Source organism: Perognathus longimembris, chromosome 15 (assembly GCF_023159225.1).
Source record: "Perognathus longimembris pacificus isolate PPM17 chromosome 15, ASM2315922v1, whole genome shotgun sequence".
Classification (NCBI taxonomy): domain Eukaryota; kingdom Metazoa; phylum Chordata; class Mammalia; order Rodentia; family Heteromyidae; genus Perognathus; species Perognathus longimembris.
Window position 1 is genome coordinate 883,681 of NC_063175.1, and position 72,089 is coordinate 955,769.

The 72,089-nt window shown below is 39.4% G+C and overlaps 1 protein-coding gene across 2 annotated transcripts; it reads right to left on the minus strand.

The window, feature by feature from the left end:
• Nucleotides 1-339: 339 nt before the first annotated feature.
• Thoc1 (THO complex 1) lies at nucleotides 340-47,264 on the minus strand. Of its 2 annotated transcripts, none has more exons than XM_048363756.1 (21): nucleotides 47,112-47,264; nucleotides 44,345-44,418; nucleotides 44,191-44,251; nucleotides 43,124-43,190; nucleotides 41,939-42,057; nucleotides 41,341-41,389; nucleotides 40,391-40,486; nucleotides 27,438-27,520; nucleotides 23,859-23,932; nucleotides 19,358-19,466; nucleotides 17,429-17,560; nucleotides 13,335-13,435; nucleotides 11,831-11,897; nucleotides 11,582-11,632; nucleotides 11,425-11,495; nucleotides 10,796-10,891; nucleotides 10,197-10,262; nucleotides 5,196-5,279; nucleotides 2,004-2,151; nucleotides 1,154-1,178; nucleotides 340-735 (listed from the first exon to the last, which is right to left on the minus strand). In XM_048363756.1, exons 1-21 carry the CDS (start codon nucleotides 47,163-47,165, stop codon nucleotides 443-445), a joined length of 1,920 nt encoding a protein of 639 aa, XP_048219713.1. In that variant the 5' UTR covers nucleotides 47,166-47,264; the 3' UTR covers nucleotides 340-442. The 2 variants fall into 2 exon arrangements, with proteins under 2 accessions (XP_048219713.1, XP_048219712.1); XM_048363755.1 differs by having other exon boundaries at nucleotides 1,103-1,178.
• Nucleotides 47,265-72,089: the final 24,825 nt, after the last annotated feature.

Here is a 72,089-nt window from a genome sequence, read left to right on the forward strand (position 1 = left end):
GGAGTGTGATTGCCAATAACATTTGGTAAAAAAGACATGATGAGAAGACCACTGTTTGCTGATATCTTTAACTCATGAAAAGAACAGAACAGTAACAAGGTTTCAGAAAGTCACTGTAGGATTTCAGGATAGCTAGATTTTGTCACTACTAACAGCATGCAGAAAACTAATTTGGTATCAGTGCTTATTTAACTTCACTATAAATACATATAACAAAAATAGTTTGTGATTTTGAGGTTACTTCATTTTGGCCATTTTCCCAACCCACCTTTCCATCATCCCCTCTGAGGTTTGAGCCAATGTGTGTTCTATTTTTCTTGGAGCACCAACCAACTGTACAACTGTTATAAAAATGTTTATTGTTTACCAAAACCAGTGGACCTCTTATCAAATGCTGCTTGGTAACAAAATCTTATCACAGTTTTAATAAAAAAAAAAAGAATTAACTATTTGTCTCGTCATTAGTTAGACTTTCTGCAAGGTCACTTAATCCAGACTTGTTTAGTGCACTAATCAGACTATCAGGTGTTGCGTGGGCCCCTTCTTGATCCTGCCAGGCAACCAGGAGCTGCTTTGCTCGCATCTTCATGTCTTCACTGTCACACTCAATCTGCCTAATTTCAGAGTCTTTCATTTCCAAGTAGGGAGCCAGAATCTTCCATTGTTCTCCTAGCTTATTGGCAAATAACTCTAGCTGTTCCCCTGTCACAGGTTTATCTCGCCGAACATCAGGACCTAGAAAACAGAATATAAATTGTGCAAAGTATAATGGTGTGCAACCTTCAGTATACAACAAAACAAGAAAGCTAAGGAACTACTAAATTGTTATTCACTTTAATGAGTGTTACTTTAAAACAACTTTCATATTCCCCCTGGTTTGAATTCCTCCCTTAGTAGCTGCTCCCCTCAAGTTCCCAAGAATCAGAGGAATGGTATTGCCTAAAGTATTATTCTTCCTTTTAATTCCTAAATATAAATCAGAAGTGGAACTGAGATAAAATGTAGAAGTTGAGAAGTAGATCAAATTAAATAACATACCTCTCAACCAAGAACCCCAATCTTTTCCAATTTTGTAAAATAGCCAAGAAAATTCAATTCTTACTTTCATTTTCCTTCAGTAAAGCATCATTATCTTCCTCATCTTCATCTTCACCTGTTTTTATTTCTTCAGAAGGAGGCTAAAGATGACAGGAAAGTACATTTTAGCGAATGCCAACTTTTTTTTTGGTCTGCTGTGGGGCTTGAACTCGTCCTGGGTGTCATCCCTGAGCCTCTTTGTGCTCAAGGCTAACACTCTACCACTAGAGCCACAGCACCACTCCCAGTTTTTGCGTGGTTTATTGGAGATAAGAGTCTCACAGGGACTTTTTCTGCCTGGCTGGCTTTGGACCATGAGCCTCAGATCTCAGCTTCCTTAGTAGCCAGGATTACAGGCATGAGCCACTGTCACCTGGCTACGAATGCCAAGTTCTGAGGTAAGAAAGCTGGAGGTGGCTTTCATTTACATAAAGTGGTTGTAAAATCCCTAGAACAAGGCCTCAGAACAATTCCTGGCCCCCAGTCTAGTAGATGGGAAGTAGTAAAAAGCATGGCAAGCCCATTTGCAATTATCTTGGGTTATTAAGTTATGTCTGAGGGAAGACTAGAATAGTGTCATTACCAGATTGAAGCAATACACTAGAAAATTGTATTGGAAAAGGCAACAAATACATTAGAAAGATAGGCCAACTGCCGACTATCTGATAGGAAACCGAAAAATTCAAGTCTTAAGTTTACCAGTGGATAGATACTATTGTAATTTGTGTCAAAGCCAAATTCGTGCATTTTTCGTAAATGTATGAGTACACTCCAATGCATTTTTTTTCTGTCACATGGCAGTCTGTAGGTTTTTTTTTTTTTTTACATGATAGACTAAATTCAGCGATTTGCCCAAACAATGATAGAAAATTAAAAAGGAAGATGTCAGCTCAAGAGTATGGAAAAAAATGATATATGTTACTTACTGGTAATTCTTTGGCTAGCTTTATTACCATGTTTTCAAGGTATTCTGGCAAACTTTTGAACTGCTGGTTGGTTGGCTGGAAGAAGTGAGGGCTTCTCCGTGCTAATAGTCTGAGGGCTCTCCAACCGTAATTTGAATTGTTCACAGCTCTATGAAAAGAGATGTCAGTTTTGTAATTTACATGTTTTTTAGTTCTATATTTGCCTCTAATTCTGCCACACGAAACTATACCCTCCAAGGCGAGTGGCTGCTTAGAGTGCCATTCTTTTCATTGTAAGTTTATTCCTAAAAGACCCCTCCCCCTCTCAGTGTGCATTCCACATAGTAAATAACACAAACGGATGGATCTATACTTTTGAAGAAGCAGGCTTAAGCCCAGTAAATACATTTTGAAAGTTTACATTGTACTTTAACAAGTCAAGGAATAAATGCCAACCCTGGCTAGCTGCTATTTACATAGGACAGCCATCTGGTTATTTGGAAGGTAAATTCTTGACTTGTATAGGATGTTGTCACCCTCAGATGAGAGTACAGAATATTTCCTTAGTTTAACATTTAACAGTTTATCATATTAACAAAGGTTGAGCATCTTATAATCCAAAAATGTGAAAATTTCCAACACCTAAAACTACAAGTGCCTTAAAATGACAAGCTGCTAAAGTTCATGCTGATATTCAAAATCCTGAAATGTAAAACAGTTCTGGTCTCAAAGCATTTTAGATAGGAGATACCCTGTGTTTGGTTTTGTATTTACATAACATCAAACCTTGAACTTGGTACCAACTTCAAGTAATAAAAATGTCTCAAAATACTAAAAGGAATAACTATGCAGTAGCTAAAGTGAGCAGTGACGTCAAATGAATCATGAGTACTCCCCAATGAAGTAGCCATTAGTGCTACAAGAATCAGAAACCTGAAGAATTCTAAAGATAGTGCTAACTATGCAAAGCTGCAAAAAGATGGAAAGTACAAATTGATTCTACTTACAAGGAAGTCTCCTTCACCCATTAAAAGTGTCGCTAAAGACCCAAAAAACTCCCTGGTTAAGTTCACACCAGTAATGAGGTAATGAGGCTTTCTGAGTTACCTTCAATTCTCCATCAATTATTCTTAAACCTGTCCTTGAGAATGATCACATTCTAAGAAAGAATCCAGCCAGGAGACTTGCATGTACAATCTTAGCTACACAGGAGGCTGAGATCTTTAAAGCTGTCCACACAGAAAGGTCTTTGAGAATCCATCTCACACTAGTTAGTAAAAGGGTGGTTTGGGGCAAAGCTCAAGTGGTAGACTATGTACCATCTATAAGTTAGCAAGTCAAGTAAGTACGAAGCCCTGAGTTCAAGTCCTAGGACTGACAACAAAAAAGCCTACAGTTATACAAGGAGGGGATTGAACCCAGGGTTTCACACAATAAGCAATCTACTACTTGAGTCATGCCTCAGCTCTTTTGTTTGTGTTTATTTTTGAGATAGGGTCTCAGCTTTTGACCACATTTTCAAACTCTTTCTCCTGCCTCCTCCCAAGTACTGAAATTATAGGCATATGCTACCACACTCAGTTGGTAAATTCTCTTACCAACAAATCCTTTATTGAGCCAAGCACTCAGGAATTGTGAGGTTTGTAGACCATGTGCATTCTGAACACTGAGGCAAAACAGCACTACAGAAGAACAGGGCCTCGAGGTCACAGTGGTTTTCCTAGCTCTGCATTTACTACCCAAGGACTCCAGGAAATTCTCAGAAAATTCCAGACACACAATACTGGTGAATGTATTGGTAAGCATCATTACCAATAAACACATGACAACTTTAGATGCTACAGGAGTGAGTCACACTGGGACTTGCAGGGAAGAGCGTCTTGGCAGGGGGATCTGCAGTGAGTCTGCCCTGGAAGTTCAGGGGGTGGGAGGGGCCAAGTGAGCCAGAAGGGAGTCTAAAGGGAAAGGCCCTTGCGGTGAAGACAAATAGTCCGTCTAATTAAAGCCAAAAAGCAAAGATGTGTCTGCAGAGGCAGGTGTGATCCAGATCCAGGAGGACTCTGGAATAGTCACCATACAGTATTACTCATGAGATCAGGACTGTGAGTCAGTTAAATTTAATCAATTTTTAATTTATAGACAAGGTTTCACTATATAGCCCCTGGCTGGCCTCTATATCCTCCTTCATCACCCTCCAGTGCTGGGATTACAGGTGTGTGCTATTTCTGGTCCTTGTACATTTAAAGTTCACTGTCTGACACATGAAGAATTGATCATAGACTGGTGTAAGAGATTACAGTGACCAAAAAATCTTACTGCAGGAGGCTGGGAATATGGCCTAGTGGTAGAGAGTTTGCCTAGTATTCATGAAGCCCTGGGTTCAATCCCAGAGCATCACATATATACAAAAAGCTGGAAGTGGTGCTGTGGCTCAAGTGGTAGAGTGCTAGCCTTGAGCAAAAGAAGCCAGGGACAGTGCTCAGGCCCTGAGTTCAAGCCCCAGGACTGGCAAAAAACAAAACTTACTGCAAGGTAACACTAATCATGCATATCACATGCTTATTATATTCTATACATGAATCTTTTTATTTAATCTTCACAACAGCCTTGTGAAATGAGCTATTAAATATTAACACTTTACAGATGAGGAAAGGGACATGGGAGTATTTTAAAGTTCATTCCAGTCACCAGCCAGTAAGAGGTAGAGGTGAGAACCTATGCATTCTGACAAAAAACACTTTATAACGCCTAATTAAAATGAGGAGATAATGGTGTCATATGGAACATTCTAGATAAATAGGCCGAGACTGGGTCCTCAAGTTACTCAAAAATCTGAGAGTTAGGCAGTGAATGAACTGCCAGCAATGGAGACTGGCAGAGGAAGAGCAAGGTGCCAAGGTAATGAGAGCGTTACTTAGAGGAGGCCTGACGGATGCGAATGAGGCTGGCTGTTCTGAGAGGCTGCTTTGAAGGCGAACACGGAAGAGAGGCGACAGTTGGAGGGAAGAGAGTGATTTTTCTCTTGTACTTTGAAATAAGTGTGATTTCAAGTCTTTTGATAATCCTTGAGATCATGATGTGTAGTAATGTGAATGTGGTACATGCACTTGCATTCACTACTCTGTCAATTGCTCCTTTAAGCTTACCAGTATACACAGAATTCCCAAGAGTAGTGGAGGAAATTAAAGTCAACTAATGAAAAAGCTTACTTACTTATATTCATTTTCAACCATGTTTTCAGGGTCTGCTTGTTCAATGGCTTCTTCAAAGAACTCCTCCAAAGTTGGCATATATTCCCTGGGCATTATAAAGTAACCAGTGAGCATAAGGTATTTATTAATACTACTAAAGAAATGGTACAATGAAAGTTTTGAATGGTACTCAAACGTTAACTAGAGTTAACTAGGAATGTTTTAAACTTAGGAACACTACATTTTGTTGTTGTTGTTGGTGGTGGTGGTGGTGGTGGTTAGAGGTCTGAACTCAGGGCCGGAGTGCTGCCCTGAGCTCCTTTTTCTCAAGGAAAGGGCTCTTATTTGAGCCACAGTGCCCCTTCTAGTTTTTTGTTTTTCTTTTCTCAGTAGTTTATTGGAGAAGAGTCTCACAGACTTTCCTGCCCGCTGTCTTCAAACCATGATCCTCAGATCTTAGCCTCCCCAGTAGCTAGGATTCCAGGTGTGAGCCACTGGAGGTGAAAGATTTAAAGCTAAACTCTCAAAAGGGACAATAAAAGGCTATAGTCTGATGACTATGTATCATCTACTATGTATTACTTACACATGAAAGGTAGAGGTTGACCAGAGGTTTAAAGCATTTGAATAGAAAATTTTCAAATCCTGTCCTCATCCAATAACATTTAACCATGCCATAATAAAATTTCAAGAGTTTGGCTTTTAACTAAAATTATTTTAGATTGCCATGGCAACATTTTTTACAATTGGGTCTTTCTGGGATTTGTTTGTAGAATTAAGATTCTGATACCCACACAAAGAAATGATATCCAAGGAGCATATCTGAGGCTCTACATCTTTGACTAAAACTAGAAAAAAAAAAGGCTCTAAAAAAAGTGAAGCACCAAATCTTTTGATACAGTATTTCATTGTAATGCCTTGCTTCCTAGTCAGTAACTATTACAGACCAGTGAGTTTGCCATCACACTTTCCTTTTTGTCCATACTGGTGCTTGAACTCAGGACCTGGGCACTGTCCCTGAGCTTTTTTCCCATGCTAGCAATCTTATCATTTCCAGCCACAGTGCCACTTTTGGTTTTCTGATGGTTAATTAGATAAGAGTCTCATGGTTTTCTGCCTGAGTAGGCTTTGAAGTGTGATCCTCATATCTCAGCCTCCTGAGGAGCTAGGAGTACAGGTGTGAGCCTTTCCTTTTTCCATATCACACCAGAAAAAACACATTTCACAGTAATTGGTTATCATTCACAAATGTTTTGGAACCATTTACCACCCTTAGATTATTTCCTATTTCAAGTAAGATGCTGGGATTATGCTATCCTTGCTACTCGAGGCTGAGGTCTGAGAACTGTGGTCCACAGACAATGTGATCAGACAAATCTGAGTGACTCATCTCCAACTAATCAGCAAAAAGCTAGAACCAGAAGCATGGCGCTGTGACTGAAAAACCCAACCTTTCACAGGAGTTGGAGGCCTTCAATTCAAGTCCCATGACCAGCACACACATACATACAAGATTAACATTGTATCCACAATCCCAAGCTTCTGCCATATTTGTGTCAGACTTTTAAAACACTACAAATATAAGGCTCCCTCTGCCTGCTCCCCTAAATTCATTGTTTAGTTTCAGAGGTGGCCACTATTCAGAATTTGGTATCATCATTCTTGTACTTTTAAGATAAATAACATTATCATCATTATTTTTGGTTCTGGTCCTGGGGCTTGAACTTGGCCTACACACTGTCCCTGAGCTTTTTTTTTTTTTTTTTCTCAAGGATAGCACTCTACTACTTAAGCCAACAGCTCCACTTTCCAATTTTTTGCTGGTTAATTGGAGATAAGAGACCCATGGACTTTTCTGATGGCTTAGATCTGGGATCCTCCAATCTTAGCCTCTTGGTAGTTAGGATTACGAGGTAGGAGCTACAGGCCCCTGGCTGACAAATAACATTCTTAAAAAGTAATGGCATTCTTTGTATTCACGGTTTGCTTTTTCTGAATATGCTAAAGCTGATAGACAAGTTTTCATCCGTTAGTTTTTCTAACCCTGTTAGTCTTCTATTGAATCGCCACAAGTTCCTCATATATAGTAAGGTATTTCCTATCCTTTGCTTATGAAGAAATGGTAAACATACTTGACTCCTTGTTTGGGGGAATTAGTTTCTTTAGGCATCAGGGCCTTCCAACTCAGGAAATTCATTTTATGTCACAACAGAATACACATACATATATGCAAATATATGTGGCATAGAAGTAGAAAATACCAGCTGTCTTTCAAAGTGGCTGTTCCACTAGATACAACCACCATCAATGGTAATATTACCCACAATTCTTAAAAATGAGGAAACTGCTGCTTCTCTTGTTCAAAAGAGTGTGTGAGTGTGTGAGTGTGTGTGTGTGTGTGTGTGTGTGTGTGTGTTTTGTTTTTTTTTTTGCCAGTCCTGGGGCTTGAACTCAGGGCCGGGTGCTCTTCCTGAGCCTCTTTGTGCTCAACTTGAACCACAGCACCACTTCTGGCTTTTTCTCAGTATAGTTTATTAGAGGTAAGAGTCTTACAGAGGCTGGGAAGGTGGCTCAGTGGTAGAGTGCTTACCCAGCATGCTTAAAGCCCTGGGTTCAGTTCCTCAGGACCACATAAACAGAAAAGGGCTGAAGTGGCACTATGGCTCCAGTGGTAGAGCTATTCACATTTAACAACACTATTTTCCACTTTCTACTCCTTGACTATTGTTTTTTGTCCTCTCCTACCTATTATTTGACGGGATTTTCTGTTTATCTCTTCACCTAATTTATTGAGAAATATTTAAGCTGGTTAAGAATTTTCTTTTTTAAATTTCTATCTTCATCTTCTTTTACAGGTTGTTTTTTTGTTTTGTTTTGTTTTTAAATGCAGGGCCCGAGGCTTGAACTCTAGCACTCTACTACTTGAGCCACAGTTCCACTACCTATATTTTGGTGGTTAATTGGAAATTAGAGAGTCTTAAGGACTTTCCTGGAAGGGCTAGCTTTGAACCACAATGCTGGTATCTCAGTCTTCCGAGTAGATACAATTACAGGCATGAGCCTTAGTACCAGGATTTACATGATGCCTTTATGAACACTTGTTTTTGCCTTCTTAAGCAGTCAAAATTAGTAACACAGTTTATACAGTGATTTTTTTTTTCAGTACGGGGGTTTGAACTCAGGACTTGGTATGTAGGTGCTACACCCCCACCTCTTTTTAGTTTAGCTGCTTTTCAGATAAGAGTCTTGTATTTCTCTCCAGGGACTGGCCCTCACACCTCAATCTTACCCAGACTAGTGCAGCTGGGACCACAGATGCATACCACTATTCCTGGTTTATTGGTTGAGATGGTGTCTTGTTGACCTTGCCTGTGTTAGCCTTGAACCATGACCCTCCTGATCTCTGCCTCCTTACTTCAGTAAGATTTAGCCAGATTTCTTCATGTATACTAATATACCTCTTTACAGAGTAATACTTCTAACTAAGCCCTATTCTGGGTTCAATGGCCTTTATGATAGCCTTATGTAGTAGGGTCACTGGTAAGACATTCTCCAAGTTTTGATGTTAAAATACTGTTTTTTTTTCTCTCTTTTACAATGGTATTGAGTATTCAACCCAGGGCCTTGTTCATACAAATAGACTACTCCTGCAGAGTACTTGTCACATTCAAGTGACTACATGGTATAGTTTCTTGTAGCACTGGGCTGATAACCTGAGTAAATACTTTGAAGCCTCATTTCACACAGCTTCTGACTTTCTTTTCTTCTTCAAGGCAGCTGTTTTGCAGGGTGACTTTTCTTTCTCTGATAACTTTTTCACACACAAGAGATATAGATTTTTAGTTTAATTTATTCTTAGGACACATCTTGAAACTAAGAATTTATTCTGATTCTCAGTTATTATCAAATATGATCGTTCTTATTTTCTATTCTAAGATTTTTGCTCAATTGTTTTACTATTTTCTCAATTCTAAAAATATTACTTGCTTCTTCAAATTCATCTGGTTCTTTCTGACAGTCTCATTTTTGCTTCTTTTGGTTTCAGTTGCTACTTAGCTGTTTTTAATTATCTGGAGCATAAATTACATTGCATTTGTCTGTCTTTTTAAAAACAACCAGAGCAGAACACTTATGGTGGAATGTATACAAATTTCGCTAATCAGGTATCAAGGAGTGGGAAACCTTTTTCTTCTGCCAAAGGCCATATGGATATTTATAAGATCAATCAATAGCAGGTCATACAAAATTCACCAAGTTGTAAAATCAGGCAAACAGCTTGACATGAACCAAATGATTTGTGGGCCTTATTTGGCTTGAGGGCCAGATATTCCTCACCTATTTTTAGACTTTCATCTATGTGAGCCTAATGTGGTTTGATTCAAATGTATGACCCCCCTCAGACATATTTTACCACCAAAGTGGTACTTTGTAGATGTTTTAGCTTGGTTCCTTTATGATGTTGGTAGTATAAATGTAAACTGTTAGAAATGCAATGAGAACAAGCAATTCATTTTAATTTTTTGGGAAATTTCTTTCCCCTTCCACACCTTAGCAGAAATAGACAAGCTTCTAGGTTTCCTGTACCAGGAGCATGTATCCCCGCTCCCTCAACCCTTCTTTTCAGATAGTACCTCCTCACTGATCTCAGATTTACTTAGTGGAAATTGGCTTACAAAATTTTGCAAGCCTAAGGCTTACTAACTTCTGTTTGTGACTACTACCATCAAGTTATCTGGTTTTCCAAACAGGAAATCATCTGCTTCCAGCTCGACACAACTGTCTCAGTTCAATTTATTCTCCTGGTATTTACTTCTGATTCCTTTTGTGACTTTATGGACTAATGTATTTAATGATCCTAAAATTACTTTGTCAGCATTTCTAGATGTTGTAAGGAGGGAAGCTATATTATGCTGTGCCAACAGTCAACCACAACAGACTTTTCAATTCCTTTTGACCTCTGATCACTGCTGAGAAAAGGCTCCATTCTATTCTATTAACGCTGAAAAAATAAATCTTTACTTGCCTCGTGTCTGATTTACAAGCTTCCATATTATCAGGACAGAGATTCCAAAGCCTTGTTAACTCCTCACTACAGAATAAACAGAAAAAAATTTTAAGGACACCATCTGCATAAGACTTAAAACTCAACACAAGAGCAATGTAACAGTGGATTTCTGGGTGGTGATATGAGTAGTTTTACTTTCCTCCCTCATTTTATTTGGCATTTAAATTTCTATATAAGGATATATTTGGTGACAATCTTTTAAGTGTTTTGGAAATATTCAAATACAATAAAAAGTAGTGAATTGTTAATTAGAAGTAACTATTCAAAGATTAGTACACTTTGCAACAACGGTAAAGGAGTTATACTAACCTACTTGAGGTAAGGTGATTTTCTTGTCATAACATGGAAAAAATGGCATAGCTAGAGCCAGGAATTTTGGAAATAGGAATAAAACAAAGGTTTATAACTCACATGAACTCACAATGGCACTTTAGAGTGATAGGGTAGAGTTAGATGTAGTCACCTATGTTAAGTGAAAAGCTGGAATTCTTAGAGTGACCTCTTTAAAACATAAGAATAACCAAGAACATCCTACCTAAGAGGACAAGTTAACTTACTTTCCCATCAGGATTTTTTTGTTTGCTCCTTTGCCTAGGAAATCCTCTGGGGCTGCTCTCTTCCGTACCACTCTTGTGGGCTTGGTTTCTGATGTTCTGTGGTTAACACAAGTAAAACAAACATGAAAGCTTTGTATTATGACAGGACACTATCAGACAGAATACAAAAATGTCACACAAGGCTGCAAATATGGCCTAGTGGTAAAGTGCTTGCCTCACGTACATGAAGCCCTGGGTTCGATTCATCAGTACCACATACATAGAAAAAGCCAGAAGTGCTGTTGGGCTCAAGTGGTAGAGTGCTAGCCTTGAGGAAAAAGAAGCCAGGGACAGTGCTCAGGCCCTGAGTTCAAGCCCCAGGACTGGGGGGAAAAATGCCACATAATATGGCAAATTTTAAGGAGCTTTTTTCCAGTAAGTGACATCAATCAATTTGTTCTGAGAACTTAATTTCAAGAAATCTGAGGCAAAAAAAATACAAATGTCAACTTGGTGGCCAAAGTCCATTACCTTAACTTATATTTTTAAAAATAAAAATACATATACACATGTCCATACATGATAAACAAAATAATCAAACTATACTTTGAAATTCCTTTCTTCTATTTCTTGAAATGAGAATGTATTACCTTTCTTTCACAAAACTTGGGCAGCCTTCATTTTTCCATGAGTTCCAATTTTCTTCAGTGTTTAATATATGCTGAGAAAAACAAGGAAATTACCTTTGTGTAACAGAATCCTTTGAGATATGTGATGCTATGGAAACTATAAATGTCCAATACATACCTCTACCATCTTTGAAAATCTTTCTCCATCGGGGGGGTTTTCAGATAGTAGCTGTGATTAGAAAGAATATACTAAGCTTTCAACAACTTTCTGCATCATTGGAGTGGTTTGTAGGCAGAGAACCAAGAAGTGTTTGTGTTCTTGTACCTGAGCTTAACTTTATCCTTATTTTCCTATTTGGGGCTGAAACAAAGAAAATTCTAAATTTCCATTTTTGTCAATCATAGGTTTGTTGCGTGTTGGACTTACTTGATAGACTGACTTTGTAGTGTCTTCAATCCAGAGTGATTGCTCATCAGTTAAAACATAGTTTGAACTAGGGAAAGAAGCAGAAAAGCACACGTGACTTCCAGCAGTGCATATTTTCAAGGTCCATTTAGGGTCTTAAAAACACACAAGGCATGTACTACACAAATTAACTAGATTGTAGTGTCAGAAATTACTAACATTAGGAATAGTACAAATGAAAGGATTATGGGAGAAAGTCCTTACACTTCTTACACACAGTGACAGAACTGAAGATATGTAAGTGTACAAGGGAGATTAATATGCTTACAAAGACAACAATTTTTTTTGTCAGTTGTGGGACTTGAACTCAGGGCCTGGGCACTGTCCCTGAGCCTCTTTGTGCTCAAAGCTAGTACTCTACTACATGAGCCACAGCACTACTTCTGTTTTTTGAGTGGTTAAATGGAGCCTCACAGGAATTTTTCTACCCAGGCCAGCTTCAAACCATCATCCTCACATCTCAACCTCCTGAATAGCTAGTATTACACATGATACATATAAGCATACTATATTCCTATAGAACTCATTCAAAATATGATGAAAAAATTTAAGTCCTAAAAAAGGGTATGGGGGAACCTAAATTGTTTCAACTCCAATTAACTAAGCTCTCATTATGTACCAAGTGCTCTAAAGCCATCTAACAAATACTGATAACTTACCATGTTCCAGGATCTGAAGCACTGTACACAGTACACACTGAATCCTTAGAACTCCTCGAGTACATAGTAAGTATAGACTTTAATGGCTCAATAATGCACTCAAGGTCACAAAGCTTTATTTAGATTAATACCTAGACCTAATTCCAAACACCCTGATTTTTGTATTACACTACACCAAATCTCCAAAAATAGAAGAATGACATTTTGGAGTATGTACCATGTGCTACCTTAAAATTACAATTCTGAAAGAGCTTCTTTGAGGCCAATGAGTAATGACACTGGGGTTCAAGCTCAGCAGGTAATAAAAGCCATGTCCTTTATGGATCTACTGTCAAGCAACAGTGGGCTTATTACTTCAATCATGGACAGTATAAGAAGAAATAGTGTGCCTGGAGTGGAGGGATTTAGAAACACAGTAGAGATCCTAATGGGGTTTTATGAAAATGCATCTCATCTTTGCTTTAATATTTTATTTGCAGTTTTCAGTTCTGATGTTCTGGAAAGTTCCACACCTTAGGAGAGAAGTACTGGGAGGAGGCATAGGAGGAGTGATGAAAGCTTAGACAGGAATCTCTTCCCATCAATTGAAATGAAAATGCTGAGAAGGCCTGGAATTAAGTAGGAAATTTGTACGATTAATCCTTTTCCCCCCAAACAATTATCCTGTGTCTAAAAGCTCCCAATGAAATCCTTTTCTATGTTGGTTAGAAGTACTGATTCCAATACATAAAGTGGGCCCCATAATAAATTTCATAAGCAGGTACTTTGCCATTGTTTGTAATTCCTTACTATTTATATGAACTTACCTTTTGAATTTGACCTGCCCTTTGAGATACTGGAATAAAATGAGATACTGCAATAGGATATGTCGCCGAAAGTTACTGTCACTCAGTTGTAAATCCATCAGCTATTCAAAAAACAAGCATATACACAAACGGCACATTAAGATCATGTTTTGAAAGGTGCAGGTAATACCACTACAGGAATGGAATATTTTCATTCAATTAAAAGATATTTGTTGTGAGCTCACTCAAAACAGTGTTATTGCACAAGCCCAAGGACAAAGCAGCAGGTTTAATTAGACTTATCTCTTGATCACCTAACGCCATATATTCACCATATATATTCATATTGGTGAAAATGTTTCTGTCTATGGTCCTGATACCTGGGCAGAACTATCAAAAAAAGCAGAAGGGAAGCTGTCCCCTTCCTACATGAAAGGAATAATGGCTAAAGGAGAAGTCCATCTGGGAAAACAGCACAATATTAGGGAGTGTCATTCATTTCTGTAGCCCTATAAATGTCTGCACCCAAAGTGGTGCTCAACAGGAGATAAGGCATTAGAGGTTAAAAATAATCTGTGAATTTGAAGTGGCCACTTCTTCAATTTTAGACACAATTGTATCATATTGTATTATCACAATGCAAGTAAGAACAGAGCTGAAGATCACTAATAAGAAAGCCCCTTTTCAGCAATCCTGCCACTAGGCTGGTTCCACACTGAAAATGAGCTCCAGCAACAAAGGAAAATCGTTTGATTATATCTATACAGAGATGAAGGAAAGCTGAAGACAGAATTTACCTACTGTGTCAACTCTGCTATTATGACTTAAAGAGTTTCCAAATGGAAAACAAAACAAAAACTAACAACCCAAATGGATGTTTGAAGAAAAAAGTTTCCCACCCCCAATAATGAATAACCAGTAACATGACAAAAGCTCTGATTGGTTTCTTGTTCAATGTTTCAAGTTCTATTGGCTTAGCTTCATGTGGCATGTTTCTATTTACTAATACAATGCACCATGTACTAGCCATTTATTTCATTCACTAGCAACCTCTTTTACACTCCTGACTCTTATTTAAGCAAACCCCATACCTTTGTATTATGACAGGCCTTCAAATCAGTTTTCTATTACCTACAGGAATTGAATATTTGACTTTATTATTTATCAAATTGAATCTCCTATTCCAAACTGGCAAATGCAAACCACATGCCACCAGCTGTCATTTCTTCAAAAACCTAGGTGATTTTTCTCTCACCATGAACTCATGGTTTCTTTATCTCAAGGCCACTGACAGGTACAACCACTCTCTACCTTGGCTGCTCACGGGAGGACCAGTTAAGCCTAGTGATTACTTACAGTGCTCCAGCCTTAAAAATATTTTTCCCCCCAACTCTGGTCCAGGGAGCTATTGCTGAGCTCTTCAGCTCAAGGCTAGCGCTCTTAGCCACGATGCCACTTCTGGTGGTTATTTGAAGATAAGAGTCTCATGGGGCTGGGAATATGGCCTACTGGCAAAAGTGCTTGCCTCGTATACATGAAGCCCTGGTGCTGTGGCTCAAGAGGTAGAGTGTTAGCCTTGAGCAAAGAAGCCAGGGACAGTGCTTAGGCCCTGACTCAAAGGCCCAGGACTGGCCAAAAAATTAAAGTCTCATGCCTTTCCTGTCCAGGATGGCTTTGAACCACAATCCTCAGATCTCAGCCTCCTGAGTAGCTAGTAGAAGCATGGGCCACCAGCACCTGGGTACCTTTTCTCAATTCTAATTCAGCAATATCTTTTTTTTTTTTTTTTTTTTACCAGTACCAGAGCTTGAACTCAGTGCCTTTCACTCACACAGCTTTTTGTTATGGCTAATGCTTCACAACTTGGGTCATGCCTCATCTTTCTTTTCTTTAATCTTTAAGAATATTCTTAAGGGCTTAGAATATGGCCTAAGTGACAAGAGTGCTTGCCTTGTATACATGAAGCCCTGGGTTTGATTCCTCAACACCACATATATAGAAAAAGCCAGAAGTGAAGCTGTGGCTCAAGTGGTAGAGTGTTAGCTTTGAGCAAAAGAAGCCAGGGATAGTGTTCAGGCCCTGAGTTCAAGGCCCAGGACTGGCCAAAAAAAAAAAAAAGAATATTCTTAAAGCTCAGTGCCAGTGGCCCATGGCTATAATCCTAGCTATTCAGGAGGCTGAGATCTGAGGAATGCAGTTCAAAGTCAGCCTGGGCAAAAAAGTCCATCAGATTCTGACCTCCAAAAGCCAGAAGTAGAGCTGTAGTTCAAGTGGTAGAAGGCTAGCTTTGAACAAAAAAAACTCCAGGTTAGCACCCAAGTGAAGAGAATGAAGGAGGAAGAGGGATAAAGAAGATAATGAAAAATGAAGCTGGGTGCCAGTGGCTCTCACATCTAGCTACTTAGAAGGCTGAGATTAAAGAATTGTGGTTCAAAACCAGCTGAAAAAAAAAATCCAGCTAGTGGGCTGGGAATATGGCCTAGTGGCAAGGGTGCTTGCCTCTTACACATGAGGCTCTCGGTTCAATTCCCCAGCACCACATATATGGAAAATGGCCAGAAGGGGCACTGTGGCTCAGGTGGCAGAGTGCTAGCCTTGAGGGGGAAGAAGCCAGGGACGGTGCATGGCTCAAGTGACAAACACCAGGTATGAGCAAACAAAGCATGAGATGGTAAGTTTGAGCCCAGATCCAGCACACAAAAAAGAACAAAATTTCATCACAATGGATGGAATTGGAGAACATGATGTTAAGTGAGACAAGCCTAGCTCTAAAAGCCAAGTACTCTATGTTTTCATTCATGTGTATGTTTATGCTAAAAGATACATTTTCATGGACATATACATATATACAGATACATATATGTCTATATACATAAAATTACATACATATGGACACTAACATACAAATACTAAGACATAATTCTAACTATGAAGTATGGGGAATAAAAGGGGAAGGGAGAGATGAGGAAAGAGGAATGAAAAATGGAGAGTGAATCATTTAAAAAACAAAGTCCAACTATGTCTGAAGGTGCTGTAAGGAACTTTTTTAGTCAAAATGGCTTTAGTCATTACTTGGCATTTCTGGCCTTTGAAGATATCTATTTTGTTTCTGGAAGCCGATTTTTTTTCTTTTATGTTTTCGTTTTTAACATTTTGTCATTGCTATGTGTTTGAAGGAAAGAAAATGAGTTGACACAAGCTCAATTGTGCTATTTTTACTAGAAAAGTTATACAATTCCTTAGCACTGTATTTGAACAAAATCTACTTAGCAAAATGTAGCTAATACGGCACTTTAAATCTTTACTTATATCTAAATAGTAAAGCAATCACAAAATATTATTTTGTGCATTATTATTCATAAATGCAAATTAAACCCTAACTTAAGATTAAAATACATTTTAAACTATGTGGATCATATGGTTTTTTCCACAACTTTTCATCTCTGCTCTTGTATCAGAAAAACAGAGACAAAATGTATATGAATGAGCAACGCCAAATTCTAATACAACTTAGGTAGATACAGATAAGTCAGATTTGCTGATCACTGCTTGAGTTCATCCATTTCCAGTGATTCAAAGAACTCTGTCATACACATTTAGCTGCTTGCCAACTCTTGCTTATGAAGGGAGGCCGTTTCTAAACTTTGACTTACACAATATTTACAAACAGTAGGTACAGTACAGTAGTACAGTAGGTCTTATATATTTCCTTAGGCATGCATGTAATTCTCTAGATGACATAAAAAAAGAGCCAAAGTTTTAACTTTACTAATATTTATAAAATTGTTACGCAAAGTGATTGATTCAATTTGTATCTCACCCAACAGTATATGAAAGCTCTCATCTTCCTACTTTGCCAATACCATTGTTAGGATTTGCCAATCTGGTATTAAAATAGTTACCTCACTATTCTATCTCTAGTATAGATGGAAAGTTATTAAGCTGTATTGATAATTGTCCAAGGAAGAAATAGCACTTTCAAATTAACATCACTTTCAAATTAACTTTGCTTTATTTAAAAGCAAAGTAACATTTCTACTGAAATGTTACTGAAACACTACCAGCTCACAGAAGAAAAATATCATGGTGCTATGTGAAAAAAGAAAGGTATATACCTTTTCACTTGTTAAAAATTTTGCAAAATAGACATGTTCTCCTCCTGTTTTCAGCTCTTCCATCTTTTTTCTGGAGGCCTGAGTATCATCTAGTTTGTAACTCTTAAAAACAGCTAGAACTTCTTCAGAATACTGGAAAGTTTAAAAAAAAAAAATCAAGTTAGTTTACCACTTAAGACTTTACTCCCAATCAGCCATATATATGCATGGTATTAAGGTACATCAAATAAGAGAAATTATGACAGCAATATGATAGCCAAAGGGTTGTAAAAATTATTTTATATGCGATAAATTGGTTTCCATTTCATATAAAATGAAATGGAATGAAATGCTTTAGTCCTAACGGAATATAATTTATTGTAAAATCTGTATAAAGGGCAGATAAAGAAATGCTTTGAAAACATAGTAGTCCCTTGGTATCTGTGGGACATTGGTTCCTGGACCTCAATCCTGCTTCTGGAATCCAAATCTGAGGATGCTTTAATTCCTTACATAAGATGGTATGTTATTTGCATACCATCAATGCATATTCTCCTGTATACCTAAATCCTTTTTCAATTATCTGTAATCCACAAAATATTTTGTATAGTAGAGTACTGGAGACTGAACCTGGCCCCACTCCTGTGCATGTGCTAGGCAAGTGCTCTACTACTTTAGCCACTTCCTCAACCTTCTTATACTTTATACAATGTAGATGCTGAGAAAAATGTGATACACTGTATTGATCAGGAAATGACAAGAAAAGTCTGTATATATTAAGTACAGATACAATACTTTCCCAAATATTCTCTATCTAGAGACATAGAACTTACTGGCAGAAAGGCTGTCTATATGTAAAAATTTACTAGTGAAATTGTTTAACTAGCTGTGAGAACTCTCTTTTCTTGTGATAAGACTGACTAAACAAAATCATGACATCAAAGTCTGTCCAGTTGGAAGACAATTTCTCATAATTTCTCACTAACCAATTATTCTGCTTTCAAATGATGTTCCACTAAGTTGGATTTGAAACAGAAACTTAAAATAACACATAACACACCACTACTAACACTGATAAGACCTATTTTCCTGCATTTCAACTACAATAAAAAAAACAAGAAATATAGAGAATTCTTTTTTTTAACCGAGTATTGAACCCAGATCCCCATACTTGCTAGGCAAGTACTTTTCCACTGAGCTACATCTCAGCTCTATAGAATTTTTCTAAAAACAGGGTTGACAAACTTTCTGTGAGACTAGACAGTCTTAAGTTTTAAATAGTACATGAAGTGTCAGCTGCAACACTACACAGTTCAGCCAAAAGAAACACAAAATCTTTCACAAATAAATCATCATGGCTGAATTCCAATCAACTTTAGTATGCAAACCAGTAGGCTAATTTGACCTAATACCATAGTTGTAATAGGATAACTAAAATAATTTTGTGCAAAGTAAAGACAGGATATATTATGCAAAAAACCATCGATTTTATATACATTCCACATATTAAAAAATCCAAGAATTTACTAATTTTTAAGTCTCAAGTTACTATTTTATAAAAATCAGTAGTTTAGGGCTGGGGATATGGCCTAGTGGCAAGAGTGCTTGCCTGGTATACTTGAAGCCCTGGGTTCGATTCCCCAGCACCACATATACAGAAAATGGTCAGAAGTGGTGCTCTGACTCAAGTGGCAGAGTGCTAGCCTTGAGCAAAAAGAAGCCAGGGACAGTGCTCAGGCCCTGAGTCCAAGGCCCAGGACTGGCAAAAAAAAAAAAAAAAAAATCAGTAGTTTATATATTAATTTGCAATTTATCATCATATATCAAAATAGGTACAAAATATTAAAGGCAGAATTCTATCATGAAAAGTATGTTGAATAAGAGTAAGCTTAAGTTGTTCAATTAGCTATAAAACACTAAGTTTATGGCAGTCTGTAATTAGCAACTTACCTTAAGAAAAGTTTTCCATGAAATCTTCTCATAGCACTGTACTGGGTTCCTAAAGTAATCCTGAAGTGACCAGAATTTTCTATACAGGTTGTAATCGATGGGAATAGAGCTAGTGAAATAAATGTTATGTTAAATTATTTAAATTAATTTACAAGTAAGTACGTAGATATTCTTAACTCCTCCTGGGTCAAAAACCCTTTTCAGAAGCTCATGAAAGCCATAGCCCCTTTTCCCAAAATACCTATAAAATCCAAAAACACTTTTAAAAAGTTTTACAGGGGCTGGGAATGTGCCTTAGTGGTAGAGTGCTTGCCTTGCATGCATCGAACCCTGGGTTCAATTCCTCGGCATTACATACACAGAAAAAGCCAGAGTGACGCTGGGGCTCAAGTGGTATAGTGTTAGCCTTGAGCAAAAGAAGCTCAGGGACAGTGCCCAGGTGCTGAGTTCAAGCCCTAGGATTGGAAAAAAAAAGTTTTATGAACAATTTTAGGAGATTTGAAGACTCCAACAGACTTCTTTATGTATAATGATGGAGCCCTTGAACTCTGGCTAGATTCATGATTACTAAGAATTAAAGGCAATGTTTCCTGACCTCCCTTACCTTCAGATATAATGTGAAATAAGCTGGAAAAAGTCCTAAGTGCAATTTTGAGGCAATGTTTTATCATTTAATTTTACCCCTTCCTTCTGGCTCAAATCTGGATGTCATGATAAGACCTACTGCATTATAGGAAAAAGAACAAACAATGAAGTATGTTGGAATAAGAAGTTAGAAGAACTCTGGATTTAAGGACAATCTCAATGAGTAAAAGTCTGCATTAGCAGCCCTTGTCTGCCTGTTTACAAAGTTTAGCAATGGAAGGAAAGAAATTAACCTCTATGATGTTAAAACCAGTGTTAATTTGAATCTATGCCACAGGCATAGATGTACAAACTCTCAGTATAACACAAAGGCTCAGTATAACACAAAACACATAAGGCTGCGAATATGGCCCAGTGGCAAGAGTGCTTGCCTCATATACATGAAGCCCAGGCTTTGGTTCCCCAGCACCACACATCTATAGAAAATGGCCAGAACTGGCGCTGTGGCTCAAGTGGCAGAGTGCTAGCCTAGAGCAAAAAGAAGCCAGGGACAGTGCTCAGGCCCTGAATCCAAGACCCAGGACTGGCAAAAAACAAAAAACAAAACAACAACAAAAAAAAACAACAACACATAGGGCACAAATAAAACTAGTATTACCAAAACAAGCACCATTCTTTTACCTACTTAAGCCATTACTATTTCAACTTCTAATCTAAGTGTGTTTTGAATCTGTAGTACCAACAGACCTTTTGACTCCAGTACTGGGATTTGAACTTAGGACCTTATACTCTCACTCAACTTTTTCTGGCATTCTACTACATGAGCCATGCCTTCTCTTCTGGCCTTTTGCTGGTTAATTAAAGTTAAGAGCCTTTGGATATATCTGCCTGGGCAGGCTCCAAACTGATATATTAGTAAACTTTTTTGGTGCTGGACCTAGGGCTTGAACACAGGGCCCAGATACTGGCCCTGAGCATTTCTGCACAAGTTTAGTGCTTTATCACTCGAGCCACTTCTGGCTTTTTGGTGTTTATTGGAGGTAAGGGTCTTATGGACGTTTCTGCCTGGGCTGGCTTCAAACAACTATTCTTGGATCTCAGCCTCCTGAATGGCTAGGATTTCAGGTGTGAGCCACTGGTGTCCAGCTAGGAAACTTAATAGTTGAGGCACAAAGGTTTTTAAAAAGTACCTCTCATGATGTTTATATTTTCCTCTGCTTTTCCTTCATAGCTAAATAAACTTAAAAGAATGGTCTATAGTCCATGCCACTACTTCATTATTTTCTATTCATAAATCAATCCACTACAATTTATCTTCCACTGTCACCATTACACAAAAACTTTTGGATTTCTTGTTTATCCACACAAAACATACCTATGTAAGATACTTGTGGGCTGGGAATGTGGCTTAGTGGTAGAGTGCAATGCCTAGCATGTACGAAGCCTTGGGTTCAATTTCTCAGCACCACATAAATGGAAAAAGCCAGAAGTGGTGCTATGGCTCAAGTGGTAGAGTGTGAGTCTTGAGCAAAAAGAAGCCAAGGACAGTGCTCAGGCCCTGAGTCGAAGCCCCAGGACTGGCAAAAAAAAAAAAAAAAAGTAAATAATAACAAATTAGAAGTGAGATTTACTACCTTAAATAGAACATTTCAAGCCAGGTCTAATTGGCTGTGATTTAGTCTCAGCTAAATAGATTTGTGGAGCTGAGGCAAGAGAATCTCTAAGGTTGGGAATTCAGTCCAGCCTCTACAACAAAGCAAGATTCCATCTCGACAACAACAAAAACCATAGATTGTCTTTTACCTATTTTAGCCAAAATATTCCATAAAACTTCAATATTTTCAACCACTGAGCTACTTTATAGGACCTTTCACATTAGTTATTTAGTATAAAATTTTTTATTGGGGCATTTGAGCCAAATCTGAAATAGACTTCATACTATAAGTAATTATGGGTAATGTGTCTTGTTCTGTAAACTACAATGCCATGTAGTAGGATAGCTGCTCGTGAAGTAATTTCCGTATACTTTCTTCATTCATGCAAAAAATAATGATTGCAAGAGACAGGCAGCTGAGTGCCAGGTTCTGCTTAAGGAACTTTCTGCAGCTGGGACTAGTGTATAATCTTATTCAACAAAGCTGAATTGTCTCCACAGATCTAGACAGAATCTAGCAAAGTGTCTTTAAGGGCTTCGTTTACACTTTAGGCAACCCATTACCTAGAAGCCTACTACCTTGGCCCAGAGCTGCTCAGGCCAGACCCCAAAAGCCTACTCCATCCATACTGTGCATAAGTAAAAAGGCTTCTAAAAAAATAGTAACTACAGCTAAATAATATCTAGTTACTGGTCACTGAATAGACACTGCTTAAAGTGCTTTACATTCTCTATTTGTAACACCAACAAATCTAACAATAATAACTAGCAGACTACTTCTGATATTTATTTCTCCCAAAAAACTACAGTGAGTAGTGGCACTGCTACATCTTTAAACATTAAAATTGACTTGTTTAAGGTCACCTGACTATGAAGCCTTGAGAATAAGCTTTGAGCTATACTACTTCTAAATGTTTCTTATGGGGATATGTGGTTGAATTTGAAATCTGAGATAGCAGGAATAAATCTCTCTGGGAAGACAGAGGAATCCCTTCTTGCTCTTTTAGGCAGTAATAACACAAACTCTTTTGATTACATCTGTAAGTGTACTAGCAGAAAAATTTTCCTTTACATCTTCTCTTTTCTTCCTCAGTGCTTCCAACTAGCACTATGAAGAAATTATTTGGAAAGAATACTCAGGCCAATAGAGGATGAGAAAAGATACAGTAGTAAGAGCAAAGACAAGAGAGAATGCAAAAGGAAGTTTCTAACCACTTCAACCTCATAGCAAGTCTAATACTCATAGGGAGCAGGCCTACAAGCTTAGTGGAAGGGAAAAGGGAAGGAATTCCTAAGACTGGCTTTTTTTTTTTTTTTTGGCCAGTCCTGGGTCTTGGACTCAGGGCCTGAGCACTGTCCCTGGCTTCTTCTTGCTCAAGGCTAGCACTCTGCCACTTGAGCCACAGCGCCACTTCTGGCCATTTTTTTCTGTATATGTGGTGCTGGGGAATTGAACCCAGGGCCTCATGTATATGAGGCAAGTACTCTTGCCACTAGGCTATATCCCCAGCCCCCTAAGACTGGCTTTTTAAACACTGGGAATATACATATGGCAGATTAAGGAAATGATGAACTAGTTGGAAACCGACTGATACAGCCTATTAATGACACAGGATTTATTATTTTAAGTCAAACACATTAAAGTTTTATACATATATATAAAACTATATATATGTGCGTGTATGTATATAAACACATATGAAATCTATAAGCTCCATTTCCTACCTCCTTGTTTATATCTTCAATAGAGTATTTCATAGGTCATTAAATGATTCTGTAAATTAAGGAATTTTAAGCTTTAAAAACTTACCAAGAGGGGCTGGGGATATAGCCTAGTGGCAAGAGTGCCTGCCTCGGATACACGAGGCCCTAGGTTCGATTCCCCAGCACCACATATACAGAAAACGGCCAGAAGTGGTGCTGTGGCTCAAGTGGCAGAGTGCTAGCCTTGAGCGGGAAGAAGCCAGGGACAGTGCTCAGGCCCTGAGTTCAAGGCCCAGGACTGGCCAAAAAAAAAAAAAAACTTACCAAGAGGGCTGGGAATATGGCCTAGTGGCAAGAGTGCATGCCTCGTATACATGAGGCCCTGGGTTCGATTCCCCAGCACCACATATATAGAAAACGGACAGAAGTGGCGCTATGGCTCAGTGGCAGAGTGCTAGCCTTGAGCAAAAAAAAAAAGAAGCCAGGGACAGTGCTCAGGCCCTGAGTCCAAGGCCCAGGACTGGCCAAAAACAACAACAACAACAACAAAAAACTTACCAAGTAGTTGGAGCTTCATCATCTCCCATTTCACCTTCTTCTACATCCATTCCTTCTTCTCTATCCTCAGAGTGCTGAATTTAAAATAAAAAAAGGACAGCTTGTCATGAAGCAGTGAGAAGGAATTAGGCCAATTACATTCTGAGAGAAGTCTAGTTACAAGAACTATCTAGACACATAATCTTTAAGATGGGAATTTAATGTGATCAATCCAAGAACACAAGAAAAATATAACAATGACATAACACAGTCATGAAGACATAGTATTAAGACTCAAACTAAGCCAGGTGCCCATGGCTCACGCCCATAGTCCTAACTACTCAGGAGGCTGAGCTCTGAGGATTGTGGTTCAAAGCCAGCCTGGGCAGAAAAGTCTTCATGAGACTCATATCTCCAATAAACTACTCAAAAAAAGCTGTAAGTGGAGCTGTAGCTCCAGTGGTAGAGCATTAGACTTGAGCACAAAGAGGCTTAGGAACAGCTCCCAGGCCCTGAGTTTAAGCCCCAAGACTAGAAGAAAAAAAGACACAAACTAGTTATTTCTCAAAACAAAGCCAACAAATCCTCTCTGGAAACAAATGGTCTTATAGTAAATGTTTTAGAAACATATACAGTGAGAAGTACAACTAAGAGGTAATTCACTAAAGAAAAATTCTAGTCCATATATAAATGCTTTAACTTTGACACTAATCAAAGGAATATAAAACAAAAAATTTAATGTTCAAATATTTTTGTCCATTGAAGAGAAACTTAAAAAAAAAATAGTACCGGGCTGGGAATATGGCCCAGTGGTAAAATGCTCGCCTCGTGTACATGAAGCCCTGGGTTCGATTCCTTAGCACCACATATATAGAAAAAGCTGGAAGTGGCGCTGTGGCTCAAGTGGTAGAGTGCTAGCCTTGAGCAGAAAGAAGCCAGGGACAGTGCTCAGGCCCTGAGTTCAAGCCCCAGGACTGGCAAAAAAAAAACCCAACAAACAAACAAAAATTACTATTTTCCAGGATTGGTGCAAGGCTGTGGAAAGTGTGCAGGCATTATATGTCATTGGTAGAAGTATAAATGCAAATAACTAAGGATGGAGGCGTGGCTCAAGTGGAGGAATACCTATGTAACAAGTCCTTAAGTTCAAACCCTAGCATAGCAAAAAAATAAATACATAAACAAACAAATAAATGGGTATAACCATTTTGAGAACTGGGCAACAGTTATCACAAAAATTTCAAATGTGAAAGCCAGTGGCTCTTTTCTGTAATTTTAGTTATCTACTCAAAAAAGGCTGAGATCTAAAGGATCACATGTTAGCCTGGGCAGACCTCTCTGAACCCATCACTGGGTGGGTGACCCCAATACCTGTTATCCTAAGCTAGGTGAGAAAACTAGTAAGATTTTGGTGTAGGCCAGCCTTGACAGAAATATCTGAAAGACTCCATTTCAAGAGAAAGAAGCTGGGTTTTGTAGCACACATTTGTCATCCCAGCAGATACTGGGCCAGGCACTTACTTAAGACAGCAAAAAAAGGGGCTAGAGGCATGGCTGAATGGTAGAGACTAACAAGGCTCTGAGTCCAAACCCCAGTATTGACAAAAGAATTACCTACATAGTTTAGCAACACTATTTACCTATATATTTTAGCAATACTTTTCTCTGAAATGCTGTAGATAATTTTTTACATTAGAGATTATCTAAAGATTATGTAAGTGTCCACTGACATGGGATTCTGTATATCCATTGTTAGATTTATCAAAGCTGGGTGCCAATGGCTTATACATGTAATATTAGTTATTCAGGAGGCTGAGATTTGGGGATCTTGGTTTAAAATCAGCCATAGCAGATAAATCAGAGCCTCTTATATCCAATTAACCAGCAAAAGGCTACATAAGTAGAGCATGGAAGTAGAGGTGTAACTTAAATGGTAGAGTGCCAACTTTGGGTGAAAAAGCATTGAGTTCAAGCCCCAGTGCTAGCACAAACAAACAACAACAGAAAGACTTATCAGGAGACATTAAGGAACTAGAGATATGACTCAAATAGTATAACACTAGCAGTGAGTAAAAAAAAAAAAACAATGAGTGACAGTGTGAGGCCCTGAGTTCAAACTAAAAATAAAGTACATTAAATATACATTAAGAAGGCATTAGACATTGCTGGCAAACAGCCATGCTTACTCCTGCCTGCCCCAGAAATCTTGAGATCTAAGATATAAAACCTAGGGCTCCCTCCCTTCCTTATATGAGTGAATGAGTTTCTTAGACTTTAAATATTTGTCCTACTTTATGCATGATACTTCTTGCAAAGAGTCATAAAAAACTTTGTTGCAACATGAATTTTTCTCAACTTTTCTGTTTATTTCTATTAGTTCAACGGTGGGATGGAATTTTTATTTATTTTTTTTGTGCCAGTTTTGGGGCTTGAACTTGGCCTGGACACTATCACTGAGCTTTTTGGTTTAAGGCTAATGTTCTACCACTTCAACCACAGCTCCACTCTGGCTTTCATGTTGCTAAATTGGAGCTAAGAGTCTCATGGACTTAACTTTGCAAGCTCGTTTTGAACCATGATTCTCAGATCTCAGCTTCCTGAGTAGCTAGAATGTGAGCCACTGGTGCCCAGCAGGAATTTTTTGAAATGTGTTTTTCTTGAAGTGTCAGGGCAGGGCATGTGATAGGACTTGGGGAGGGTTTTCTATGCCACTTCACCTACAGGGTGTGTGGTTCTGGAGACCCATGATTATTTGAGGGTGGAGGCTGTGATCACAAGAGCTCTCCTTGCCTGCAGTAGTGCCCATCCCTCTTGCTGAAGAGCTGACCTCCCCACCACAAAACATGCTGCCAGCTGAACATGGAAAATGTGGAATGGCTGTAATTGCTTACGTAGTTTTAATTGCTCATTAATCATGCTAACAAGCCCAGAGTGCTGGTTTTTTGCAACGTGTTTAGTAATTAAAAGACCAGGAGTGACATAGGGTATTGGGGGTGGGGTAAAATGAAGTGAAGAAAACCCAGAATGTATAACGCAGGAGGAAAATGGGGGAGGATAATAGGATTTGCTTGTCTCCTTCCTGACATCAAATGCATTTTTACATAACCTCTCACAACCATTAGTCCTAAGCTGAGAACATCATAGCTCTCAGCTCCCTGGGAAGGGCATCAGTCCCTCAAAGTCCCCTTTTTGGTTTTCAGGGCATGTCCACTTACATGGTTCTTCTTACATCTAGACAAAAAAAAATATATATACAAAAAAAGAAGACATTAAAGGACTGAGACATATCTAAATGTATTGTTATAGAAATAACAAAAGAAAATGAGCTGTGTTGGTAATTTACATCTGTAACCCTAGCTACTCAGGAGGCTGAGATCTGAGGATTGTGGTTCAAAGCCAGCCAGGCAGGAAAGTCTGTGAGACTCTTTATCACCAATCAATTACCAAAAAGCTGGAAGTGGAGCTACTGTTGAACTGGTAGCGCACTAGCCTTGAACAAAAAAGCTCAAGGACAGTGCACAGGCTGTGAGTTCAAGCCCTAGGACCAGCGCACAAAATATTTTGTTATAAGTATCTTGTAAGATTTCATACCAGTCTTACCTTCTGACCCAGGGTGCTTTCCTGCTCATTGGTATTGAAGACAGTAACATTTTCCAAGTTAAACTGACTCTGTAAGTTAAGTCCTATTTAAAAGAAAAGTTTATTTTTCAATGCAAATCCACTACATCTAAATCCAAAACAAATGAAATGTTAAATCCATAATTTAGCAAAATACCACACTTGTACATAAATTATCATCACAATAGGTCATCTTTTTTTTGAGACAATCTTGCTATGTGGCTCAGGATGGCCTGGCACTATGTAATCCAGGTTGGTCTCAAACGGTCTATTCTCCTGCCTCACCCTCCTGAGTGTTGCAATTATAGACATGAACCACTACTTCCAGCTCAGATGATCCCTTTTCATTAATGACTACTCAAGAACAAAACCATACAATGCAAAATAGAGCATATATAATTCCACTAAGGAATAAATTTAAATTATATCAATTGAACTAGGGTATATAGCAAATAAGTAAATATATCATAATTAAAGCTAACTAAAACCATGTTTCTTACTGTCAGAGAACTAAAGAGTCTAGTTTGAGACCTTCATAAGGAAGGATTACAGTTTGAGGCCAGCCAAGCAAAAAGGTGGGAAGACCCTATCTCAAAGAACAAGCCAAGTAAGTGTTGGCACATGCTAGTAACCTCCCACAACTTGGAAGGTGGAAACAGGAGGACCACAGTCTAAGGCCTGCTAAGATGAAAATTGTACTTGAATACTCTACTTGAAAAGTATCTAAAGCAAAAAGGACTGGAGGCATGGCTCAAGTGATATAGAGTTCACATACTTACCTTTAACTTCTCTGACAGTAAGAAATGTGGTTTTCAGAAACTATATTTATTTATACATTGTTGAACTGATGCAATTTATATTTATTCCTTAGTGAAATTATACTCTGTATTGTATTGTGTCAATTTGTTCTTGAATAGCATTACATAAAAAGAATCAAATTCTGGGAGTGGTGGTTCATGTCTGTAATCCCAGCACTCAGGAGGCAAGGTACTGAGTTCAAATTCTATTAGTGTTAAAAAAAGAAAAGTTAACATTAACCTAAGCATGCCAGCAGACATTGTTATTCCAACTATATGGGAGGTGAGGTAAAGAGGACTGAATTTGAGGCCAAATTGGGTTTAAAAAGACCTTGGAAGGAAAAGAGGAAGGAAAGGAGAGAAGAGGAGAGAAGGGGAAAGAGGAAAGGGAAGGGAGGGAAAAAGAACAATAAGTAAAACAAACAAACAAAAAAGACATTAATGAATAAAAGGACTTACAAACAGCACCAAGGCTCTACAGGGCAATTATCTTGATATTTTAAAGATATAAAGAAGGTAAGTTGCCAATTCAATAGGAAAAGAATAGTTTTTCAAAAATTAGTGCAAAGACAATTAAGTATCCATGCAAAGAACCTGAATCTCTACATAACATCATATAAAAATCAATTCAAAATGAATCCAGAGATAAAATTCAGGAAAACATAGGAACAAAACTATGTGACCTATGGCAAGGTAGTAGTTTAGATAAGACACCAAAAAAGTATAAGAAACAAAAGGAAATAGATAAATCTCATTGAAATTTAAAACTTTCGTGTGCTATAAATAACATGATCAAGAGAACAAATAGATAGTAAGGAGGTGTAGCTTAATGTTAGAGTATGGGCTCAGCATGTTCCAGGCCTTGGGTTCAATTCCCACAATCAGTAGGGACTGAACTCCCATAGCCATCTCAAGAAAATTTTGTAAATTATACATCTGTTAAGGGTCTATCTAGTATCTAGAATACAAAATAAGTACAACTTAGCAATAAAAATACTAATTACTTAAGCAGGAAAAGATAGGAATATATCTAAAAAAGACATATAAATGGCCAATAAACATTTGAAAGTGTTTAACACAAACAGTTACTAGGGAAATGTAAATAAAAACCATGAGATATCACTTTATACTAACATGACAAAAGCCAGTAACAACAGGATAGGACCAAACTAGAATCTACACGCATTACTATAGGACTGAGAGTCTCATTACAAAACAAATAGGTCTTCACATTTAGAGTTACTATGACTCCACAATGTTTCCCTCTTACCTCCTCTCTTGACAAACACACACACAATCTCTCTCTTCAGGAAAAATTCAAACTTAACAGTTAGAAGGTAACCTAGCATTTCCACTTTGAGTATATATCCAAAAGAAACAAAACGAGGGCTGGGAATATGGCCTAGTGTTAAGAGTGCTTGCGTCCTATACTTGAAGCCCTTGCTGGGAATATGGCCTAGTGGTAAGAGTGCTTGCCTCCTATACTTGAAGCCCTTGGTTCAATTCCCCAGCACCACATATATAGAAAACGGCCAGAAGTGGCGCTGTGGCTCAAGTGGCAGAGTGCTAGCCTTGAGCAAAAAGAAGCCAGGGACAGTGCCCAGACCCTGAGTTCAAGCCCCAGGACTGGCCAAAAAAAAAAAAAAAAAAAGATACAAGCCAGGCGCTGGTGGCTCACACCTGTAATCCTAGCTACTCAGGAGGCTGAGATCTGAGGATCCCAGTTTGAAGCTAGCCCAGGCAGGAAAGTCCATGAAACTCATAAAAAAAAGTGGAACAACCCAATCTATCAAATGGTAAATAACCAAAATCTAGTATACTTATAGCTAAGAATGTGGTATCATTTATATAATGTGGTATCATTACAAAAGGAAGGAAGTAATGATATATGCTATCACATAAATAACTCTGAAAACATTACGCTAAATGAAATTAGTCACAAAAGAACACATACTGTTATCCTAATTATGTTACATGCCCAGAATTGAAAAACTTGTGAGAATTAATTTAAGCATAGCTCAGGTGGTAGAGCACCTGCCCAGTTAAGTATGAGGTTATGAGTTCAAACCCTAGTGCTGTCAAAAGAAAATTTAAAAGTTGACTAATGGTTGCTTAGGGCTTGAGGAAGAGAGTAAGGATGGTGGTGAGTGGGGAATGACAGCTAACGAGTACAGATTTATTTTTATATTTTCTTCTCTCCTTCTCCCCTGGCATTGGGAAACAGGGACACACAAAGAGCTTGCAAACATTATTGGGGAGTAAGAAACTAAAATGTTTAACAGCAGACTAATAAAAAGTTCTCCTGAGGGGCTGGGGATATGGCCTAGTGGTGAGAGAGCTTGCCTCGTATACATGAGGCCCTGGGTTCGATTCCCCAGCACCACATATACAGAAAACGGCCAGAAGTGGCGCTGTGGCTCAAGTGGCAGAGTGCTAGCCTTGAGCAAAAAGGAAGCCAGGGACAGTGCTCAGGCCCTGAGTCCAAGGCCCAGGACTGGCCAAAAAAAAAAAAAAAAAAAAGTTCTCCTGAAAATGAAAAATATGACATAACTAAAAAAAATTCCTCTGCCAGCAGATATTAACAGCTGAAAAAGTAGTTACCTGGAAAAGTTAAGAAAATTACTCAAAATGTCATGGAGAGAAACCAATAGATTTTTTTTTTTTTTTGCCAGTCCTGGGGCTTGAACTTGAGGCCTGGGCACTGTCCCTGAGCTTCTTTTGCTCAAAGCTAGCACTCCACCACTTGAGCTACAGTGCCACTTCTGGCTTTTTTTCTGTTTATGTGGTACTGAGGAATCGAACCCAGGGCGTCATGCATGCTAGGCAAGCATTCTACCACCACATTCCCAACCCCTAGATTTTTAATTATAAAGAAAAAGTGACAGATACAGGGAGGATATAATGTATACTTAATCAGACATTTAAGAAGAGAAAAAACATACACAATATTTGAAGAGATAATGGCTACACTTATTACAAACTGAATAAGCAACCCTAATCTACAGACTTAAATGTCCACAATCCTAAACATGATAAATAAAAATGCCACCTATAAATACATAACTAAAGAAAACCAAAGAAAAAGAAAATTTAGATCAGAGAAAAAAAATTTATAGTTGTCCTCAAAAAAGTCAAGATATCTGTAGCTACTAAGGAGGTGAGATCTGAGGAATGCAGTTCAAAAACAGCCACACAAGGAAAATCTGTGAGACTGTTTCCAACTAACCATACATACACAAGTCAGAAGTGGAGCTGGGTCTCAAGTGGTAGAGTGCTAGCCTTGAGCAAAAAAGCTTGGGGAAAGCAGCCATGCCCTGAGTTCAGGCTTCAGGAAGGAAAAAAAGAAAAGAAGAAGAACTAGTGATGAGCCAAAGACAATTTTAAAGATTATATCTCACAGGTGGACATTTTTTATTTAGTGTCAACCTAGAACTGTAAGTTTACCAGACCCATTCTACAAGCAAAAAAGAGAAAGATTTTCAGGCATCAGATACATGCTAAAGAAAAATCTAAGGAAATATTATCTGAGATGGAAGGTCAAAAATACAAAAAGTGGGTCTATATTAATCCTGACTATACAAAATAAATAGGAAAGAAAACACAACCTATGTATGGTATGACAAAAAGAGTGCATATAACCCCCTACAAGCATATGCTATGGGTCATACTATAGGCAAGCACTGTTGAAAGCTCTTCATATATTCTAATTTATTAATCCTTCCAAGAATATATAAAGCAGCTGGGCGGTGCCAGTGGCACACACCTATAATCCTAGCTTCTCAGAGGCTAAGATCTGAGGATTGTGGCAGCCTGGGCAAGAAAGTCTCCGTGAGTCTCCTATCTCCAATTAACCACTCAAAAACCAGAAGTGGCACTGTGGCTCACTTGGTAGAGTGCTAGCCTCGAGCACAGAAAGGCTCAGGGACAGCACCCAGACCCTAGGATCATGCCCCACAACCGACAAAAAAAAAAAAAAAAAAAAAGAATATATAAAGCAGATGGTTCCCTAGTCTTGTATTAAATTAGGGAAAAATTGAAGTAAAGAAATATTAAAATCTGGTACGAAAAGAATTGCAGACAGTAAGGCTTTGGAAAACTGGCTGTGTTCCATTTCTGGAGCTGGACAACAGTGGTTATACAAAGTTTGTTTAATAACTATTATATTCTACATTTGCTCTCTATATATTTCCATGAGTGTATTCTACAAAATTTCATAAAAATAAAAAAAAAACAAAGGAGGGCTGGGGATATAGCCTAGTGGCAAGAGTGCCTGCCTCGGATACACGAGGCCCTAGGTTCGATTCCCCAGCACCACATATACAGAAAAACGGCCAGAAGGGGCGCTGTGGCTCAAGTGGCAGAGTGCTAGCCTTGAGCAAGAAGAAGCCAGGGACAGTGCTCAGGCCCTGAGTCCAAGCCCCAGGACTGGCCAAAAAAAAAAAAAAAAACAAAGGAGAGGAAGTAACTATGACTTAACAGTAGTGACTAAAGGAGAAAGTGGCAATGGAAAAATTGGCTTACATTATGAAATGAAATATAGACAGGATAGTTCATATATACATATTTCAGTGTGATTCAACTGCACATCATTAATAAGCTTTGAACTTTAAAAGATCAATGATCAAGGATTAGTTATACAAGTAAAACAAAATAAGCTAACAATTTCTATGCCATCTTTCAGTTTTCTATAAGCATTTTTCTTATGATAAATTTTGATCCATTAAGAACTGAAAAAAGGAGACTTCCGGGAAGACAGCAACTCAACAACTTAAGGAAGCACCTTAATCTCCTCGAAAGAGAACAAGCCAAACCCCAAGTCAATAGACGGGAGCAAGTAATTAAAATCAAATCAGAATTAAATGAATTAGAGACAAAAAAAAACATCGAAAGAATCAACAAAACAAAGAGTTGGTTCTTTGAAAAAATTAACAAGATAGACAGACCCCTAGCAAACCTGACCAAAAAATGAAAGCAGCAAACCCAGATAAACAAGATCAGAGATAAAACAGGTAACATCACCACAGAAACAAACAAAATTCAGAACGCAATAAGGGACTATTTTGCAAACCTTTATGCCAACAAATTTGAGAACCTGGAAGAAATGGATGATTTCCTAGAAAAAATTGATATCCACCAACTCAACCATGAAGATTTAAAACTTCTGAAAAGACCCATATCCAGCATTGAAATAGAAACGGCAATAAGTGATCTCCCATCTAAGAAAAGCCCAGGTCCACATGGATTCACAGCACAATTCTACAAGGTCTTCAAAAGAGAACTCACACCAATATTTCTCAAACTCTTCAATGAAATTGAAAGAGAAAGTTCACTACCAGACACATTCTAAGAAGCCAGTATAACCCTCATCCCAAAACCAGAGAAGGACTCATCACAGAAAGAGAACTATAGACCGATTTCCCTGATGAACACAGATGCAAAAATCCTCAACAAAATTCTGGCCAACTGACTTCAACAGGTCATCAAAAAAATCATACACCACGATCAAACTGGATTTATCCCAGGGATGCAAAGTTGGTTCAATATACGCAAGTCGATTAATGTAATCCACCACATCAACCGGAGCAAGGTAAAGAACCATATGGTTATACCTCTGGATGCGGAAAAGGCCTTCGATAAAATCCAGCACCCATTTACGCAAAAAGCCTTGGAAAAACTGGGATTCCAGGGAACACTCCTGAATTTAATAAAGGCAGTCTATGACAAACCAACAGCAAGTATAATTCTCAAAAGTGAAAAACTAAAGCCATTCCCTTTAAAATCAGGAGCAAGACAGGGATGTCAGCGCTCTCCCCTTCTCTTCAACATAGTACTAGAATTCCTAGCCAGAGCAATTAGGCAAGAAGAAAATATAAAGGGGATCCAAATAGGAAAAGATGAAGTTAAACTTTCTCTCTTCGCAGATAACATGATCCTATACCTAAAGAACCCCACAGACTCTACTCCCAAGCTACTAAAGCTGATCCAAAACTTTGGCAAAGTTGCAGGATATAAAATAAACCCTCAAAAAAATCAATGGCATTTCTATATGCTAATGACCCGAATGCCGAGGCTGAGATCAGGAAAGCAACTCCTTTTGCAATAGCCTCAAAAAACATAAAATACCTGGAAATGACCTTAGCAAAAGAAAAGAAAGACCTCTATGATGAGAACTTTAAAAACATCAAAAACGAAATTAAGGCAGAACTAAGGAAATGGAAAAACCTCCCATGCTCCTGGATTGGGAGGATTAATATAATCAAAACGGCAATACTGCCAAAGGCTATCTACAAATTCACTGTAATACCGATTAATATCCCAACACCATTTTTTAATGAAATAGAGGAAGCAATCCAGAAATTTATATGGAACAATAAAAGACCCAGAATAGCAAAAACAACCCTAAGCAGAAACAACAGTGCTGGAGGAATTAAAATACCCAACTTCAAGCTGTATTATAAAGCTATAGTAATAAAAACAGCTTGGTATTGGCACCAGAACAGGCCTGAAGACCAATGGAACAGAATTGAAGACCCAGAAATGAACCCACAGAACTATGCCTACTTAATCTTTGATAAAGGAGCTAAAACAATAGTTTGGAAGAAAGATAGCCTCTTTAACAAATGGTGCTGGCAAAACTGGTTCAACACTTGCAACAAACTAAAATTATATCCTCATATATCACCCTGCACCAAAATCAATTCCAAATGGATCAAAGACCTCGAAATCAAAACAGATACCCTGAAAACACTACAAGAAGGAGGAGGAGAAACACTTGGGCTCCATGGCACAGGACAAAACTTCCTTAACAAAGACCCAGAAATGATACAAATCAAGGAAAGGATGGACAAATGGGACTGCATCAAACTGCAGAGCTTCAGCAGGGCAAAGGACATAGCTCGCAAGATAAACAGAAAGCCCACAGATTGAGAAAAGATCTTTACCAGCCATACAATGGACAAAGGCCTCATATCTAAAATATATGCAAAACTAAAAAAATTACATTCCTCCAAATCAAAACCCCAAAGAACCAACAGCCCCCTCAACAAGTGGGCTAATAACTTAAAAAGAGACTTCTCTGATGAGGAAATGAGAATGGTCAAGAGACATATGAAAAAGTGCTCTACATCACTGGCCATAAAAGAAATGCAAATCAAAACAACATTGAGATTCCATCTGACCCCGGTAAGAATGTCCCATATCAAGAAAACTAACAACGACACATATTGGAGTGGATGTGGCCAAAAGGGAACCCTACTTCATTGTTGGTGGGAATGTAAACTGGTTCAGCCACGCTGGAAAGCGGTATGGAGATTCCTCAGAAGGCTAAACATAGAGCTCCCCAATGACCAAGCAGCCCCACTTTTGGGCATCTACCCAAAAGACCACAAACAAGAACACACTAAAGCCACCAGCACAACGATGTTCATCGCAGCACAATTTGTCATAGCTAGAATTTGGAACCAACCCAGATGCCCCTCAATAGACGAATGGATCAGGAAAATGTGGTACATATACACAATGGAATTTTATGCCTCTATCAGAAAGAATGACATTGCCCCATTTGTAAGGAAATGGAAGGACTTGGAAAAAATTATACTAAGTGAAGTTAGCCAGACCCAAAGAAACATGGACTCTATGGTCTCCCTCATAGGGAATAATTAGCACAGGTTTAGGCTAGTCACAGCAGAGGATCACAAGAGCCCAATAGCTACAGCCTTATGAACACAAAAGATGACGCTAAGTGAAATGAACTCCACGTTATGGAAACGACTGTGATATCACTGTTGTAATTACTTTCAACATGCGATGTGAAACCGTAGCTTCTATTATTGATGATCCTCTTGTATGCCCTTCCTGTGGTTGTACCTGCACTATCTCTGTATCTTATCTGAGTACATTGGAAACTGTGTATACAGGTATTAGAACGAGGAAACTGGTAAGGGAATACCAAAATCGAGAGACACAGGGTAAAAAAGACAAATGATTACAAAAACAATACTTGCAAAACTGTTTAGTGTAAATCTACTGAACAACTAACTCATGGGGGGAAAGGGAAAGCGGGAAAGGGGAGGGGGGAATGAGGGAGAAGGTAACAAACAGTACAAGAAATGTATCCACATACTCCAAAATAGACCATGTCATAGCCCACACAAAGAACCTCAGCAAATACAAAAGTATTGACGTCATCCCATGTATTATATCTGACCACAGTGGAATAAAGGTAACCCTCAATAACAACGGTTACCACAGAGGCTATACACATTCTTGGAGGCTAAACCACACACTGTTATCCAACACTTGGGCCACAGACCAAATTAAAGATGAAATCAAAGAATTCATAAGCCACAATGACAATGAAAATACATCACAAAGATACCTATGGGACAAAGCTAAGGCAGTACTGAGGGGCAAGATCACTGCCCTCAGCACTCACATTAAAAGAATGGAAGCAGAGCAGGTGAATAACCTCACGATGAAACTAAAACAACAGGAGAAACAAGAAATGATCGAATCCAAAATGACTAGGAGGGAGCTCACAAAGATTAAAGAGACAAATCTGATTGAAAATAGAAAGACCATTCAACAAATAAATAAGACTAAAAGCTGGTTCTTTGAGAAAATAAATAAAATTGACAGACCACTCGCAAGACTTACAAAAAAAAGAAGAGAAGAGACTCATATACGTAAAATCAGGGACTCCACCGGAAAAATTATAACAAGTACACACGATATTCAAACAATCATAAGGAGCTATTTCCAGAACCTCTACTCAGTAAAAAACAATAATTTTACAGAAATGGATCAATTCTTAGAGAAGTATAAACTGCCCAAACTGAACCCAGAAGAAATAAATCAACTAAATAAACCAATAAATTACAGCGAGATACAGGGGGTAATCAAGAACCTCCCAACAAAGAAAAGCTCAGGCCCAGATGGATTCACCAACCAATTCTTTAATACCTTTAGTGAGGAGCTAATACCAATACTCCTCAAACTCTTCCGCGAAATAGAAACAGAGGGAGAAATCCCAAACTCATTCTATGAAGCTAATATCACACTCATTCCCAAACCAGGCAAAGACCCAACAAAAAAGAGAACTACAGGCCAATATCATTAATGAACACAGATGCAAAGCTCCTCAATAAAATATTAGCTAACAGGATCCAGAAACTGATCAAGAAAATTATACATCATGACCAAGTAGGCTTCATCCCTCAGTCACAAGGATGGTTCAACATCCGTAAATCAATCAATGTAATTCACCACATCAACAGAACTAAAATCAAGAATCACATTGTTATCTCAGTCGATGCCCAAAAAGCCTTTGACAAAATACAACATCCATACTTATTAAAAGCTCTGGAGAGAACAGGAATAGATGGAACATTCCTCAAAACAATAAAAGCCATATACAACAGGCCAACTGCTAACATCATATTAAATGGAGAGAAACTTAAATCATTCCCCTTAAACTCTGGAACAAGACAAGGATGCCCACTCTCCCCACTTCTTTTCAACATAGTGCTGGAATCCCTAGCCATAGCAATAAGGCAAGAGGAGGACATCAAAGGGATCCACATCGGCAAGGAAGAAATCAAGTTATCCCTATTCGCAGACGACATGATCTTATATCTGAAGGACCCAAAAAACTCAGTACCCAAACTCCTACACCTAATAAACCAATTCGGCAAAGTAGCAGGATACAAAATCAATCCACAAAAATCAGCAGCTTTTCTGTACACCAGCAATAGACAAACAGAAAAGGAAATTATGGAAACAATTCCATTTACAGTAGCCAAAAAAAGAATAAAGTACCTAGGGATCAACTTAACCAAGGACGTGACGGACCTATTCAATGAAAACTACAAAAATCTAATAAGGGAAATCAAAGAAGACACAAGGAGATGGAAAGACCTCCCATGCTCATGGGTAGGCAGAATCAATATAGTGAAAATGGCCATATTGCCCAAATTGTTATACAAATTCAATGCAATACCTATCAAAATCCCAGCCACATTTTTCACTGAAATAGAGAAACCAATCCATAAATTCATATGGAACAGCAAAAAACCCAGAATAGCCAAAGCAATTCTAGGCAAAAAAAAATAGTGCAGGAGGTATCACAATACCAGACTTCAAGCTCTACTACAGGGCCATCATAACAAAAACAGCCTGGTATTGGTATAAAAACAGATTGGAAGACCAATGGATTAGACTTGAAGATCCAGAAATAAAACCGCACTCTTACAGTCAGCTGATGTTCGACAAGGGAGCTAAAGACATACAATGGAAGAAACACAGCCTCTTCAACTACTGGTGCTGGGAAAACTGGGCAGCCATATGCATAAAACTCAAAGTAGACACAAGCCTATCACCATGCACCAAGATCTACTCAAAATGGATCAAGGATCTCAATATCAGATCTGAATCCTTGAAACTACTGAAGGACAGAGTAGGAAAGACTCTAGAACTTATAGGCACAGGAAGGAACTTCCTGAATATAGTCCCAGGGGCACAACAAATAGGGGAGAAACTTGACAAATGGGACTACTACAAATTAAAAAGTTTCTGCACAGCTAAGGACATAGCCACCAAACCAGAAAGACAGCCAACGATATGGAAAAGAATTTTTACCAGCACAGCAACAAAGGCCTAATATCTGTCATCTACAGAGAACTAAAAAAACTAAGCCCCTCCAAGCCCAATAAACCAATTTGGAAATGGGTAAAGGAGCTAAAGAGAGACTTCACAAGAGAAGAAATAAAAATGGCAAAGAAACATATGAGGAAATGTTCAACATCCCTGGTAGTAAAGGAAATGCAAATAAAAACAACCCTGAGATACCACCTCACTCCAGTTAGAACGGCCTATCCTTTGAACTCAGGCAACAACAAGTGCTGGAGGGGGTGCAGGGAAAGAGAAACCCTTCTCCATTGTTGGTGGGAGTGCAAATTAGTACAACCACTTTGGAGAACAGTATGAAGGTTTCTCAAAAAGCTCAATATAGACCTACCTATGACCCGGCCATACCACTCCTAGGCATCTATCCTGAACAGCAGGTCCCAAGATATCAAAGACATTTGTACTTCCATGTTTATTGCGGCACAATTCACAATAGCCAAAATATGGAAACAACCCAGATGCCCCTCCCCAGATGAATGGATCCAAAAAATATGGTACCTATACACAATGGAATACTACATAGCGATTAGGAATAGTGAAATATTGTTATTCGCAGGGAATTGGTCAGAACTTGAACAAATAATGTTGAGCGAGACAAGCCTAGAACACAGAAAACAAAGGGGCATGATCTCCCTGATATATGACTGTTAAGAAAGGATGACAAAGAGACAGTAGAGACCAGGTCTGTGAAACCAAAAACTGCTTGTCAAATGGTATTTCCCACAGGATTGAGGCAGCGACTCAACATTATGTAACTAAAACCAAAGAACTACTCAACATATAAAGGTCAAAAATTGACCTCTCAGTGAATACAATAGCTCAAAAGCTATGTATGTACGTTCATATAAGACTACTGTCGACATATTGTCTAATATTGACATTACATTTAAAGCCCTAGGAGAATTTTCTTGGGCGTAGGCCACATGGATACTGTATATGTTCTTTTTTTGGCCAGTCCTGGGCCTTGGACTCAGGGCCTGAGCACCATCCCTGGCTTCTTCCTGCTCAAGGCTAGCACTCTGCCACCTGAGCCACAGCGCCCCTTCTGGCCATTTTCCATATATGTGGTGCTGGGGAATCGAACCAAGAGCTTCATATGTAGGAGGCAAGCACTCTTGCCACTAGGCCATATTCCCAGCCCTTGCATATGTTCTTGATACATTGTGTATTGTGTATATGTCTACCTGACCTAGGGAAGGGAAAGAAAAACAGGGTGTAAGATATCACAAGAAATGTACACACTGCCCTACTATGTAACTGTACTATTTTTGCACAACACCTTGTCAAAAAATTTATGTTCAATTAATAAATTTAAAAAAAAGAAATGTATCCAATGCCTAAAGTATGAAACTGTAACTGCTCTATATATCAGTTTGACAATATAAAAATAAAATTGAGAAAAAAAAAGAACTGAAAAAAAAAATCCTGCAAAGAATTTAATGTAGAAATGCTTACCTGATTTTTCAGATAGAGGAAAAAGTCTGGCCAAAAAGAGTTGAATTCGTCCACAGAAGACTGTATTCTGGGACTTCGATAATCTTCTTAGGAGATCTATTAATATATGAAAATGAATGTTACTCAGAAAAGATCATTCTATATTTATTATAACACATAAATTTCTTAACCTATTTGTCCAGATTGTTTTCTTAAAGCAATGGTTCTCAAGATGGGTAGAAGCCATCATCACCTAAAACTACTATAAATTGGGAACAAAATAAGTGAGTATGGAAAATGATTTTTACTGAATCTAATTGAATTTCATTAAGTTTACACCTAGAGAATGAACAGTTTAATTTAAACTGAATGATGAATTTTCGCTTTCCTTTCGCTGATACTTGAATTTAAACCAAGGGCCTCATCCTTGCTTGCTCAGATGATGTTGTACCACTTATACCATGTTTCCAGTCCTGCTTTTGCTAAGTTTATTTGGAGATGGAGTCTCTCAGACTGTCCTGCTTAGTCTGGCTTAGAACTGCAATTTTCCACATACTAGACTCTTTTTTTTTTTTTTTTTTCTGCCAGTCCGTGTTGGCTTGGACTCAGCCAGTCCTGTCTAAGCACTGTCCCTGGCTTCTTTTTGCTCAAAGCTAGCACTCTGCCACTTGAGCCACAGCGCCATTTCTGGCCGTTTTCTGTATATGTGGTGCTGGGGAATCGAACCCAGGGCCTCATGTATACGAGGCAGGCACTCTTGCCACTAGGCCATATTCCCAGCCCACATCCTAGACTCTGGAGTAGCTAGGATTATTGGTGTGAGCTACCAGTTCCAACCTAAATTTTAAGAAATGAGACTACTAATTTACTAAACTATCTTTAAAATGTTAATGGTAGTATTTAATAAAACCACCTGTTTGGGGCCACATTCACATTTTTTTTCAATACTCACTTTTTACTGAATTACATACCATTGCACATACGTAGTAAATAATTTTTCCCAGCAGAATAGAATGTATTCTGAAATTGAGATAAAAATTAATATTCTTCACAAGGTCTCACATCTTTAATAATAAACCACACATAAGGTACTAAAGAACACTAATATACACTGAGAATCTACTGTGCTACTTTTCCTTTTTTTGAGCTAACACCATGTCAATGAAATAAGTAAATAGCATGACACTGAGTAACTCGTAAACACCTGACTTCTTTATATTTCTAAATACAGGGTCTTACTATGCAGCCCAGTCTGGTCTGGGACTCAGTATCTTCCTGCCTGTGGCTCCTGAGTGCTGGGACTGTAGTATACCATCAAGCCAGACCTGAAGTATTTTTTCAAATTAATTTTTACTGGTCAAATTTACACTTCAAATTTTTCTCCACAAAAAGTTCTTATTTGGCTCTCCTAAAAAAACATAGTATATGACTTTTACAGAGACAAAATTTTTAATAATGCACAATATCAGAAATTTAATAACCCCGCCCCTCCACGCCCCACCCACTAGCCTCGGAACTCTAGAGCTACACAGAAATAATGATGGCAGGAAAATAAACTAAAGCACTTACAGATTTCCAAGTAGCAACATTCTTTTCCACAAAAGTGAATATTGTGTCACACTGGTCCAAAGGAAGACAATCCAAAACATCTCCCAACAACACGAAAGGTGTAGATGCAGTACAAATACCTTCAGGTAGAACACAGTGAATTTAAAAGTTTAAACTGTAGAATAAAACAGCTTAAGAAAAATAGTTTTAAAGAATAACTTACGAGGTATACTGTCACACATCACGTTTTAGAAAGAAATAAAAGCAACCTAAAAATCCCCAAATGGGACACACTTAAGTAATTTCTGATATGTGCACTCAATAAGCATAATGATACCATTAGGGGCTGGGGATATGGCCTAGTGGCAAGAGTGCTTGCCTCATAATGATACCATTATTGTGTGTGTATGCCTATCCTGGGGCTTGAATTCAGGGCCTAGGAACTATTCTTGAGCTTTTGTGCTTAAGGTTAGCACCCTACCAATTGATACCCCAGCTCCACCTCCAACTTTTTGGTGGTTAATTGGAGATGAGTCTCATGGACTTTCCTGGACAAGCTGGCTTCAAATTGTGATTCTCAGGTCTCCTCACTGAATAGCAAGGATTACCTCTGCATAAGTGAATCTAATTTATTCACTATTAAATCTTAGCTCATTACCAGGCACTGGTACTATGACTAAGAGAAAGAATACTAGATGCTCAAATATTTAGTGAGAGAATGATACAACTGGAGAATAAAGAAAGTGCCAAAATAGGTAATGTATAACAGATGAGAAATAAGAGTGAACTAATTTGGTGAGCTAAATGCTTGGCAAAGGTGGGAGCCAGCTGAATTTAAGAACAAACAAGGGCAATACAACTTGTGTGGGGGGATGGGGCAAAAAACTGGGAGAGCACGAGGGGAAGGGGCAACATTGTCCAAAAAGAAATGTACTCTTTACCTGACTTATATAACTAACCCCTCTGTACATCACCCCAGAAAAACAAATAAATGAAGAAAGAATAAAGAAGGGGTTAAATGGGACATGGCTCAATGACAGAACACTTGACTTAGCATGTGTGAAGCCATGGATTTGATCTGCAGCATTTTATACAGAAAAAGATAATAAAATATCAAGAACAAAACCCAAAGAGGTGTAGGGAGAAGTTTTAAATATAACATGCCCTGTCCAAGATAACTTTAAAAACTGAAACAAAACCACTTACCTTCAGTTACTCCCCCAATGGCAAGAGAAATAATAGCTAAGACATTTTCACATGACGAATGATTTATCTACCAACAGAAGAGAAATAACTTAATTTAGAAGCGTTCAGACTAACTTGGTAACAATCAAAACATGCTGACATTAGATTGTCACACATGGAATAAAGAGATTTTTTTAATAGACGCAATTTTCTTCTAAAATAAAAATGTAAAATGAATATATGTAGAAATATATCAATAAGCATGTGATTCAACTAAAATCCAATGGTCTCAGGAAAATGGACATATTAGCAAGCCTAAGTCCATAAGCAAAGTGTTGAGGCTATAAATATTCAATCAAAAGCTCAAGGCAAAGTAGGATCTGAATACTAACATTAACACTGATGCATCAATTTATATATTTGAAAAAGTATCTTATAGGAGGGAGCTAGTGCTTCACCATTATAAGCATTCATTATGTTGTTTTGTATTAAAAGAATGGCATTTCCTTCACAATGGAAAAGTTACTAAGGCTGAAAAAAAAAAGAAAGTATTATGACTATTAGAAGAGAATCTAGCTCTTTGAAACTCAACCAATGTGATAAAGAAGTAAGCTGTTGAAAAATGTCCTTTCATTCAGGCATCCTACTCAGGGCAAATAAATTTCAGGTTCTTCATCATTAGGCGAAATTTCTCTACCAAGGCTAGAGTCCTTACTGATGAGGAAAGGAAGATGCTACAGGAAAAGGAAGGAATGGCGTTCTAGTTCCTAAGTTGAAAATCCTTTGATTCAGTCTTTTATGTCAGTACAGGATACGCAACTCTTTGTACAGCAAAGAGAGAGATTCACCTTCAGCCTCTCTAGTTTCTGCTTATTAACATTACATGTTAATTTTTCTTAGAACCAAATGCTTACACTGCACCTCTGCTTAATTATGATCTAATTATTATACTGCAGATCAAGTCAGCTTTCACAAGGCAATCAGCTCCTGCTAGTAAAAAAAAAGTCAACTTTAAATATGCATTGTACAAATAAAAGCCATTATGTAATAATAGATAATGTGCCAGCAAAATTAAAAAATATACTTACAATTTCTTCTTCTAGAACACCTCTGAAAGCTTGGTCAAGGGTACATTTTTTTTCATTTTCACTATTAAAAACAAAAGATATGTCATTTTCTTAAACAGCTCAGTATAAGCATATAAATATTTAGGCAAGTACTTTTCACAGATGAGTATCTTACCTGCCAGGTAACTGGGTGAAGGTATTCAACAATGGCTTGATATTTTTGTTGTTTAAGGCCTCTCTGGTAGATTTCTATAAAAGTAAAAATGGCCAGTTGGAGCGATCTTGTTTATTGTTTACTGAAAAATAAACTATTCTTCAATAATTCTTTCCAATTAAGAAATACTTATTTCAAATGCCAAATAAGGATACAGATTCTCATCACTTTAAGTCAAGGAAGAGTTTCAGGTTTTCCCTTGCACCATCCTTTTAAATATCATATCCACCCTAGTGTTTTATTTTACTTTTAAAAATCTTCAACTGGATGTTGGTGTGTCAAACCCATAATCCAAGCTACTCAGGAGGCTGAGATCTGAGGATCCCAGTATGAAGCAGGCCAGACTCTTTTACGTTCAGTTAACCAGCAAAATGACAAAATGAAGTTGTGGCTCAAATAGTAGAGCACTAACTCTGAGTGGAAAAGCCAAAAAGAATAAGACACTTAGTTCAAGTTCCAGAACCAACATAGCAGGAAAAGAACACTTTCATATGTCTCATAATTTACACTCCTTGGTTCTGAAATTTTATAGCTCCCCTATGATCTTGGATGTTATCTCACTGAATCTATTCAACCTTATTCATATGCTATTATTCTCTAACCTATATCTCCAATGAAGCCTGGCCATTTTTCACCATATCCTATCATGCTCATATTCATATTGTTCTTCCCATCTGTTTATCCAATTTCTATTTACTTTTCTACAGCCATTTGAAGTCATACTCCTTGCAGTTACCTTGTTTAGCAGTCTGTAACAAATAGTAAGCAATGAATGAATATCTGCTGATTAAAACCAGTCATAAGCACAAAAATTGAGCAAAGTCATTCATTCTTTATAAACTTACTTATCTGTATAGTCATCATGTTGCCTCATAAAGAAGTTAGATCTACACTGTGAATGCCCACTCCAGGATTTTCCATGAGAGCCTGATCTCTCTTCATCCGTTAAATAAGAGGGTTGTTGAGGGCACAGAAATGGAGGGTGAAGAAATGTAGGAGCGGTACTCACTAGACACTATATTGAAAATGAACTACACAACTTGTGGGTGGAGACAGGAGAGAAAAACTGAGAACAAAGGGGTGACACTGTCCAAAAAGAAATACATTCAAGGAATGTGGCTTGTGATAGAATGTTTGCCTAGCATGCATGAGACCCTGGGTTTGACTCCTTGGTACCACGTAATCACAAAAAAATTAAAAAATTATTATTATTTTTGGCCAGTCATGGGACTTGAACCCAGATGCCTGGGAACTGTCCCTGAGCTCTTTTTGCTAAAGGCTAGTGATCTACCACTTGAGCCACAGCACCATTTCTAACTTTGCTGTTTACCTGGTACTGAGGAATCGAACCCAGAGCTTCATGAAGGCTAAGCAAGCACTCTACTGCTAAGCTACATCCCAGCCCAAGAATTACATTTTTATAAAAAAAAAACGTATTTATTACCTCACATATGAAACTATAACCCCTCTGTACATTACCTTTATAATAATAATAATACAAGGGCTGTTGATCCTTCTATCAGCAGTAGAAACATCACTTGGGAGCTTGTTATACCTGCATAACCTCTGGCTGTCACTCTAGACTTAGTCTAGAATCTTCTAACAAGATCTCCAGGTGATACCACTGCATGCTGAAGCTTGAGAAGCAATAAACTAGAGGATCTCTAATTAAATGATCCCTTTTGGGGCAAGAGGCTTAGTACACAAGAGGCTCTAGATTTGATTGAGTAAACTGAGGGGAAAAAATCTCTTTTAGTGTCACTGTGATGGAAGAAAACGATTCTTATGACAAAAGTAAGATATAATTAAAACTTCATTGTGTGGTAGTGGTGAGGAACCCCACAAATATCACCACTGACTACAAACATTTGTCGTTCCTAGAATTTTCATTCTAAGTACAGTTATCTAAGTACATTTGTCTAGTTCAGACAAGCATGAAATGTTGGTGCAATGGTAGAGACAACCAAATTGCTTGTAACAGTTCATTATGTATGCGTCTGTGTTGGGTAATATAAAAAGAACGTTGTTTCTAGCGTCAAAAAACAGCGAAGTAAGTCACTTAACTTTGGTTGGGGAGAAGGTTGTCTCATTTTCTATCTGCTGTATCACGAATGATGAGACAGCCATTTTAGCGTTATTCTAGGTGACCAAATTACTATGGAATGTGCCCTCCAGTGTTCAAACAACCGTTACTCATTCGTCAAGAACAAAATAGCAGCTGGTCATCTTTTCCAAGGTGATCGGGTTGCCTGTAATTGCTCAGGTGCTCCTTATCCATCTCTTAGGACGAGACACCGAGGGTTTAAAGGGGGGGTCGATGGGCTGCAGAAAGACCACCACCTGGCAGCTTAGGAGGCGGAGCAGGACCTTGAGCCGGTAGAGAGGAGCCCGGCTGGACCTGAGCGGAGGTCAGGAAAGACGAGCCCCGCAGAGCGAAGCCAGGGGCTGGACCTGAGCGGAGGCTGTCGGTCCCGAACTCTCCTCCCGAGCTATGAAAGGCCTCGCACGCCGGGTTCCAGGACTCGCCAGCGGGCGGCGAAGGACTCGCAGTGGAGACAGGTAGGGCGCCTTCCGTGCCGCGCGGCCCCCGCGGGGGCCAGGAGCGAACGAGGCAGCGGGAACCCCTCAGTTCCGCTTGACCGTCGGGAGGAAAAATTCGAGGGATTTCAGGGAGAGGAAGGGAAGAGAAGCGCTGGATTAGGCCCGTACGCTCCCGCCTCCAACTCACCGTAAAACGCGTCCGCGCTTCTGGCAAACTGAAGAGCGGCGGCGTCGGAGACATTTTTTCGGTTGCGCGTACCCGCCACTGCGCCGCGGCGCCGAGCGATGACGTCACGTGGGAGCAGCGAAACCGCGAGCTCCGCGGCTAGAGCGGCTTGTGATGGGGGGAGGGAGAGCGGGGGAAGGTGGAGGAAGAGGCTGGTCCGCCGGTCCGTGGGAGCCGCGGTTGGTGGTCGAGTGCTGGTGGGCCGGCGGCGGCCGGACTCGGCCACGCGGCGCTGGTGACGGCTCCGGGGTGACTAGCCTCGGGGATGAAGAGGATTTCAGTGGCCTCGCTCTCCAGCTCTTTCAGCTCTGCGCTTCCGGGGATCCAGAGCGGTCGGTGGCTTAGCTGGTGGAAGGGCTCCCGGGCGCGGCTGGAAGGCGGCTGCGGCCCTGGAATGCAAGCGGGTGGGTTGTCTGGGGAGGTGGGGGCCGAGTCCTGGACCTCAGGGGCCCCGGAGGTTGAAGGCCCGGGGCTGTGTGGCTCATGGGCCTGCAGCTCGCGGAGCCCAGCTTCCCCTCCGCTCGGGCACCTACTTCACAGGGTCGTAGGAAAGGAGGTGGTAGTGGCGGGTAGTGTGGATTGTATGCGAACCACTGTAGGTGTGCGCGTGCGCGTGCCTGTGCCTGTGTGCTCTTCCTGGGGCTTGATCTCAGAACCTGGGCGCTGTCCCTGAGCATTGTTGCTCAAGGTTAGCCCTCTACCACTTGAACCACAACACCATTTCCTGCTTTTTGATGGTTAATTGGAGCTAAGAGTCTCAGGGACTTTCCTGCCAGGCTGGTTTAGAACCATAATTCTCAAATCTCAACCTCCTGAGTAGCTAGGATTATAGACATGAGTCACCAGCGCCCAGCATTTGTTATTTTTACCCAGATTTAAATGTAGGTCTCTGTTGAAATGAGAAACGGTTTGATGCCGCGTCTAGGATGGAGTGTGGTGGCCCTCTGCTAAAAGGAAACTTCTCTGAGTAGCTGTTTTCTCCCTTGCCTATTTCCCTGGAGAGACTTGGCCAATGAGAAGCCACGTGGTAATTCTTGGTTGGAATATTATGGAAAAAAGAAGCACAAATGTGAGGACTTTTTTATTAACCAGTTCTTTATGTCCCTGATGAATTCAACCAGGTTTCCACTATACCTTGTTTCTTCATTGACATTATGTGTGCGCATGTGCGTGTGCGTTTGTCTTGGGGCTTGAACTCAGGGCCTGGGCACTGTCCCTGAACTTTTTAGTTAACATCTAGCACTCTGCCACTTCAGCCACAGCTTCATTTCCGGCATTTTGTTGATAAGAGATGAGTCTTAAGAATTTTCTGCTGGGGCTGACTTCTGGCTTCAAACCTTAATCCTCAGATCTTAGCCTCCTGAGTAAAGGATTGACCTCCACCCTATTGCCTCAGGCCCATACAGACACCTGGCTGAACCTTAACTTGGGAACCTGCTTTGATATGCAGACTGGACATCTCACTTAAGCCCAGCTGTAGACAACCCTTTGTCCCTTTGTGGGCCAATGGGAAAAACCCCAACTTGCTAGATCTAGTGGCTCCTTCATTAACCTCTGCCTCCTTGCTCAGACTCCATATAAGCCTGATCCCAAAATTCACCCCCATGCACAATTTCCAAACAGGCAGGAAGGTCTGTGCCCCTGGCTGTTCCTTAATAAACAGTCCTCACTAGTTGATGATCTAGTCCTGCCTATTCCTTTTCTGTCCTCCACTTTCATATCACTGAGTAGCTAGGATTACAGGATTGAGCCACTGCCTTCTGGCTTTTGGGTGTAACTAAGAATACAGTGAGCTAAGGAGAACGATAACTGCAGTCTTACCCTAGGGGGATTGTGAACCATGATGACTACTTGAGAGTAGTGCTGGTTTGGTTTTTGTTTTTTTTTTTTCCTTTTTTTTTTTTTTAGAATCGTTGGGGTTTGATTGCAAGTTACATTTACAAGCTGACAAAATAAGAATGACAACTCAGAAATATACTTTGCTAATATGGTAATTAATTTGGTTAAAATCAGTCATTTGTCTACTGATGATTACTATCTTCAACAAAAGTTCAAACAAGTGATTGAGTTTATTAGCTCACTGCTCAAAACCCAATAGCTTAGAAAATTGAAATTCTTTAGCAAACATTTGTTGGGCATGAGGTACAGTATTGTTTGAATAAATGAGTAAGCAAATGATTGAACAATATAATACAGTTTAATTCCTGTTTTTTAAAGAGCTTTTAGTTTGATTTCAAAGCAATGTAAGTAACTACAGTATAAAATTTCTACTATGACTAGTTTACCCAAAAGCTATAGTATTAAGTCAAAGGAGAAGCAAACTGGTTACAATCTAAGGTGGTCAAGAAGTCTTCATGAGGGCTGGGGATATAGCCTAGTGGCAAGAGTGCCTGCCTCGGATACATGAGGCCCTAGGTTCGATTCCCCAGCACCACATACACAGAAAACGGCCAGAAGCAGCGCTGTGGCTCAAGTGGCAGAGTGCTAGCCTTGAGCAAAAAGAAGCCAGGGACAGTGCTCAGGCCCTGAGTCCAAGGCCCAGGACTGGCAAAAAAAAAAAAAAAAAAAAAAAAAAAAAAAAAAAAAAGAAGTCTTCATGAAGAAGTTAGAATATAAAAGGGACCTTGAAGGATTTCAGTAGGTATTTATGGAGATTGGAAGGGTCAGTAGGAAAGGCATTCTAAATGGAGAGAACCGCATGAACAAAGTCAATGTTTGAGGCCACCCAATGTCACAGATTTTAAAATGGCTTGGGCACCACTGGCCTCGTGCCTGTAAACCTACCTACTCAAGAGGCTTCAATCTGATGCCAGCCTGGGAAGGAAAGTGTGAGATTTTTATCCCCAATTGTATACATATACAGTATACACAAACATGCACAAACACAAAAGCTGGAAGCAGAGCTGTGGCTCAAAAGAAAATGCACTAGGCTTGAGCAAAAAAGCTCAGGCACAGTGCCTGGGCCCTGAGTTCAAGCTCCAGGATCAGTACAAAAAAAAAAAATGTTCACTGATGGCAGTATATAAGTACAAAAGCATCATTTGGGAGTTCTAGGAGTTAGTAAATATAAGTATGGAGTTTAATTAAGGATCATTAAAAAGTTCTATAAATGGATAGCAGTCATGGCTCCACAGCTGTGAATATATTTAATACCACTAAATTGGACACTTAAAATAACATTAAATTTTATATGTATTGTGATACAATAAAAAGTTTAAAAGCTTTTTAAAAAGTCTGCTAGCTAAAAAAGGGTAAACATCACAAATATAAATATGATCTTAAGCCTCAAGACTAGATTATATTCAATAAAGCAAAAAAGCAAGCAATGCATTTTTTTAAAGGCCATCAAAATCACTGAGTGGCATTGTCCAAAGGAAATGTAACTAACCCCTCTGTATATCACCTTTATAATAATACTTTAAAAAAATTCAGTACACTAGATGAGCGTTATGCCTCAAGCATATAATCCTAGCAACTTGGGAAGATCACGGTTTGAAGCTAGCCTGGGCACTCCCCCCCCTCCCCCCCAGTCCATAAGGTAGTAGTGTGCTGAGTACATCTACCCTACTAGCTTCTTACTTTTTGGAGGCGGGGAGGGGAGTCCTGGGCCTTGGACTCAGGGCCTGAGCACTGTCCCTGGCTTTTTTTTTTTTGCTTGAGGCCTAGCACTCTGCCACTTAAGCCACAGGGCCACTTCTGGCCATTTTCTATATATGTGGTGCTGGGGAATTGAACCCAGGGCTTCATGTATATGAGGCAAGAGGCAAGCACTCTTGCCAATAGGCCATATTCCCAGCCCCCCCCCCCCCCCCGCCCCAGTGTATTCTTAAGTTTTATTTTGTGCTTCTAAGACAAAGGAACAAGAAGTCAACCTGGTCTGCTTTTCTAGATTTTAGCCTGATGATTGCCTAGTCAAAAGGAAGCTTTTTGCTCTTTGAACAATGTTAGGATGCTGGATTGCAGATTTGGCCATGTTCTAGGCCTAGCTTTCTATCCTTTTCATTAACTGGTTCAAAATAGTTATATTTATGGAAAAATAACAGTAGGCATTGTTGAGCAAAAGAAATAAGGCTTCTGCATTGGAAAAAGAATGGAACTGAGAAGACTGAAAATAGAAGCCGGATGGGCACTTTGTACATATTTGGGGACAAACTTTTGTGGAAAAAGTTTACATAAAAATTGAACATGCAGGCTGGGAATGTCGCTTAGTGGTAAAGTACTTGCTTAACATGACAAGCCCTGGGTTTGATTCCTCAGCACCACATACACAGAAAAAGCCAGAAGTGACACTGTGGCTCAAAGAATAGAGTACTAGCCTTGAGCAAAAAGAAGCCAGGGACAGTGCTCAGTCCCTGAGTCCTAGCCCCAGGACTGGCAAAAACAAACAACAAACAAAACTAGACAGGCTGTAATTTTATAGGATGGCAATGATTTTCAGCCATTTTACAATACTGTACATTCAGCACAAATTTGCTAGGTACAGGTATAGTATTGGATTGTATGTGCACTATTATCAAGCTATTATATTGCAGAGTCTGTGTTTCTGTGTTTAGTAGCTTTTCTTTCCCAATACACATGTTGAGTTGATTGTCAGTATTGCAGTGTTGGGAAGTGAGGCCGTGTTTGGGCCACGGTCAGATAGCCCTTGTTAATGGACTAATACATGTCTTTCTTTTTTGCAGCCCTGGGGCCTTGAACTCGGGGCCTGAGCACTGTCCTTGGCCTCTTTTTGCTCAAGGCTAGCACTCTGCCAACTTGAGCCACAGTGCCACATCTGGCCTTTTCTATTTATGTGGTGCTGAGGAATTGAACCTAGGGCTTCATGTATACGAAGCAAGCACTCTTGCCACTAGGCCGTATTCCCAGCCCCTACCTGTCTGTCTTGAGTGGCATTTTGCTCTCACAGGGTCTCAGTTACTGAGATCCAGTCCCTATAAGGTGAATCTACCCCTACTGTCCAAATTTGCAAGCATCTGCTTTCCCTTTTGCTTTTCCACCATGTTATACCCCTCTATGAATCATCCAGTCTCAATTCTGTTATAACAATAGAGAACAGCCTAAGAAATATACATATCATTTTCTGGTGTGCATTGTAAAGTCCTATTTGGTGTGCCTGGTTGGCCCATATAGTGAATGTAACTTAAGATGATGGAGGGAACAGTGGTGACTTCTAGCCCTGGTATGGCCAGCTTCTGTATAAAGTTAGACAGGGATTTTTCCTGATACTCTACTATTGCTTGGCTTGTTCTCGTTCCTTGACCTGTTTCTTTCCCTTACCATTTTTTCTTGAGAATACTACCTTAATAAATCACTTGGTCATTCAATTCTTACCTTAGGGTTTCCTTCTGGACATCCTAATTGCGTTAGTTTGTGTCTGCACAGAGGCAGTTACAATACAGAATTAGTTGTAGAAGAGATTAATTGTGGAGTAGGGAGAACAAGGTGAATGAGCTTGCAGGCAACAGTGCAGCTCTGACACTGCTGGAAGGAGTGAAGGAAGGATCTGGTAGGGAGTTAGGGGATATGGTTCAGGACCACGAAAGAGGCTTTGTTGGTTTAAGAGTGTTGTCATGTGTCATGGCCATCTCCCACCCCCACTCCCATCCGAGATGTAGTAGTACCCTCCTCCCCATGTTATAGATTCACTTTCCATGGTTTTAGTTACCCATGGTCTGGAAATATTACATTGAAGTTTTCAGAAATAAATGTAAGTTTTAAATGGTTCAGCTTTCTAAGTAATGTGATAAAATCTCCTGCCGCCTGCTCTGTCCTCCTGGGATATGCATCAGCCTTTCCCAGCATGCTCATATATGTTGGACACCTGCTGGCTGCTTAGTACATAGTGTCTGGTCCAATCTGTGGTTTTGGCATCTGCTGGAGGATTTGGAGCATGGATAGGGGGAGAATACTATAATTCCATGTTCAGAAAATACTTTCACCCTTGGTTTATTCTCATAATATATGCCTGGCATTATGAACAAAACAGAAGAGTGCGTGTAAGTGGTAAAAACATAAAGATGTAAAAGACTGTCACTAGGTGATCAATGCTGTGGAGGAAATAATAGCTAATCCCTGTTGAGTATTACTGTGTGCTTGAATTCTAAATGCTTTTCCTTTAATCTTCCTAATTTTCCCACTATTAGAATAGACACTACTAGAATCATAGACAGCTACTAGTATTTCACTCTTAACAGGTGAAGAAGCTGAGTTTTTAAGTACTTAGCCCCAACACCCAAAATCAAAGAAAGCTCAGACTAAGAGAAGACCTGGCAGTATTTAACTGTAAGCAGTGTTGTTAGGAAAAGCCCTCTCCAAGTGAGTGATTTCATTTAAAGTATAAAGAAGGAAAGGAATCGTTTGTATTACTTGGCAAGAAAGAGAATGCCAGGTGGTTAAGTGAGAAAGGAGGCCCTCAGGGCTGAGACCTGAAAGGTGCTGGTGTTGCTGGAGCAATGAAAAAGATGGAGTGGAGGGCAATGCAGAAAGGGGACAGGGTCAGGTGGCCTAAGACCTTGCACCTTTTTGAAAATCCTTTCTCTTCTACTGTACCTCACAACCTTCTGAACTCTCATGGAATATTATGTGAATTTTCTAAGTTTTCTCTCCCCTCCCCTTTTCTCCTGCTCTTCTCCTCTCCTGTTCTCCCTTCTTGCCATCTTCCCTTCCCTTCCTTTCCTCCTCTCCTGTCCTTCCCTCTTCTCCCCTTCCCAGGACTAGTACCCCCTCTCCCCCCCAAAAAAACCCCCAGAAGTCATCAGGTAAGGAGAGATAAAGGCAGACACTGGTGTCTGACACCTATAATCCTAGCTACCCAGTGCACTGAAACTGAGGTTCAAAACCACCTCAAGTAGAAAAGTCTGAGACTCCATCAACAATTAACAAAGTAACAGACCTCAAGCATGGCTCAAGTCGCAGAGCTCCACCTTTGAGCAAGTAGGCTGAGCAAGTATGAGGCCCTGAGCTCAAATGCTGGCACTTATCAGTGAAATAGTAAAGTGAATGGTGGGGTAAGGGTGGTTGCTCTTGCCTATAATTCTATCAGCTTGGGAGGCTGAGATCAGGAGATTGCAGTTTGAAGCCAACTTGAGCCAACAGTCTATTAGACCCCATCTCAGTCAGTTTTGTGTTGTTTTTTTAAAGGAGGATACAGTGGCATGAGCCTGTCAGCCATGCAGGAAGCATTTTTTTTTTTTTTTTTTTTGGCCAGTCCTGGGCTTGAACTCAGGGCTTGAGCACTGTCCCTGACTTCTTTTTGCTCAAGGCTAGCACTCTGCCACTTGAGCCACAGCGCCACTTCTGGCCATTTTCTGTATATGTGGTGCTGGGGAATTGAACCCAGGGCCTCATGTATACGAGGCAAGCACTCTTGCCACTAGGCCATATCCCCAGCCCATCAGGAAGCATTCTTAAGAGTACTGCCTCTAATGTATGAAACTGTAACCTCTCTGTAATTCAGTTTGATAATAAAAAATATATATTAAAAAAAAGAGTACTGCCTCTACGCACACCAAGGAAAAAGCAAGATCCTATTCAACAATATAACAAAAGCAAAAAGGACTGGGGATGTCACTTGCATAGCAAGCTCAAAGCCCTGAGGTTAAAAAAGAAAGTATGCAATGGAATAATAAAAATAAATGCAATGTGAAATCATAGATTGAAGCCTAGAACAGAAAAAAGACAAGGAAAAACTGGTGACATTTGAAGTTTGGAGTTTATTTAATCTTTGTTAATATTGGGTTTTGTTGGTTTTCATTTTGATAAATACAGTTTAAAATATTAACATTAGTGGAAATTACTCAGGAGTCTGAGATCTAGGGATTGTAGTTCAAAGCCAGCCTGGGCAGGAAGACTTATCTTCAATTTACTAGCAAAAAGCCATATGTGGAGCTGTGCCTCAAGTGGTAAAATGCTAACCTTGAGCAAAAAGTTCAAGGACAGTGTCCAGGCCCTTGTGTTTTTTAAAATACACTTGAAAATAATGTAAGTTTAAGATATAACTACATAAAAATACATTAGCAAACACTAATCGCCAGAAACATAACATTACCATATCAGCCTACATAATTTTATTCTGATGTGGTTTATCCCAATTCATAGATAATTGTGTTTTATTTTGCAAATGGAAAATCTGTGCCAACCTTATCTTGAGCAAGTTTGTTTCTGGCATGTTTTCATTTCGTCTCTACCACATTTTGATATTTCTCTCAATAGTACAAACTTACTCATTTTTATATCTGGCATGGTAACCTAAGATCAATGATAGTTGTTTTACTTTGTAACCATTTTGGGGTGCCATGAATCATATGATATTCTACTCAATCACTAAAAGTGTGTGTGCTTTCAGCATACTTTGTCAACCAGCCATTTCTCCATCTCCCTTACTCCCCAAGGCCTCCTGTTCCTGCAACACAGCAATATTGAAACCAGGCCAGGTAATAACCAGATCTCTTAAGTGTTTAAGTGAATGAAAGAGTAGCCTTTCACTATAAATTAAAGACCAGTGGTGATTAAGCTGAGGAAAGCATTTGGAAAGCAGAGACAGGCCTTATGCCAGCCTTGTCTTTCAGATAGCCAACTTGTAACTGGAAAGGAAAAGTTCTTGAGGAAAATTTTAACAGTGCTACTCCAGAGAATGCAGGAATGGTTAGAAAGCGAATCAGCCTTATTGATAATCTGGAGAAAGTTGATGTGGATTGAAGATCAAAGGAACCACAACATTCTTAAGCCAGAGCCTAAAGCAGGGCATGGTCCCAACTCTTCAATTGGATGAAAGCTGAGAGAGGTGGTAAAGAGTCGCTAGTTCATGAGGTTTGTAGGAAAACCATCCCCATCATATGGAAACTGCAAGGTGAGGCCAGAAAGTGCCAATGTCCAAATTACAGTAAGCTATTCAGAAGATGTAGCTGAGATAATTGAAAGGATGCCTACATGAAACCAGAGGTTTTATATGCAGATAGAACAACCTCATATTAACATAAGGCTGTCTATGGTCTTCAGTGGTGTCAAAGGATAGGGTGGCTCTCAAGTCAGGGCTAACGTAGCTACTGACAAAGTTGAATCCAGTGTTCATTTATCATTCCCCAAATCCAGGGGCCCTTAGGAATCACACTAAACCTACCTCCCTCTCTCTAATTAAATATTAAATGATAATCCTATAAGGGGAACACAATCCTAAATATTCATGTACCTAAAACCCAAACCCCCAAATACATGAAGGATATAGTAGAAGAATGAAAAAGATAAATAGAATAATAGGATCAATAGAAATAATTTTAGATTTTAATGCATTTCTCTGGGTAATCTACAAATAGAAGAAATGAGGGGCTGGGAATATGGCCTAGTGGCAAGAGTGCATGCCTCACATACATGAAGCCCTGGGTTCGATTCCCCAGCACCACATATATAGAAAATGGCCAGAAGTGGCGCTGTGGCTCAAGTGGCAGAGTGCTAGCCTTGAGCAAAAGGAAGCCAGGGACAGTGCTCAGGCCCTGAGTTCAAGGCCCAGGACTGGCAAAAAAAAAAAGAAAAAGAACAAATGAGTAAAGCATGAAAATACTGAACATGGTGTTCTCATTGGACAATATTTAGAAAACATAGTCTACAATGAATAATTTTAAGTGCAAATGGATGGTTTACTAAAATAGGCGATATATTCTCAAAACTTCCAAAAGACTCCTTGACAATAGATGTAGAAATTGATGATGAAAGGATAAACTCACCAATTATTTGTAAATTATGTGACAAAATTCTGTGTAACTAGATCAAAGAAGAATATGAGGAATTTAAAAAATATTTCATGTTGGTGATAAAATGTAATGTGTGTGGATGTAGCCAGAGCATTGATTAAGGAGGAAATGTATAGATTTACCATGTTTTATTATGTAGTACTTTATATACCTCATATGTTAGAAAAAGAGAAGATTAGAATCAGTTATATAGATTTCTATCTCAAGGAGTGAGCAAAAGAACAAATTATGATTGCTGAACACTAACTGGTATAATGGAAATAATTTTTTGTGTGTATGATGGTACTGGGGCTTGAACTTAGGGCCTGGGCACTGTTCCTGAGATTTTTTTGCTCAAGGCTAGCACTTTTATCACTTGAGCTACAGGTTCTCTTGCAGCTTTTAGGTGGTTAACTGGAGATAAGACTGTCCTTCTTGGGCTGGCCTCAAACCATGATCTTCAGATCTGTCTCTCGAGTAGCTAGGATCACAGGTGCAAGCCTCCATCCAGCACCTGACTTAGAAATAATTTTTTTTTTTTTTTTTTTTTTTTTTGCCAGTCCTGGGCCTTGGACTCAGGGCCTGAGCACTGTCCCTGGCTTCTTCCCGCTCAAGGCTAGCACTCTGCCACTTGAGCCACAGCGCCGCTTCTGGCCGTTTTTCTGTATATGTGGTGCTGGGGAATCGAACCTAGGGCCTCGTGTATCCGAGGCAGGCACTCTTGCCACTAGGCTATATCCCCAGCCCCTAGAAATAATTTTTAAGTGATTTTTTTTTCTTTCCCAGGTCCAGGAGCTTGAATTCAGGACCTTGTGCTTTCACTTAACTTACATGAAAAAGTGAATCTGGAGCCTCACTTGATCTGTGTCTTTAGTCCTAAAATAATTTTGCAAGGCACAAGTTAAAACCCGAGAAATAAAACACACTTCAGTAAAAATTCAGATCTGGATGCCAGAAGTTCGCACCTGTAACCCTAGCTATTTCAGAAGCTGAGACTTGAGGATCATGGTTCAAAGCCAGCTCAGGCAGCAAAGTCTGAGACTCTTATTCCAATTAACTAGAAAAAAAAAAGGCCCAGTATTAAGCCCAGTATATAAACAAACATACACACACACACAATCCAATATATATGTATATTAATATGTATATATACATATATATAATGCCAGTCGAGGGGCTTGGACTGAAGGGCCTGAGCACTCTTTGGCTTCTTTTTGCTTAAGGCTAACACTCTACCACTTGAGCCATAGTGCCACTTCCGGCTTTTTCTGTGGTGCTGAACCCAGGGCTTCATGCATGCAAAGCAAGCACTCTACCATTAAGCCATATTCCCTGCCCCCCACCCCAGTAAACTTTTAATAAACTGACAGGACAGATAAGCAGGCCAAAGACTAGAACACAGTATCAAAAATAAGTGAAGGTAATTGCCTTTTTGATTTTTGACAACAATGCAAGTAGAGTCCAAGGTAGAAATGAAAAATCTCTTTAATAAGTAATACTAGAGGAGCTAGATATTCATACGGAAAGAACATGAATCTTGACCCCTACATTTCAACTTGCACAAAAGTTACTTTGAAATAGACTACATGCCTTAATATGAAAACAAAACTATGAAGCTTTAGGAGAGAATACAGGATGTCTTTGAGTATATCTTATACAAGAGTTTCTCACACATAATATAAAAGACATTTCTTTCTTCCCTCCCTCCCTCCCTCCCTCCCTCCCTCCCTCTCTCTCTCTCCCTCCCTCTCTTTCTTTCTTTTCTTTCTTTCTTTCTTTCCTTTCTTTCTTTCTTTCTTTCTTTCTTTCTTTCTTTCTTTCTTTCTTTCTTTCTTTCTTTCTTTCTCTCTCTCTCTCTCTCTCTCTCTCTTTCTTTCTTTCTTTCTTTCTTTCTTTCTTTCTTTCTTTCTTTCTTTCTTTCTTTCTTTCTTTCTTTCTTTCTTTCTTTCTTTCTTTCTTTCTTTCTTCCTGTTTTGCCAGCCATGGGGCTTGCACTCAGGGCCTGAGCATTGTCCTTGGCTTCCTTTTGCTCAAGGCTAGCACTCTACCACTTGAACCACCGCACCACCTTCTGGCTTTTTCTATATATGTGGTGCTGGGGAGTCGAACCCCAAGGCTTCATGTATGCAAGGCAAGCACTCTACCACTAGGCCCGACACCTTTTCTTTCATGGCACTGCTGGGGATTCAACTTATGCTAGTCAAGCAGTCCACTGCTGACTACATCCTCACATCCAAAATTAGTAAATTGGGCTTCACCAAAACTAAAACTTGTCCTACCTGACATAAACTTACAGCCATGTGCTTAAGATTCCATGGTAATGGCTTAGGTATAAATTAATGAGAATAGAGAGTCCCCAAATACACCCACACATTATAGAAACTTTTCTATGTTATTGTATCATATGAGATACTGCAAGTGGAAAATTGACAAATCATTCTAGGGCAATTGAGTATACATGAGTAAAAAATAAAATATCCCTGTGTCATGCAAAAAAAATCCAAGTAATTAAATAATATGAAATGTATCATTAAATTGTTTGAAGATATTTTAATTACTTTAGAATTGGGAGGCACTTCATGAAACAAAAGTCAGAAAATAGCCATAAAGAAAAAGATCCATAATTTGGGCTACATCCAAATTAACTTATCAAAAGGCCATGGTAAAAGTGAAAATACAGGACCTAACATAGTAGAAAATATTTGCTATTCATAGCTAATGATTAGTATCTTAAGATACAACTAAGGTATTTTATAAGAAAATGACAACCCAATTAAAAATGGACACAGGAAGTTGTTGAAGAGGAAGCAAGAAAAGCAGCTTTAAATTATAATTGGGGGAATGGATGAAACAATATTGATCCATGGAACAATACTGATACTGTTTCGGTATAAGTTCAAAAGCTTGATGCATGTTGGTGAGGATACAGGGTGTATATACTCAGTTGGTGGAAATGTAAATTGGTACAAGCATTTTGGAGAAGAATTTGGTATTCTACTGAGAGAGTCTTAAGCAAGGGGATAGGCCAGAGCCAACACAGTCACTTCAAGGAATAGCCTTTAGCTCCCTACTGTGGTCCTAAGTTCTACCCACATCATAGTTTATCATCCCACGGACAAATTCTGTTAACTTTTCTTAAAGTAGTTTTGTGAATCCCTTATTTTGTGGGTTTTTTGTTGTTGTTGTTCTAATTCTGAAGAAAATCTGAAGTCAACTAGAGATTTCGTTAGTATAGAATTAAAGTTGAGACTTTTATGTAAATGCAGCCTTACAAATTGTCATCTTGTTACAAATGAGTCTTGTAAGGTATATTTCCTTGTCCACCCCCTCCTAGAAAACTTACAATTATGTACATCTTATTAGCATAATTACAAAGCAGTGACCTTAAAACCTTGGAAATCCCCAATGTTTGATGCACTTGATCACTCTAGTTGCTTGCTCTTGGCCTTCATCATTGATGAACTGAGTAAGTTTTGAAACGTGCATTTGATGAATGTGTCAAGCAATGAAAACGAAAGACTTGGATATACTTGTCTAAATGAAAACAAATCTGTTTGACTGGTTACAGTGATCATGTTAACACAAATTAGCTTACATTTCCTGGGAGTGATACTTTATTTGAAGTAGCTAGTTCTTACCACAAGAGGGCAGCATTTACATGGAAATACCTTCTCTGAAGTAGTATAGTAGAAATTGAGACCACAAACACAAGGCACACATGCCTCTCTCTCTCTCTCTCTCTCTCTCTCTCTGTCTCTCTCTCTCTCTCTCCCCTCCCTCCTTCCCTCCCTCTCTTCCTCTCTTCCTCTCTCCCTCTCCCTCTCCCTCTCTGTCTCATCTTCTTGTCCTAAGTTGATTCTGCTACTGCTCTTCTGGTCCTGCCTCAGTCAATGAAAAATTTAAGTACATTGTACAGAAAATAGTATCTATAATATTGTGATAAAAGACTTCATTTTTCAGCACTCCTTTGCACATCAGGAAGGCTCATTTTGGGTGCTGTGCTGTTGGTTTGTTTTTGAGAAATTCTAATGACTCTGCCAGTTCTGGGGCTTGAACTCACAGCCTGGGCTCTGTCTCTACTACTTGAGCCATATCTTCACTTCCAGCTTTTTGGTGGATAATTGGAAATAAGAATCTTACAGGCAACAAACAGTACAAGAAATGTATCCAATGCCTAATGTATGAAACTGTAACTTCTCTGTAATTCAGTTTGATAATAAAAAAAAATAAAAAATAAACAAGTAAAAAAAAAAAGAATCTTTCAGGCTATTTTGCCCAGTCTTGTTTGAACCGTGATCCTCCTATCACAGCCTCCTTAGTAGCGAGGAGTACAGGTGTGAGCGCTGGGCATCCGTATATTTATTTATTTATTTATTTATTTATTTTTGGCCAGTCCTAAGCTGTGAACTCAGGGCCTGAGCACTGTCCCTGGCTTCTTTTTTGCTCAAGGCTAGCACTCTGCCACTTGAGCCACAGTGCCCTTTCTGACCATTTTCTGTATATGTGGTGCTGAGGAATTGAACCCAGGGCCTCATGTATACAAGGCAAGCACTCTTGCCACTAGGCCATATTCCCAGCCCCTATCCGTTTATTTTTAACTTAAGGAAATAAGTGATATATAACCTACATTAGGGAACTACTGTGTGTGTGTGTGTGTGTGTGTGTGTGTGTGTGTGTGTGTGTGTGTGTTAGCACTGAGGCTTGAAATCAAAGCCTCTTGCTTGGCTTTTTTACTAGAGGCTAGTGCTTTACCACATGAGCTACAACTCCCTTCTCTACAGCAGAGAACTAAATCATGATTATTTCATGAGGTTCTGTGAACGTTGCTGTCAGACCTACCGAACTGGAAGATCCCTGCCCTTAGGTTCTACTCCGACTTTGCACAACACTGGCTTTAGACCCAACTCCAGCATCCACCCACTTTTACCAAAAGTAAAAAAAATAGTTTCCTGTTTTGAAGTTAGCAATATGTTAAACTGTCAGCCTTGATGGAAACAAACTATTCAATGAGGTCTAAGATAACTTTAAAATTTTTTAAATTCTAATTGTCAAGGTGATGTACAGAGGGGTTACAGTTACAAAGTAAGGTAGTGAGTACATTTCTTGTCAAACTTGTTACCTCCTATATTTTTCTCCCACATTCCCTCCCCCCCTCACTTTAGTAGAGTTAGTTTACAGCATGTTGTCTTTTAAGTATTGCTGTTGCATTGGTTGGCTTTTTACCCTTTGTCTACAAGATAATATTTTGATTCAAACATCTTCCCCATAGTTGAGTATCTTCTGCAATGAAAATTTAAGTGCTTAAGGTACTTAATGACTCCAAATAGCTTTTAAGAGTTAATAACTGACTTTGGGATCACGGTGAGCAAGGAGAAAGGGAACTGTGGGAACCCCACCTTTCCAATACTGAAATGAATTGTGTCTGTGTATGAAAATAGCACATGGCATACCACTTAAAGTTGTTGAAAAATAGAGTAGGAGGAAAGACAGATGGTGGTAAGCAAATCAATGTACATATATGCATGTGTGAAATGCCACAGTGAGACACTTTTGTGCAATTAATATACACTATTAAAAAACCCTTCATCATGATCCAGGATATGATAAGGACACCTGCACATCCATGTTCATCACTCCACTATTCACAATAGCCAAGATATGGAAATAGCCCAGATGTCCCACAATAGATGAGTAGATCCAAAAAATGTCGTACCTATACACAATGGAATTTTATACAGCCATTAGAAAGGATAAAATAATGTCATTTTCAGGGGGATGGATGAAACTCAAACAAATCATGTTAAGTAAGGTAAGCAAAGCTCAGAGAGACAAATTGCACATAGTCTCTCTGATATGTGGAAATTAGATATAAAATGCACTGGGATATGATAAATGATAACAGGATTCTAGGTACTTACAGTGAGACCAAAAGAAGATACTCAGAAGAGAAACACAAAGGTGAAATGCCTAAGTGGTTTTTTATATTTATATAAAATAATATACGTACTGAAATGAACTCCAATATATGAAAACAAGAGACATCTCTCCCCTTTTTTAGTTTTTATATTTTGATAATTCTGTCTTCTTTACCTTCTATATGGTGTATTCAAAAGAACATCTTCAGAAGGGTTGAGAAGAGAGCACAGAACTCAAAGGAAAAAGGGTGAACATGTGCAGCAGTGGAACTCAGTGGTTGTTGATGGAAGTGAACTGTACAACTCGTGGATGGAGGTGGGAGGAGGAACTGGGAGAGAGCAAGGGAACAGATGACACTGTACGAAAGGAAATGTACCTGACTTTGTGTGGTTTGTTTTTGCTGCCGGCTGGCTCGGCAGGGTTTGTGTGTATGTGGCTCCATCTTAACTACGTTATGTATCTCTCATTTAGCTTCTCAATCATATACCCATCAGCTTGAGCTACTCTCTCAGTTCCTTTTTGCCTAGTAACTTTGTACATGTCATTTTTCTTCTGGCATGCCTTTCTACTCTGCTATAACTGGCCAAATTCTTCTTGTACTTAAAACTCTGCTAAGTGGGTACCAGCTTTGGTTATTCTTTCTGGATGCATTCCCTGGCATTTATTGGCCCTGCTCTGAGTTAGACTCCTGAGAAGTTGTCCTTTTTTTAAAATTGTATTTTTGTTTTGTTTTGCTTTTTGCCAGCCCTGGGGCTTGAACTCAGGACCTGAGCACTGTACCTGGCTTCTTTTTGCTCAAGCACTCTGCCACTTGAGCCACAATGCCACTTCTGGCTTTTTCTATATATGTGGTGCTGAGGAATCGAACCCAGGGCTTCATGTATACGAGGCAAGCACTTTACCACTAGGCCATATTCCCAGCCCTAAATTGTATTTTTACTATGTTTATTTGTAGAAATGGGTTACCATTCAACAACTCAATTTGTAAGTACTATGCATCTCTATCCATGTCACCCCTTGTATCATTGTCCCCTCCCTCAGTTTTCTTTATTTCATAGGATATACATTGAGTATTATGACTGCATCTGAGAAGTTTTGCTTACAATGTATGTGGGAAAGTAGGCCAGATGATCCAGGAGGAACCATTGCTCTGCACTATTCAGAAATCCATTTTTAGCCTCAGCAAGGAAGCCTCAGCAAGGAAGTGGTTCTTCCATCCTAAGAGATCAAAATACACCCATTTCCTTTAACCCAGGCATAAAGTCACCAGCAGAAAAAGTATTGATTAAATCTGTAAGTAAAGTTTTAAGATAGCACTCATGTTAAAGAATATAGCAGGGCCATGTGCCAGTGGCACACACCTGTAATCCTAGCTACTCAGCTGCCAGCATGGGCAGGAAAGTCCCAGTGAGACTCTTATCTCCAATTAACCACTCAAAAAACTGAAGGGATGCTGTGGCTAAAGTGGTAAAGTGCTAGCCTTGAGCACAAAGAGGCTCAGGGGCAGTGCCCAGGCCCTGAGTTCAAGCCCCACAAGTGACAAAATAAAAATGTGGTAGGGCCAAGGGAATAGAATATGTCATTGTGTCATCATCTGGTTTGACAAATTGGAATTTTTCTTAAAGGATAGAAATGAACTTTAGGCTTATTTTTTTGTTGTTCCCATCCTGGAGCTTGCCTGAGCACTGTCCCTGGCTTCCTTTTGCTCAAGGCTAGCACTCTACCACTTGAGCCACAGCACTACGTCTGGTCTTTTGGTGGTTAATTGGAGAGAAGACTCTCATAGCCTTTCCTGCCTAAGATGGCTTTGAACCTAGATCCTCAGATCTCAGAAAACTCCTGAGTAGCTAGGATAATAGGTGTGAGCCACAATTCCTCCTATATAAGAAGGAAATTGTGCCTGCCATGGAGTCTCAAGTTTAAAATCCCAACTACTTAGGAGGTTGAGATCTGAAGATTGTGGTTTGAAACCAGCTAGCTACCCAGGCAGAGAAGTCCTGGAGACTTTATTTCCAGTTAACTAGCAAAAAGCTGGACTAGAGTTGTGGCTCAAGTGGTATAGGGAAAGCTCTGAGTGAAAAACAAAGCCAACCAAGAGCTTGGAGACCTCAATTAAAGACCCAAGACAAGTTTTAAAAAAAAAAAAAGGTTTTGAGACCCCATCTTGACTAATGGCTAGTGCCAGGCCTTGCTCTACCCCCCCCCCCATCTGCATGGGGGGTGGTTCCTGGGCTTTTCTGTCTCTTCCGTGTGGGATCCATACTCTCTCACGCCTCCTGGCCAGTAGAGGTTAATCGTGGAAGCGGGGTCCTGATGCAGCCTCGGTTTGTGTGTGGTTGCGAGACCCCATGCCCACCATCCCGAGGAAAGACACGGGCGCGTGGTGGTCTTGGAGACAGCCTCTGGGGCATTCTGATTTAATCAAATGAGGAGCCAACAGATATACCCCCCAAAGGTGGGCACGAGAGAGGGACTGCTGGTTGGCCACAAGGGCTGTCCATCAAGTGGTGTCAGGGGACTTCCTTTGTGGGCAGAGACCCAGCCCCCCAAGGATTGGGTTCTGGGGTCCCCGGCCATCAGACACGTGCTTGACCCCAGGGCAGGGGCTTCCCTTCCTGTTAAAGGCAGAAGGGGAGAGGACAGGCTAAAGCCATCTGTGGCCTCTTAAAGGCACAGCTATCCCCAACAGGCTAGGTATGGTGGTGAGCACCTGTCATCCTCCTATTTATGCCACAAGGAAGCACAAATGAGAGGCTGGACCAGACATACAGCAAGAACCTGTGGAAACAAGATTTTTCTTTGTTGTTTTACATGTACTGTGTGAGGTGATTTCTTTTTTTCTTCCATTTCTTTTGTTTCCTTTGGTTTATCCCCTGTTGTCACTGTATTTGATTTTGGTACTCTGGGTCTTGCATATACATTTATGTGAATTGGGGGAGGAAAGGGAAACAATAAAATGGTGACAAAGAATGAAGAGTAAACCAATGCAACAGCGATACTCACAAGACACTATGTCAGAAATAAACTTTACACCTGGGAAGGGTTTTTTTTGGAGGGGAGGGAAAGTTGGAGAAAAATGAGGGAGGGGTTAACACTGTTCGACAAGAAATGTAACTGTAGCCTCTCTACACATCATCTTGACAAAATAAAACCCCATTTTAAAAAAGAAGAAACTATCTTGAAAATCAACCTAGGAAAAGGTTGGCAGAGTGCTTCAGGTGATAGAGTACCTACCTAGCAATTATGAAGTTCTGGGTTCAAACCCCAGTATTTCAAAGACAAAGGAATTTTGATGAATGATCATCTATATTTAATTTCCTTCTCAAAAAGACCACTGGCCTTTCACTTAGATTTCTAGCATGAGCATTACCTTTCTGGTTATATCTTCTTCCTCCTTTTTTTTCTAGTTGCCTTGACTCTTAAATTTTCCAGGCTAAATTATAGTTTTATTTTACTGAGAAGAGTTCTTTAAAAGCTTAGCCTTATTTGTTTCATATTTTAAATACTTTTTTATAACTCATTTATTGGGGATATTTACTGAGCATACAGAGATTGACAGACAAATGTATTGCTTCATTACAACACAGCCCCTGTTGTATGTTTGTATCAGTCGTGTGTGTGTGTGTAGTACTGGGTTTGAACTCAGGACCTGTGCTGTCCCTTAGCTTTTTTGAGCTGAAGAGGAGCACTCTGTCACCTGAGTCACACATCCACTTCTGACTTTTTTGGTGGTTAATTGGAGATAAGACTTCTTGTCCAGGATGGCTTCATACTGGGTCCTCAGATTTGTGCTTCCTGAGTAGCTAGGATTACAGGTGTGAGCCATCAGTGCCTAGTAGGTCCTCTTTTTTTTTTTTTTTTTTCCAGTCCTGGGCCTTGAACTCAGGGTCTGGGCACTGGCCTTGAGCTTGTTTTGCTCAAGGCTAGCACTCTACTACTTGAGTCACAGGGCCACTTCTGGTCTTTTCTCTGTGTGTGCTACTGAGAAATGGAACCCAGGGCTTCATGCATGCTGGGCAAACACTCTGCCACTATTCCACATTCCTAGCCCTAGGTCCTCTTTTTATACAGGAAAAACTAAATAAAAAAAATGACTATAAAATCCTTTATGTATCTTTTTATTACATTTGTGAACTCTCTCCTGTGAATGATCACTGTAGTAATGTATTTTGAGAGAGCCTTATTTCAGTATGATTTTCTTACTTCCTTTAAGACTAAAGGCAAGCATATCACGTTATACAACTGTAACTCAATCCTTGACTTGAAACATTGTAGATACAGACATTTCACCCTTTGAAGTGACAGTGTCTCAGTCTCTTGACACTGATTTTAGTATATGATTTTCAGAATTTCCAAGTTATCTTGGATTCTTTCTCTTTCTCTCTCTCTTCTCACTCTCTCACTCTCTCTCTCTTTGTGCCAGTCCTGGGGCTTGAATTCAGGGCCTGAGCACTGTCCCTGGCTTCTTTTTGCACTCTTCTTCTAGCACTCTGCCACTTGAGCCACAGCACCACTTCTGGCCATTTTCTATATATGTGGTGCTGAGGAATTGAACCCAGGGCTTCATGTATGTGAGGCAAGCACTCTTGCCACTCAGCCATATTCCCAGCCCCTATCTTGGATTTTCTAACCATGAACCTCGTGGATGTTCTCCTTCTACCACATGGACTACTTTTGACTTTTCTTCTAGATATAGGAGGAGTTTTCAAAGTGTTTATTACTGCTAGTAGTTAATTAGAATGTATTTAAAAAGAAACTGACAAAGAGGGGCTGGGGATATGGCCTAGTGGCAAGAGTGCTTGCCTCATATATATGAGGCCTTGGTTCGATTCCCCAGCACCACATATACAGAAAATGGCCAGAAGTGGCGCTGTGGCTCAAGTGGCAGAGTGCTAGCCTTGAGCAAAAAGAAGGCAGGGACAGTGCTCAGGCCCAGAGTCCAAGCCCCAGGACTGGCCAAAAAAAAAAACTGACAAAGATAGAGACAGAATGGCCTAGTGATAAGTGGAGAAGCTGAGATTTAAAAATGTCAAGTCCAATCCCATTACTCCAGGGATTTGCAAATTACAATGTGATATAAACTTTTTAATTTATTTATTTTATTTTTTTGTTGGTGGTGGGTCTTGAACTCTGGGCCTGGGCATTATCCCTGAGCTCTTCAGCTTAAGACTAGCTTGCCATCAGATGTGACTGGAGCTGGAAGCCCACGGGCCGGAGACACTGCTGCTGCTACTACAGGATGGCGACTGGAGCATCTGAGTAATAGCTCTTCAAGACTACAATTAAAAATGGCCTCTAACAAGACTACATCACAAAAAAATGGGGAGAAAAAAAAAACAGAATAGAAAGAGTAAAAAAGTTGAAGAAGCAGAGCCTGAAGAATTTGTTGTAGAAAAAATACTGGACCAAAGTGTAGTGAATAGGAAGGTGGAATATTTCCTGAAATGGAAGGATTTACGGATGCTGATAATACTTGGGAACCTGAAAAAAATTTAGATTGTCCAGAATTAATTGAAGCATTTCTTAATTCTCAAAAAGCTGGTTAAAATAAAAGGATGGTACAAAAAGAAAATCTTTATCAGACAGTGAATCTGATTATAGCAAATCAAAGAAGAAAAGAGATGTTGCTGACAAACCAAGGGGCTTTGCTAGGGGTCTGGATACTGAACGAATAATTGGTGCCGCAGACAGCAGTGGGGAACTGATGTTTCTTATGAAATGGAAAGATTCAGATGAAGCTGACTTGGTGCTGGCAAAAGAGGTGAATTTAAGTGTCCTCAGATTGTGATTGCTTTCTATGAAGAGAGACTAACTTGGCATTCTTGTCCAGAAGATGAAGCTCAATAATTGTTTGCATTGCTTTTTATATATATTTACACACATATATAAAATCCGAGTCTTGCTTTTTGAATTAATGGTGTGAAACAATAACTACATTCTAATGAAAATCAAGTGTGATATGTTGGTTTTGAAAGTAGTATTGGGAGAGTTGTTGAGTTTTTTCCTCAATAGCACTGGTTACTTTGAACAAATATAATAAAGGCTTTCTGTAATTGCTTACTTTACCGGAAAATAATGTTTAGTACCATGATGTATTTCCTCTGCATTCAGGAACAGACTTTTTTTTAATATTAGGCAGTTTGGAAGGGTCATTACTTAATCAGAACAACGTGTCTTTAACTGCTATGTTGAAGGATCATCCTGAATTTTCTTTTTTGTGTTTGTGTGTATGTAATCAAAATACTTACATAGGTAGTTTTTTGTTTTGGAGATTTTGATGTTTAGAGGTGTTGGGCATCAGACCCAGAGCCTTGCATATGTAAGCAAATGATGTGTCACTGAGTTACATCCCTTGTTTTAGTTTTTTTGTTGATTTTTGAGACAGGGTCTCAAGGTAGCTCAGGTTGGCCTTGTACTTCCTAGGTAGACAGGCTAGCCTCAAACTTTAGGTCCTCCTGCCTGTGCCATAGATAGGCGAATGCAATAGCTTTGCAAAACTTCTTGAAAAGAAAAAATTTAAGCTAATAAAAACTTCCCTCACCCAGATGAGAAAAGACAAATTTTTATTTCCTTTCACTAAAATTTTCTGTAGTGAGCATTCCTTTATAGAATATTGGTTCATGGGCTATCTAACACTCAGCTCATGGAAATGTAAAATCAGCTGGTTAGAGATGTCGACTATTTAGGATCTTCTGGCCTAAATGAATGAACATAATTTTATAATTATTGACTTGCATGCTTTTTCTTTACCCCAACTCATTCCTTACTTACATGTAGGCTCAGTTGTTTTCAGTATTGGGTTACTAGTTCCACAAAAGCCAGAGAAACAACTTTGTAGTAATCAGAATGTTACCCAACTGCATATTGTTTACTTTATTGTAAATAATGGTGAACAGTGGTCAATAAATAGTTTTATATTCCTTTAAAAAAAAAAAAAGACTAGCTCACTACTACTTGAGCCACAGAGCCACTTCCAGTTTTCTGGTGGTTAATTGGAGATAAGAATCTCACGGGGCCTTTCCTGCCCAGGCTGGCTTTGAACCACAATCCTCAGATCTCAGCTTCCTGAGTAGCTAGGATTACAGGCATAAGCCACCATCACCCAGTATGTATAAACATTTTTAAAGGAAAACATCTCCACAGACCTTTTGTGTTGACTGAAGTTTTATTTAAGTGAACAAACATAAAGTTAGATGTAATCATTCTATGTTTATGGCATTAATATTGCCACAGAATGAGATGTAAATATACAAGTTAAATTAAAACAAAACTTCAAAGAATTCAAGGTACAATTAATACTGAGTGATTGATACTATTTTGTGGAAATAATAATGGAGGCTTAAATATAATTTCGGTTTAGCTTCTTTTCAGTTTTACTTTTTTTTTTTTTGTCAGTCCTGGGGCTTGAACTCTGAGCCTGGGTGCTGTTGCTGAGCTTTTGGCTTAAAACTCATGCTCTACCATTTGAACCACAGCTCCCCTTCCAGGTGTGTGTGTGTGTGTGTGTGTGTGTGTGTGTGTGTGTGTTGTAATTGGAGATAAGAGTTTCACAGACTCTGCATCCTGGGCTGGTTTCAAACTGTGATACTCAGATCTCACCCCCTGAGTAGTTAGGATTACAGGTGTGAGCCAGTTTACAGGTATGATCCAGTGTTACATTTTTATCTGCGGTATACTGATTCCATTTCCAAATCACGCTTTTTTCCTCAAACGATTGTGAAGAAATCCAAGATTTTCTCAGCATATTGTGATATAATTGAGCCCATTTGATTCCATGTATAGGTCACATTTTTGCCACTGTGACATAATACCCGAGAGAAATCAACTTGAGGAAAGGTTTACTTTGGCTTATGGTTTCAGAGGTTTCAGTCCAAGGTAACTGGCTCCATTGCTTAAGGCTGAGATGAGAACATCATGGCAGCCACGTGATAGAGGAGGCTGCTTGCCTCTTGGCTGCCAAGTTGAAAGGAAGGAGGGGAGGGAGAAAAGAAAGCAAAGATGGAGGAGGTGAAGATGTAGGGGCATAGATGCACTCTTTAAATAGACCAAGTGACTTAACTTCCTTCGATTAGGCCCTACTTCCTAATAGCCTATTCAGCCATGAACTCATCAATGGATGCATTATCTATTGATGAGATTAGCACTCTTATGATTTAATCACCTGGTAAAAGTTCTGAGCTAACCTCTAAGCCTTTAACATATGGGCCTTCAGGAGATTTCAGGTTCAAACCACAAAATTCAGTATGATTATCCTGTTATAAATTCTCTGTTCATTAGCACACAACAAAGGCTGGTGTAGGCAAAAAATTAGCAGGAGCTCCTCTCTTATATCAACCAAGAACCTGGACTTTGTGGCACACAGCTGCCACCTAAGCTACACAGCAGTAGTAAATAGGAGGATCGTGATCCAAGCCAGCCCACTGGAAAAAATGAGGCCCTATTTTAAAAAATGAAGGAAAAAAAATGGCTGGGGTGGATCAAATGATGGAGCACCTGCTAAGCAAATGACCCCAGTTACACAAGAGAAAAATATTATAAAGGATATCCTCTGAGCCAGGGGCCAAGAAGCTCATGCCTGTAGTGTTAGGCACTCAGGAGGCTGGGGTCTGAGGAAGCCAGCCCGGTCAGGAGAAACTGTGAGACTCTTATCTCCAGTTTACCACCAAAAAGCCAGATGTAGTGCTGTGGCTTAAGTGCTGGCCTTGAGCAAAAAAATCTCAGGGGCAGTGCCCAGGCTGACTTCAAGCTCTAGGAACAGCGCCAAGAAAAAAAAAAAGTTATACTGTAAATCTGGATGCAGTCATGTACCTGCAGTCCCCTTATTTAGACGGCTGAAGCAGAAGCATCACTTGAACCTAGGAATTGGATACCCTGTCTCATACAAAAGAAAAAATAGTATACTCCCGGGGCAGAAAACTTTTTGAATAAGATGGTAAATCTAGACTTAGAATTCAGCTTTGCCAGTTACCAGCTAAATGATTTCTAGAGTCTCAACTTCCTCAACTGGAAAACAATTCTTTCTTTTTAGGCTTGAATAAGATGATATATGTAAACAACTTAAGAGCTACATAGAATCTGCTCTTGCTAGTGTTGATTCCTAAAGCTGCATGTCATTACTGTGAACTCAGCAGGATTCATTTAAGTGTTTGTTCATTGCATTTACGTGTACTTCTAAGCTTGCAATGAATAGCTATTGGCGCTCATGCCAAGATCCATAGAGCATCTGTCTTCTGCCAATAAGATGTCTAGCTGCTTACTAAAAAGACTCGCTTCTTTTTCTTGGATTTATAGCTAGACC

Excerpts from the sequence above, each read along its gene's own strand:
- Thoc1 (XM_048363755.1), bottom strand. The coding sequence starts at position 47,165 with ATGTCTCCGACGCCGCCGCTCTTCAGTTTGCCAGAAGCGCGGACGCGT. Across the intron at positions 41,390-41,938 it reads ATGTTGCTACTTGGAAATCT|AATACATTCTATTCTGCTGG; the intron begins GTAAGTGCTTTA and ends TCTCAATTTCAG. Across the intron at positions 736-1,102 it reads TTTACTGAAGGAAAATGAAA|GTCCTGATGTTCGGCGAGAT; the intron begins GTAAGAATTGAA and ends TCTGTTTTCTAG.